The sequence below is a fragment of the Coffea arabica genome, chromosome 2c (genome assembly GCF_036785885.1).
Source record: "Coffea arabica cultivar ET-39 chromosome 2c, Coffea Arabica ET-39 HiFi, whole genome shotgun sequence".
NCBI classification, from domain to species: Eukaryota; Viridiplantae; Streptophyta; class Magnoliopsida; order Gentianales; family Rubiaceae; genus Coffea; species Coffea arabica.
The window spans coordinates 57,956,851-58,028,939 of NC_092312.1; the positions used below are offsets into that span (position 1 = coordinate 57,956,851).

The window sequence follows — 72,089 nt, forward strand, 5'->3', positions numbered from 1 at the left end:
AATCATCAAGAATTATCCAAATAGCTTTTGGTTTCACTCAATTGATGATTGGATCATTAAAACCTCCATGAGTTACTGCACTACTCCTGACGAGCACTAGTCAAATTTCAGTTCTTTGACCATGAAAACATATGAACTAGATTTAGATGTTTCCACAAGAAATGTAGCTCTACATCTTACCTTTAAAATGTTTCAAAAATCATTACAATCTGACACTTGTAACTCAAGCTATAGCTGAAATAGTAACATGTGTCAGGGCTACCAATCCTTCTCACTCTTGAACTTGATTTCATTTCATCTTTTGATCTTTTTGCACTTTACATTCACTTGAAATCATCAAGAATTATCCAAATAGCTTTTGGTTTCACTCAATTGATGATTGGATCATTAAAACCTCCATGAGTTACTGCACTACTCCTGACGAGCACTAGTCAATCCTACTAGCAGGGATACCTAGCCGTTCCAGAGTGATCTCTCTTCTAACATCTAGGGAGAGCTGACCTAACAACTTGAAAACCCAATTGCCGCATGAGTTAATGCCCACTGTATACACCAAAATTTCAATTTTTTTAATTCAATTTTATCTTTATTTTTATTATTATTTATTATTTATTCTTATTTTATTTTATTTTAGTTGACTAAGTTTGCAAAATGATAGTTAGTGTTTATTTTTGCTTATTTTTATAAATTAGATTCATCATTTTTCTTTTTGAAGATATTTTTGCTTTAAATTTCTGAAAAGGAAAATTCTCACAAAAATTCAAAAAAATTTGTTTTTAATCCTTTTAAGATTCAATTTCTTTGAAATAAATGAAAATTTTGCAATGCAATTTCAATTAGGAATTAACATTTTTGTTTACTTAAATTGATTTTGAAAGAAAACCAAAAAATAAATAAATAAAAGAAGATAGGTGGAGGCCATACACAATAGTTAGGTGGAGTGTAGGCAAATGAGATAAGTGTCTCTATTTTTCTTTTGACACCACAACATCTAGAGGATAGGTGGCTAGGACACTCGGAAGCCTAGGAAAATTTGAAGAAAAAACAAACAAAAGAAAAAGGGAAAACAGGGGAAGCTACGGGGGAAAAAGGGAGGAGGAACCAAGCAAAGAAAAAAGAAAGAAGCTACGGGCTGAACAAGAGGAAAAAACAGGGAAGGAAAAAGAAAAGGGGGCTGCGACCAAGAGTTAAAAAGAAAGGGAGAATCTGGGGGAGTGGGGGAAGGAAGAAAGTAAGAAAAACTGAGAAAAGAAGAAAAGGGGAGGGGCCGTGAAAAGAAAAGGATTTTCAGCTGAGAAAGGAAGCAAGAAAAAGGAGCTGCGGGGGCAAAAGGAAGGGAAAGGAAAAGAAAAAGACCGAGAGAGGAGAGGAGATTGAGAGAGGGAGGTGGCTGAGGAACAAAAGAAAGAGAAAAAACAAAAGAAAGGAAAAAAAAAAAGGAGATCAGAGGGAGGAAAAACCAGAAAAGGAGCTTCATGGGAGCCAGGGTTGGAGGAGTGACTGGGTTCAGATACCATTTTTTTCTCCTTGTTGACCTCTTTTAGATCTGTTCTGGAGTTCTGGATACACCATAGATGTAGGTGAAGAGTTCTTGTGTTGGGAAATTTCAGATTAAAAGCCTATAAGTTCGTCAAATCTGGGCTCAAAAATGCAGACCCATCAGTTCTTGAGCAGCTTTTGCAGCAAAACTGGGTTTTTCTGCTTCTGCAATTTCTCACGTTTTGGGACTCACTCCTGGTTTCAATCTTCTTTCTACCTTTTAAGGTGCAAAAAGGTAGTCTCTTTCTTCTTTTTTTTCCACGCATATGGTGTTGAATCTGCATCAGAAAGTTGGAACTCTTGTTGCAATGCTTCTTGTCGGCTTTCTTCCTTCTATATTGGCTGCCATTTGTGGCTCTGTTGGGGAGGGGAACTTGAACTATGGCTTTATGTCGTGATTTTGTTTTCCATTTGTGAGTAAACTCGTGAGTAAAGCCTGTGAGTAAAACCCAGCTAGAGTTGTTTTCCATCAACTGGACATCCTTCTTTACCTTTTGACTAGAGAAGAACAATTGAAGAAACCCCCTGGCCGCAGCTTCCGCAGTAGAAATTGATTATTTCTGTTTTTTTTTTTTGTTTTTAACTTTACTAAATTAATACTCTCTCCTTATCCAAAACAAACAAAAATCAAAGAAAAAAAAAGTTCAAAGCTATCTTTCTCTCAACTCAGTACTCAGTAGTGAAGCGTTTCAAAAATCACACAGTCACGCACTGGCTTTCTGCCTCGAGCACAAGCAAACGGTGACATTTTGTAGCATTTTTTTGAGTGAAAGATGCCAGAAATTCAGTTGGGTGCTCAAACAATTCGAACCCATGGAGCTCAAGTAGCTAGGTTTCACATGCGTGACTGGCTTATTCTTTTGCTGCTGGTGGCGATAGAGATAGGGTCAAATGTGACAGAGCCATCCCATCGTTTTGTTGGTGCTGATATGATGACAGATCTCAAATACCCATTGAAAGATAATACTATCCCTCTCTGGGCTGCCCCGATCATTGCAATCATAATGCCCCTTACTGTGATTATTGTATTTTATTTCATCAGAAAGAATGTCTATGATCTGCACCAAGGTGTTTTGGGTCATGTGGTTGGAAAACTCTTAGATTTTGAGGGTACCATTATTGGTTTCATCAGAAGCCGATTGTGTCATCCTTTCCTTGATCTTCAATGACTTGTCCCCTGCATATTGTGGTGTGTTAATCAAAGTGTTTTGAAGATTAATGGGTTGGGTTAATGAGTTTGCTGGCTTGGTTTGAGATTGCATAAGATACCTCAGTTGAATAGGCTGCAAAATTGAATGAGGAAGAAACTAGCGCAGAAGATAAAAGCTTCCAGTTGCAGAAATTGTTCTTCGAAGCTTGCATGCAAAAAGTTCTGAAAATTTCACTTCAGCCCCTAAAGTTCCCCATAATGCTACTATGGCCCAAAAAATTGGAAAGTCAATCAATTTTATCCTTTTAAAATGTTATTTTTCTTTGGTATGCTCTAATGTGATTTTTGGACAGATTATTCATGAGTTTAAGGATGAAATTTGAGATTTAATAATTTTTTATCGATTTATAGTTTTTGATTTGGATTTTAGTAAATTTTTTGGGTAATTTTGTTGTTTAATTATAGCAAATGGATTTTCATTCATTTTTGTGAAGTTAAGCATTTGGTTTTGGCATGCTCCATCTTAAACCCTTAATTTTATTTTAGACCCTTAATATTTGTAATAATCATAATTTGACCCCTCAAACTTCTTTAATTCTTCCAATTAAGTCCTCACTTGTTTTGAACTTCTTGAGTATAGGTTGTTTACTTGCATTTAAATACTTTAATTATTCAATTTCATATTTATTTCCATCTCTTATGATTATTTGTTAATTAAAGTGGTGTCTTGACCCTTTTCTTTGTTTTGGAGGGTAAATAAGAAAATTTTCATTTCTTTAAGTCACCAATTCAAGGGAGGTACACTCTACTCCTTTATTTTGATTTTACTTGATCCTATGTGCTACTATGTGATTTTATGTGTGTAATTGCATGCTTGTTTGAATGTTTTTTATTATTTCATTTATTTCTTTATTAACTTTGTTTATTTAAATTTTGTATATTTATTTTAATTTAATTTTGGTTATTTGAGAGGCATTTAAATGCCAAGATGTAATAGTTAGGTATTTATTTTATTCCTTCCCCCTTTAGATTGTAGTTAGGGCCCCAATGTGATAGTTAGGTCTTTATTTGCTTTATTTGTTTTGTGTGTTTTGCATGCCTGTATGTTTACGTGTTTACAAATTTTTCTAGGGTCTTGCATTTAGATATCATACTTATATGCTATGTGTTTTATGTGTTTTATGTGTTTATTTGCTTTATATGATTTATTTGATTATAATAAATGCATGATGTCACCACACTAGTCCAACTCTAGTTGTGGCACTTTTTCCGATTCTACACTAGTCCAACGTTAGGTGTGGCCCTCTTTTTCGATTTCTCACTAGTTCAATACTAGTGAGAATCTATAGACATGGGTTAGTCCAACGCTAGACCCTTAGGGACCATCCACTAATTAGATCATGTTTATGTGACAAAACACTACATTTCATTTCCACTTTTAAGGATCCTTATCACTTTTGCATGATATTTCCATATGTATATCCCTTATCCCATATTTTCCCTATATATATATTTCCCTTATCCAATATTTCTCCTATATGTATATCTCTTATCCCATATTTCCCCTATATATATATCCCTTATCCCTATATGTGAAACATAACATATAGACTTGCATTTTATTTAAGAAAATTAAAATTAAGTTAGATAATATGCTTGATTAGATAGGAGAAATACCCCTTGAATATGGGATATGGACGAGTATGACTCTTTGTCTTAGCACGCTCGTATTCCCTCTATTAAAGGAAAAATTAAAGTCAGGAATTTTAGCCCCCCGCACCCATTATGATGCATTCCTTTAGGTCTGTATATTTGTATAATTATTATTTTCTTTTCTTTTCTTCAAGTCTCATATTTTTGCATATTCGTGACCTCTTCAAAAAATCACTTTTAGGCATCGCAAATAATGCGATTTGCACCAATCAAGGTTTGAAGAGACATATGGACTCTTCCGATCTAGGTTTGCATTCATATAGTAACATCCAAATGTGATAAAATTTTTAGGTTAAAATAAGAAATTTTTTGACTAAATCATGCAACTAGCCTTTATTAGGTTGAAAGGGTGCCTTGAATTGTATCCTTGCCTTCCCTTTCTTTAATTGTGACTCCCGACCCCTTTTTGCTTGATTTTTGCAGACTTGGAGTCGTTTAAAGAGGGTTTTCTCTACTTTTTTTTATTTAAAATTCATTTTAGGTGACTTGGTACACCTTAATTCAATATCAAGTGGCGACTCCTATTTTTTAATAAAAATTCCTTTTAAACTATTATTTTTGAGCCAAAATCGTCGCACTTTAAGTCCCATTTTAGGCCTGTTTCTTTTTCATATTCACTAAAAATTGAAAATTCATTTTTAATCAAAATAAATCAAAAATCCATTTTTATAAACCAGTAATTATTATTATTTTTTATTCAAAAAATGGGGCGCGACAGCTTGGCGACTCCACTGGGGACGTTAGAGAGTCCGAGCATCTGATTTAAGCAATCCTTTTCTTTTTCTAACCTCTTTTATATATCACACTTGGAAGTTTTAGGTTGCATTTTTCTTTTTTCTTTTTTCTTTTCCTTTTTCCTCCTTTTTAGGGTTTTCTTGCATTTAACATGCACAATCTTCTCGATATCCGTGTATGTGATGAATAAAGTGTTTTATTTCATTCACTTATGTGTATATATTGCACTTGCATCTTGGGAGGGGGGATAGCCACCCTACAACCTTCGCCCGCATTTTATGGTATTTAATTCCTCCCTTCAAAAGGAGCACTTCATACGTGCATACGCTTTACTTTATAACCCCTCATTTCTTTTTACTTTTAGTGGTTGTTACACCACTCCACCCGATTAGGATTAGAATTGATCCATTTGGACATGTGGCTGTGGCACGACGTGCGCGTAGCAATGTCCGAGGAATCACTTGAACCACCGACTCTTAAACATTGGGATTCATGACCCTTCGCCTTTGGTCTGAAGGTTTGGGGACCTGAAACTTTATCGAGTCTAGATGCATTAGTAAGTCCAACCTCATGCATCCATATTAGAAATCGCCTAGGATGGAGTCAACCTTACCCGAATAGGAACACTAGGCACGAAGGGAGGGATTCCAATCCTCTTTCCTTATTTCTCTTTTTGATTTTTATATCATCTAATTGTCCCAACGTGTTATGTGTTGAACTAACATTTCCTTGTTTTCTCGTCTTTTGCATTTACAAACGTTAGAAAATAAGAGATCTGGCATGTTACTCTTCTAGGACCTACCCTCTTAGATAGATTATTGCACGTTTAAATTTCAATGTATTGCATTTGTAGGTTAATAAGTGCATATCATTTTAGACCCACCCTAGCATACGAAGGGTCCCTTAGGTCATGTTTTCATTTCAAATTGCATATTTAATTGCTTCGATAAATTGGCATCATGCATAAATCTTAGGAGGGAATGCCGCATAGGGAATCCCATGTTAGGAATAAACCACCCTGTGTCTCGGATATATAATCCAATGAAACTTGCACGTTTACATTTTTTGTATCATCCAAAGGGGTAGTACACAAGGTAAGGTAGAATATGATCTTGTCCATGATAATAGATCCACTTTTGCACATTAGAATATGAGCATCTAACAATCATTTTTGGGCCATTTTATCAGAATTGGTAAAAATCCCTTGCGTAAAGGACATTAAATTGAAGAAATTCACAAATAATTCCTCATTGTTGAGATAATAAATATATCGAGGCCAAATCATGATTTTAGAAGGCTTATAGACTAATGCATTGCAATAAAATTTCAAACTACGAATTGGTTGGCAATCCAATCAATTTTGAATAAACTGTCAACTCCATCCAATTCATTTGACCCATTTATTCATTTTTAGTACAACCCAATCATTTTTTTAATAAATCATCAATTTCATTTAATTCATTTGACCAGTTTATCCATTGTTAGGACAATCTAGTCAATTTTGGAATAAACCATTAATTTCATCTAATCCATTTTATCAATTTGTTCATTTTTAGGGTGATCCGATCAATCTTGAATAAATCGTCAATTTCATTTCAATCCATTTGACCAATTTACCCATTTTTAGTGTGATTCAGCCAATTTTGAATAAATTATCAATTTTGTTCAATCAATCTGACCAGTTTGCCCATTTTCAGGGTGATCCAGTCAATTTTTGAATAAATCATCAATTTCATCCGATCCATTTGACCCGTTTATTCTCTTTTAAAGTTTCGATCTAAGGTTCACTGAATAATTAGTCGAGACATTGCAATCTTTTCAAGAGTAGGCTCTTTCACACATCACTTTATGGTTTTGTTCTCATTTTGTTAGAACAAATGTCTCTTGTCGCTCCAATTGGCAAAATTTTTTAAATTGCTCTTCACTCGAGTATCAATAAGTTGATTGGATTCGTCAGGTATTGTATAGTGCCTACCTTAGAGGATTGCATTCTCATTCTAGACCAACCCTTTGCATAAAAGGGCTCTCCAATAGGACATGCATCTGAATTACTTTAATTTTTACTAACTCCTGTCTTTTTCTTTTCTTTCTTTTTGTCAGCAATTAATCAAAAAGGGAATTTAAATAGGATTTTTCCTAAATTTTCAGGTAATTGTAAACATAGCTACACGAAGAAACCCCATCATTACACGATCACGTAGCCGAGCTTTGAGAAATAGTGTAAACATGAGTACACATCCTAAATCATCCGATAGGTTTGCAACGACGCCAACAGCCGACCTTGAAAATCTGGGAGCTCAACTGAGCAAAGTATTAAACAAATTCAATGACTTAAGTATGGAGATGACCGCACAACGGTGCGTGATTGATCAGTTGGTTGCTGGCAGCAGCAGCAGTGTCCAACAAGATCTCTTACCTGCTAGCCAACCTGAACCTGAACCACTACCCCTACCCTATACTCAAACCTCTTTTCCTCCACATTTCATAAATCCACCTAAGGAACCTTTCACCTATCCCATTTATGGCCTCCCACATACCTATACATCCAATATCCAAACCAATCCTCTTCACCCTCAAATTCCTCCAAATTATCTACCTGTTAGTCTAAACATGCCATTTGAAGCTCAAGGACCATATTATTCCTGTAGACACCAAATTTTTGGTGTAATTTCATGTCTTTTTTTTATTTTTAGTTTTTTATTTGTATAGTGTTAGTTTTATTCGTTTTTTTAGTTTTTAGTTTTTAGTTTTATTTTTATTTTTAAGTTTTTATCATGGAATTTCTTGAAAAAGGAAAAAAAGAAAAAGAAAAGCATTCAAAAAAATATGATTTAGTCTTTTAAATTCAATGTTTTCTTGAAACTAAAAAAAAAAAAAGAAAAATGAAAAATGAAAGAAAAGATTGAAAATGGCAATTTTGTTGTTTTAGTTTGTTTATTTTGATGTAAAATTGTTATATTTTATTACTTAGCTTTTATTATCATTTTGTTACATTATTTAAAAAAAAAAAAAAAAAGGCAATACGCGATAGCAAGCTGCGTTTTTTTGCAGCTTGCAAGGAAGGGCTTCGGGCAGCCCTTGACTGCAAATATAGCAGAGATTGCTGAGATTTTAGGGCAGAGCTCCCATATAAATAGAAAAGGGATGGACAGCCGCAGGAGGAGAGTTTTCAAAAGAGGATAGAGAGGATCCGGAAGACAGAAAAACACAAAAAAAGGAAATCTGGAGAGAATGAAAGGAACAGCGGAAAGAAAAACTAAGCAAGGGAGAAAAATCAGGAAAAAAGACTGAAGGTGGAGGAAAACTGTTTTTGGGAGAATTGAGCCGTAAGCAGGAAAGGGGAACTAAAAGAGAAACAGAAGGAGGGAGTGTTTAGGCTTGGAGAGTGGGAGAGAGTCGGAACTTCGAGGGTAAGGGGAGTGAAACAACAACCGAGAGCCTAGTTGGTGGCTGGTGAAGCATCGACGGAGAAATAGCAAGGAAAAGACGAAGGAGCAGCAGCATCAGAAGAAGAAGGTTTTCAGTTCAACGAGGACCCTTACTATCGATCATCTCAGTTCCCGTTTGGATCCTAAAAGTGTAAAGGTAATAGCTTTTACCTGCTTTTAGTCGTTGGATTCATGAAATGCTGAAGTTACTCTTGTATGCGTTCATTGTGAATCTGTTTAAGATGATGGGACTATGAAAAGTCTGGATGTTGTTCAACGCTTTGATGACTGGTGTCGAAATTCCTTATGTGAATTTGGTTCTTGTTTTTGGGTCCATAGGTTAAGAACTTACTGCAACAAGTTTGAATCTTTTTGACTTGATTGCAGCAATTCGGACATGTCGGCCCTTTTTCTTTGTTTTTGTTGAAGCTGTGACTCAATTAACTTTGTTTGTCTTGGTTATCTATATTTGAATGATATACCATGAATAACATCTGTAGTTAGAAATGTGTTTCGGGAAATTTCATAGCAGCGCATGCAGCCCTTTTCCTTTTCCTTAGATTACCGCAGGTTTCACCTTTTCTTTTGATGCATTTTATAGATGGCTGTTTCGATCAGGTTTTATGAGAATTAGATGATAATGACAATGAGTTTGAAGCTCGGCATTTCTGGTTTGAATGTTAGTTAGAGCTTCTCACATATTGGCATGTAAACCTGTCTAAGTTGGGGTAAAAATCAAAAAAAGAAAAGCTGCATTTCATGTTTTTATCTTGTTAGCAGCCTACTAAAACTGGGTTTGGTCACCCTTTGCTAGTTCAATCTGATGTCAAGGGTGAAGAAATGGGATTTTTGGTGTTGAGTTTGTATGTTTAAAGGCTGAAATCTTTGAGCTATGGTTGAACACTTTGCTGAAAATTGTTGCAAGCTTGGAAATAAAATGCAGCAGACTTCGCTCTTCAATGTTTGCTGATTTCTTCATATGTTTTTGCTGGTTTGAATATCAAAGTTGTGTGTGGAGTTGCTTAATCCCGAGTTAAGACTTTGGTTTGAGGGAGTTTGATCAAAACTTGTTTTAGTTTGTGGGATCTATGGTTGAAAACGAAAATGCAGCAGACATTCATTTCAGTATAGAAGCTTTAGTTGCAGAATTTGTTCTTTTACGTAAGTTTGCATGCAAAATATTTTCGAAAATTGCATTTCAACCCCTCAAATTCCCCTTTGTTCTACTAAGGCCCAAGTAATTGGAACATTCAATCAATTTGATCCCTCTAAGTTTCTTTTTGTTCCACAAGAGCCCAAGCATGTTCTAGTATCTTGTAATTAAGTCCTAAGATCATTGCAACTTCAATCATTGTTTGGCTTTTCCTTTATTTTTTGAGATCTTTGAAGTGTTTAAACGATTTATTTGGACTTGAATGTTTGAGTAATGCTTGTTTTGGGTCTTTAGTAGATGCTATATTTGGAAATTGAACGGGTTATTCCGTTTTCTTGGTCTTTAAGCATTTTTTTTGTGCTCATTCAAGTTGCAATTAGGTGGGTTTTGATGTTTTTGCTTATACTTTACTTTTAAATTGATGCCTTGACCCCTTTATTGTTTTGAAGCCATTTTCCTTCATTTGCTTACCATTAGGGGAAGGTATAATTTCTTTTATCTTTGTTTATCTCTCCTATGTGATCCAATGTGCTAAGTGAATTGCATGTCTACTTTGCTTTCCTAGCTTTTCTTTAATTCCTTTTATTTATGTCATTTATTTTTGCTCTTTATTTAAGTTATTCTTTATGGGGTATGTGTACACCTCTTGGCTTGTAATAGTTAGGGATTCAACTATTTTATTCTCTTTCCCCCTTTTAGATCGTAGTAGGATCTCCTTAATATAATAGATAGGGCTTGGAGGAGCATTCAATGAAGACCCATCGAAGACGTGTGCCTAGCCAGCAAATGTAATAGTTAGGGCTTTGATTGTCTTATGTGTCTTGCATGTTTAATTGCTATGTGTTAATTTGCTTTATTAGGGCCTTGCATCTAGTCGAGCATGCTAAATGTTATGTGCTATGTGTTTATAAGTGTTTAGCATGTCTACTCGCTTTCCATAGCATGAATGTGATGGATGAATGTACGTTTCCGCTAGTCCAATGCTAGTCGGAATTCATAGAATGGGCTAGTCCAACGCTAGACCCTTAGGGATTTCCCCTCGTTAGTACATGTTTGCGTGTTCATTACATGTCATGCATTCTTTTTAGTTTTATCATTTTGCATGCCCCTCGAATCCCTTTTCCCTCCATTTTAGGATTTTTGCATTTCATGCTAGGTATAGGTTCATTTGCTTGAGAGTCCCCTTAAATATGGGATATAGACGAGTGCATTGCATTTGGGGGGGTGTGTGTCACCTTTTGAGCCTCGCGTCGTTCTCAACCCCTTTCCCTCAAAATAGGGAGCACTTCATACGTGCACGTTTATTTATTGTTATCTCCATTTTATTTTATTTTCGTGGGCGTTTCCCACACCGCCTTGTAGGATTAGGATCGATCGCTTTGGGTAGGCGGCTGGTGTGCTCTGCGCCCATAGCGCTACCTAAGGGATCACTCGAGCCACCGATCAAAGGCCCTGGGAGTGATGACCCTTCGCCTTTAGGTCTGAAGGCTTGGGAGCCGAGACTTATCGAGTCTAGTTGCATTAGTGAGCCCCAGCCTCATGCATCCATATTAGACTCGCCTAGGGTAGAGTCGGCCTCACCTTTTTTAAGCACATTAGGCACGAGGGAAGGGGTTCCACCCCTTTTACTTGCTTTATTGTACTTCTTTTTCTTTCTTAATTACTCCCAATATGTTACGTGTACTATCAATTGTACTAACTATTCTTGTGTTTTCTTGGCTTGCATTTATGTGCCATAGTAGTAAGAGGCCTCTTTGGCACTCTTTTAGTGACTTACCCGCTAGATAGCTCACATGTTTAATTTCAGTCATTACACTTAATTTTCAATAACTACATTTCATTTTTTAGACCTCTTCCCCCCGATGCATTATTTATGCCCTTTAGGCCATATTTGTTGCATATTTTACTGCTTTAAATAACTGACATCACGCATAAACCATAGAAAGGGAATGCCACGTAGGGAATCCCGTGTTTAGGAATAAGCCGCCACATGTCTCGGATATTTAATCCAACGGGACTTACACGTTTACTATTTCTGTATTACCTAAAGGGTAAAATCCCGAGGTAAGGTACTAAAGTGAATTTCTTCCCCAGATGGCTCCGTGTAGAATGCTCAATCAGATACCTCGTGAGCTAGTAGATTGGAAGAACAATATGGCACATGAAGTGAACAGACTTTTCCCGTGTATAGGACATTTACCTAGTCTCTTGAACATAACTCCGAATGTAGCCATTGTCCAAGCTTTGCTCGAGTTCTGGGATCCAGACAGCTCTGTTTTCCGATTTGGAGAGTGCGAATTAACACTAACCCTGGAGGAGATAGAAGGATTGTTACAAGTGCCTGGGAAAGGTCACCCTATGGTATACCCAATGAATGGCACCAGAGAACAATTTTGTAAGTTCTTAGGGTTGAAACAGTTTAGCATGAGTCAACACCCAGACGTAAGATCATGCCCGCTGGAGTTCTTATACAAGCGATTCGGGGAAAAGGAATCCTATGATCATCACCACGAGGACTTTTTCGTTAGTAGAGAACAGTGGGAAGAGAAACGAGTACTAGCTTTTGGGATAACTCTGATTAATCTACTCCTGTTTCCGAAAAAGCATGGGAAAGTTACGTTTTCAACGGTCAACATGGTTCAGAGTGTGTTTTTGGGAATTAGAGGAAAAACTCCTACCTTAGTACCCGTTATCATTGCTGACATTTTCGCCGCTGTTACTGAGTGCCGAAAGAAGAGAGGGTTTTTCTATGCATCCAACCTGGTACTTCAAATATGGGTGATGGAGCATCTGTCAAAAAGAACACTGAATCCGTTGGGATCATGCCTTCCAACAGCAAATTGGGTTGAGTCGCACCGAGAGAGGGTTAGAAAATACTATCGAATAGAGTCTCCGAGTTTGTTTATTCAGGAATTCAATGCTTTGACTTCGGATAAGATACAATGGGTTCTTGATTGGACGAAAGTAAGGGATCCAGCTTTCAGGACAACACAACTTGATTTTATCCCGTTAGCAAGCACCGGTGGATTGATTGTGTATGTGCCACAACGAGTTATGAGACAGTTTGGGTATCCGCAGCGAGTGCCGACCATACAAAGGATGGGGAGCATCGAACTCAATACAGTCACCGAATGCCAGACTATGGTGCTGGAAGCTTGGGGGAATCTGTGTAGTCTGGACAACCTGCATTTGGACCAAGTGAATAAAGTAGAGCCTAAGGTCGTCTTAGAGTACAACGAATGGATCAAATCAATAATGGAACAAGGAAGAGAAAGGGCATCGTTGGTCTCCCTTAGTCTTGAGGAGCAGAATGAAAAGTTGAGGAAAGAGTTGGAGAATCGTCAGTTGCAGATCATGGTAGCCGATCAAGCATTGGAAGACGCCCGCTCACAATTGAAGAAAGAGGCCAAAAAGACCGAGAACTTGGAAAAGGCATTGAGTGCATTTGGCAAAATCCAAGATGAAATTCGGAAACTTAGTATCGGGAGTTCTAGGGAGTCCCAACACACTAAACTAGCTAGACATGAAGACTTTGTAAGAATGGTCAGTCGAACCATCAATGAAATTGTAAAGAAGGATTAAGCTTATCCATGATTAATGAGAATTCCTGTTTTTATATTCACTTACAGGTTTGAAAAATGGGATTTACCCCGAAGGCTTGCATCATGCTAGGCCTACCCTTGGCACAAAAAAGGGCTCCCCAATAGGACATGCATCCGAATTATTTTACTTTTTACTAACTCCTGTCTTTTTTTCTTTTATTTTTTCTTCTTTTTTTGGCAACAGTCAATCAAGAAGGGCATCTAATAAGGGTTTTCCTACGTCTCCAGGTAATATTTAAATATAGCTACCCGAAGAAGCCCCATTATCACCCGATCGCGTAGCCGAGCTTCGAGGGAAAGTGTAAACATGAGTACCCATCCGGAATCATCTGAAAGGCCCGCAACATCATCAACTGATTTGGCAAATCTGGGAGCTCAGCTGAGCGAGGTTCTCAACCGGTTTAATGAGCTAAGTGTTGAAATGATGGCCCAACGGCATGTAATCGATCAATTGGTAGCTAGTGGCGCTAGCGGTGAGCAGCAACATGCACCCTTACCCCCGGGCCAATCTGAACCAATACTCTTACCATATGCTCAAATCTCGGTTTCTTCACAAGCTATGAATCCACCCGAAGAAACCTTTACTTATCCCACTCATGGCCCACCACCTACATATGCACCTCACATCCAAACTAATCCTCCTCAAGTCCAAATTTCCCAGAATTATCCGCCCATTACTGTGAGCATGCCTTTCGAACCACAAGGACCACATTATTACGCCACCGCTGAACCATTCACCCTAGATACCGCCGTTCAAGGGAAAACTGAAGTTGGGGGGTCGTCCGTGCCCGTGGACAAGAATTTACTAAAGAGATTGGATCGGTTCGAGGAGTTTATAAGGAAAAGCCAAGGTGTGAGCAAACAAGGAGGTTTGGACTACAACGAGCTGTGCCTGTTTCCGGATATGCAGTTGCCGGTGGGTTTCAAAGCACCCAAATTTACCAAGTACGACGGAACGGGGAATCCCAAAACCCACCTTCGGATGTTTGCAAACAAGCTGGGAAGACCAATAGACGATGAGAATCTGCCGGTACGCTTATTTCCCGAGAGTTTAGAAGGCGACGCGTTGGATTGGTATTCCAATTTGAAGCCTGAAGATATGAAATCTTGGATGGATTTATCGACTGCTTTTGTGAGGCAGTATGAATATAATTGTGAGCTCGCTCCGACGAGGACCACATTGGAGGGGACCAAGAGGAAGCCATCGGAGGACCATAAGACATATGCGAAGAGATGGAGGAAATTGGCCGCCAAAGTGGAGCCGCCTATGACTGAAAACGAGATTGTTCGCACGTTTATTAAAGCTCATGACCCACCCTACTTTGAAGAGATTTTCCGTATGACTGGGTGTTCCTTTGCTGAAATTGTTAACAAATTGGAAGAGTATGACGAGTTTATAAGGGCAGGCAAGATTGTTAATGTTTCAGCTTTAAAGTCACAGTTGGAAGCTATGCAGAGTCAGAGTGGCAGTAGTAAAAAGGCTCAATTTAAGAAGAAAGATGAGGAAGCCTCTTTTGTCTGGGACCAGGGTTTTTCTTCTCGGCCTAGATACCAACAAAATCCCACCTACTCACCTTGTTACTTATATCAACCACACCCACGCCCTGTTTACAATACCACTATCAACCACCCCCGTCCTCGACCAAATTATCCAAACACACCATCGACGCCATTTCATGTTTCCCCACCAAACTTGCAAATTAGACCTCGCCCTCCTTTTAACCCAAGACCTATTCCATCTCCTAACCCAAATTACCAGTACCAACAAACCCGTGACACCCAAAATCCAACCCCATACCGAACCTTTACCAATCTAGGTCGACCTGTTGACCAGTTATATGAGCAATTAAAAGCTGCTGGGAAGATTGGTACGGTACCCCCTAAGACCTATCCCAGGGGATTTCCCCCTGGTTATGATCCTCAATCGTTTTGCGCTTATCATTCGGGATCCCCTGGACATCCGACGGCCAATTGCTGGGCACTTAAGCATAAAATTCAAGATATGATTGATGCTGGAGACATAATTCTGAGAAGGAAAGATGAACAAGGGCCAAGTGTTAGCAACAATCCTTTTCCTCAGCACAAGGATACTGTGGGAACTATCACCATAGAGGAAGGGATTGAGGACCCTACACAGTACATTGTAGACGAGGCCGAGATCATGGGGGTCATTGGAGAACCGTTTATATTGGAGGAGGAAGCCTATAAAGTTGAAGAGAATACTGATCCTTTTATTTTGGAAATGATACCCTTTGAATGTGAGCCTTCGGAACTCGTGGTACTTGAATTGCCTGAGCAAACTCCTGTTCTTAATTTACAAGAGGTCCCGTGGAATTATAGCGAACCTACACTGTTAATTGGAGAGAGGAAGGTGCCTAAGAAGGAAGTGGATGCCATCACTAGATCAGGGAGAATCATAGGGGAGCCTGCAGTTGATGAGTCCTCAAAAGCAAAAGAAGGTGCTACACCAACGAAACCCATAGTGACGGATGAAGAGGCTTTTAATTTCCTTAAGATGTTAAAGAAGAGTGAGTATAAGGTAGTCGAGCAATTGGACAAGATGCCCGCTCAAATTTCCATGTTAAATCTGCTCTTAACCTCGGAACTTCACCGAGAGGCTCTGGTCAAGGTCTTAACTGAGGCTCAAGTGCCTAAAAATATTCCAATTGACAAATTCGCCAATGTAGTTGAACATGTTTTGGCTTCCAGTCGGATTTCTTTTTCTGATGAAGATCTAACTGCCGAGGGGATTGGACACAACAAAGCTTTGTATATCTCAGTCCGCTGTAACGGGAAACTCTTGCCAAAGGTTCTGATAGACAATGGCTCCGCTCTCAATATCTGCCCTTGGAATACTTTGGTTAAGTTAGGATTTCAAGAGACTAAATTGCGGCCGTCAACCACTGTGGTGAGAGGATTTGATGGCGCAAAAAGTGAACCAATGGGGGAAGTGGATTTAGTGATCGAAATCGGACCTGCCCAGTTTCAGGTCATGTGCCAAGTCATGAATTTTTCAAGTGTTTATAACATTCTCCTTGGACGGCCTTGGATTCACACCTCGGGCGCTATACCCTCTTCACTTCATCAGTTGCTGAGATTTGTGGTGAATGATCAATTGATCACAGTTTTTGCGGAGGATGATTGCACAATGATTGTTAACTCTGGACCAAATGAGGAGGATAGTAAAACATCTCTGTTTTCTTCTCACCATGTGGCTGACATTGTTTCCGTAGGATGGATATCTAAGGAGAAGCCCGTGGTGGAAATGAATCTGCCAGAAGCTAGTGTTATGATGGCTAAAGAGATGATTCGAGGAAGATATGAGATGGGCAAGGGCCTCGGGCGCAACCTGCAGGGAGTTTTGGAGCCAATAGAACTTCAAGGAAAGAAGGATACTTTCGGATTAGGGTTTCAACCTACTGCCAGGGATAAGAAAGAAATGATGAATCGTAAAAAGGCGGAGAAGGAAGGAAGGCAGCTTATCATGAATGTCCCACCATTGTATTGTACTTTTCCTTACCCATCAGAGGTGATCAAATCTGAAGTAGACCCGATCGAGGAAGTGGAGGTTGGGTTATCTGAGCTATTTGTGGGGGTTATTTCTGAAAGGGAGCCGTTGGAGGACCCAGGATTTCCAGAGGTGCCTATTGAAGCAATGAAGAACTGGACCCGTGATCCTCTTCCCTCCTGCAGGGAATTTCGGTAAATTAGGGGATTGCCTTTGGTCGACATGAGACAAATCGTTTATACTACTTATCTTTTGTCTTTCAAGTTTGTAAATAGTTTTCAATCAAATGTTTTCCAATGCAAGTCTTGCGTTAATTTTCTTGTTAAGTAGCATGTCATGATGTTATCCTTTACTTTGAATTTCAATGAAATGCACAGTGTTTATGGCCCAAATGGATTTAACTTACTTCCTATTGTACTCATTTCATTTTTTTTCAGATGGCCAGAAATAAAACACATTGACCCTTTGGATATCACTATTCTGGAATTTGATGATTGTAATCTCGATATCTCTCACGAATTTGAAATTTTGGAATCAGAAATTCAAGACGAGAGCGATAACGAGGAAGAATCTGAATCTTTATTAAAGGATTTTGAACAATATGAGGAGAAATCCAAACCGAACTTAGAAGAAACAGAAGCTGTTAATATTGGCACTGAGACTGAAGTTAAGGAGATAAAAGTTAGCATTCATTTGAATAAGAAACAGAGAAAAGAGATGATTGAGTTCTTGACCATGTTTCAAGATGTATTTGCCTGGTCCTATGATGATATGCCTGGAATTTCAACAGATATAGTGGTCCACCGATTACCGACTGATCCAAGTTTTCCACCAGTAAAGCAGAAACCTCGCAAGTTTAAGCCGGACATGAGCCTCAAAATTAAGGAGCAAATCGAGAAACAGCTCAATGCTAGAATTATTATGGTGTCTCATTATCCCATTTGGCTTTCAAACCCTGTACCTGTTCCGAAGAAAAGTGGAGAAGTGCGAGTATGTGTCGATTACAGGGATCTTAACAAGGCCAGCCCGAAAGATGATTTTCCATTGCCGAACATTCATATTCTTTTGGATAATACCGCAGGGCATGAGATTGAATCATTTGCTGATTGTTTTGCTGGATATCACCAGATCTTAATGGCTGAGGAGGATAGGGAGAAAACTGCTTTTATCACGCCATGGGGGACATTTTGTTACCGAGTAATGCCGTTTGGACTAAAAAATGCAGGCGCTACTTATCAAAGGACTATGACCACCCTTTTTCATGATATGATTCATAAGGAGATGGAGGTTTATGTGGACGATATCATTATCAAATCCGAGAGAACGGAGGATCATTTGATTGACTTGGGGAGGTTATTTGAAAGATTGAGGAAATATGATTTAAAACTAAACCCTGCAAAGTGTGCATTTGGGGCCCCTGCCGGAAAGTTATTGGGATTCATTGTCAGTAAGAAGGGTATTGAGATAGATCCGGCAAAGATTAAGGCCATTCGTGAGATGCCAGTGCCAAGAACGCAAAAAGACGTGAAGAGTTTTTTAGGAAAGATTAATTTTATTGGGAGATTCATTGCCCAATTGACCCATACGTGTGAGCCTTTGTTCAAATTATTAAAGAAAAATGTGTCCTTGCAATGGAATGAGGAATGCCAGCAAGCGTTTGATAAAATTAAAGATTACCTGTTGCACCCCCCGGTTTTAGTGCCACCCAAACCCGGGCGACCTTTGATCATGTATCTATCGGTGTTGGACGAAGCTATGGGGTGTGTATTGGGACAACATGACGAATCGGGGAAGAGGGAGCAAGCTATCTATTACCTTAGTAAGAAGTTCACTGCGTATGAGGCCAACTATTCTTTTCTTGAGAGGAGTTGCTGTGCTCTAGCTTGGGCCGTCCAAAAATTGAGACATTACTTGCTCAGTCATACTACTTACCTTATTTCCCGCTCCGACCCTTTGAAATATTTGTTGGGAAAGCCTATGCCGACGGGACGTATGGCGAAATGGCAGATGATTCTTTCGGAATTTGACATTATTTTCACTACTCAAAAGGCCATCAAAGGCCAGGCTGTGGCCGACCATTTAGCTGAAAATCCGCTGAAAGATGACTATCAACCACTTCACACTTATTTTCCGGATGAGGAGGCCTTGTTCGTGGGTATAGCAGAAGATATGAATGATCAATGCCCGGAGTGGAGGTTGTTCTTTGACGGTGCATCAAATTCCTTCGGGGCCGGTATTGGAGCTGTTCTAGTATCGCCTGAAGGAAAACATTACCCTGGTTCGGCCAAACTCCGATTTTCCTGTACTAACAACATGGCTGAATATGAAGCTTGCATTTTTGGGTTAAAAATGGCATTAGAAATGGAGATTAAGGATTTACTAGTATTCAGTGATTCAGATTTGCTTGTACATCAGACTCTTAAGGAGTGGATTACTCGGGATTCAAAGATCTTGCCCTATCATTGCAACTTACTGGAGTTAGCCAATAAATTTAGGAGTTTGGAGTTTCGGCATATTCCCCGTGTCAGAAATGTCTTCGCCGATGCATTGGCCACTTTATCTTCAATGATCCAACATCCGGATGAGTTAATAATTGAACCCATCCAGATTCATCTACAAGGGAAACCTGCTCACTGCCTAGTTGTGGAAAAGTCTTCCGATGGCCGTCCCTGGTACAATGATATCAAGGAATTTCTCAAAACAGGATCCTACCCATCTGGGGCTGATATGACTGCCAAAAGTTTCTTGCGTAGATTATCATCTAAATTCTTCTTGAATGGAGAAGTAGTATACAGAAGAACGTCGGATTTGGGCCTTCTGAGGTGTGTTGACGAAGATGAGGCGGAATACCTGATGAAGGAAGTACATAGTGGAGTGTGTGGATCACATATGAATGGCCATTTATTAGCAAAGAAGATCATGAGGACTGGATATTTTTGGCTTACTATGGAGCATGATTGTATAGTTTTTGTTAGGAAATGCATCAAGTGTCAATTGCATGGAGATGTTATGCACACTCCCCCTACAGAATTACACAGTATGACTGCTCCTTGGCCATGTTCGATGTGGGGTATGGATGTGATTGGAGCCATTGACCCTCCCGCTTCAAATGGGCATCGGTTTATTCTGGTGGCAATTGAATACTTTACTAAGTGGGTCGAAGCTGAGTCTTATAAACATGTGACTAAGAAGGTGGTAACAGACTTTCTAAGAAAGAATATCATTTGTCGTTTCGGAGTGCCGGAGACATTAATCACTGATAATGCCAAAAATCTCAACAATGACATGGTGGATGGTTTGTGCGCACAGTTCAAAATCAAGCATCGAAACTCCTCTATTTATAGGCCACAAATGAATGGAGCAGTAGAGGCTGCGAATAAGAACTTGAAGAAAATAATCCGTAAGATGATTGAGAGACACCGTGATTGGCATGAAAAGCTCCCTTATGCGTTAATGGCATATAGAACTGTTATTCGGACTTCTACTGGGACGACTCCCTACAATCTCATGTATGGAATGGAAGCAGTTTTACCAGCCGAAGTCGAAATCCCTTCTTTGCGTATTTTAATGGAGGCCAAACTGGAGGAGGCTGAATGGATTCAACAACGTCATGAGCAGTTGTCTTTAATCGATGAGAAAAGGTTAAATGCCATTTGTCATGGTCAATGCTATCAAAAAAGGGTAGCCCGTGCTTACAATAAGAGGGTCAGACCACGGGTGTTCACAGAAGGAGATAAAGTGTTGAAACACATTTTGCCAGCACAAGAGGAAGCTAAGGGGAAATTTGCACCAAATTGGCAAGGCCCTTTTATTGTCCAGAAAGTTTTGCCCGGAGGAGCGCTCATTCTTGCAGAAATGGATGGGCAAGTGTTCCCTCAACCAATCAATTCAGATATGTGTAAGAAATTCTTTATATGATAAATGAAATCTTCCTTTTAGGGTTAATGTGAGGAACAGATTAAAAGTCAGGCTTCTTCCTTCCCAATCAAACATTCTATCCCTAGTTGTCCCTTTTGAGCCTTCAGAGCAAATTATTTCGTTTGGCATCCCCTGAGAATCGCAAACCCCATACTGGGGCAAGTTTTGAGTCGAAAAAGCTAAGAATGAGAAAGAAAGGAAAAGAAGAGAAAAGAAAAGAGAGGATTCAAAAGGAAAAGCTATAAAGGAAAATGAAAAGAAAAATGAAAAGAGGAAGATCTCGATTGAGAATAAACTGGGGCAATTATTAGTAAGGTTAATTTGAAAAATGCGATCTCAGATCATTTAAACCACACTTGAAATCCGCTTTCAAGCCTTAATCTTTTCTAAGCACCCCACCAGACCCCATTACAAAAACCTAAAAGTCCTGACTTCTGTTCTTTATACTGCCTTTTTAGGACAATTTCTAATCAAGTGGCACATGATGTCAAAAACATCTTCGCCTATTTTGCAAGGGAAGAATTGTTATACTGATGCCATTATTTCTTAAAACACATCTCCAGATTGATATGGGCGATAGACAAGATTGGTTTGCTAGGTGAAAACCCGCAAGGGCACCTAAAAAAAAAAAAAAAAAAAGAAGGAAAAAGAAACACAGGAAAAGAAAATAATGGGCGGGGGCAACCTTAGTGAAAACCCGAAAGGGCGCTGAGGTAGGGTTTCATAAGGAAAAGTAAGTTTGGATTTGAAGAGCTGGTGACTTAGTTCATTGGAATTTCTCCTCACATTGTGGTTCTGTTGTCAAGTATTGGAACTCCGAAGAGATGATGTCCAAAGGGTCAAATGTAGCACTTTGTTCGAAAGCCAAAGTTTTTGACTTATCAGACACGAAATTTGAGTATACAGGCTTACTTATTTGAAATGATTTTTTGTGCAATAAAAGTAGAGGATTGTGTTTATATTGTTAAGATCTTTCATCATTATGTGCAACTAGAATGTTTTTCATGTGTTGCATGGTCGCATTTGTCTCTTTTGTTCTATCAAATGGCAATCCCTATGATTTATCGAAGAGAATAGATACTAGATGATACGTAGGTCTGCATATTATGAGAATTTGACATGGTTTGCAGGGCCGGGTTGAAGTGCTCACTTCGTCGAACGAGAAGCCCAAATGCTCATGTTTACACTTTTCTTGAAGAAGAGGTTGATCGAATGATGGCGGTATTATCTATCATTATTTCTTTTCTTGCAGGTCGGACAATCCGATAAGCATCACACTGGGGCAATTTTAGAGGAAGTTGTTTACCATTTGTTTTCTCAAAAGCCTACGAAAGTTTATATGAATAGATCAACTGACCGCTTTTATGTTTCGTTGGGCATGGGTTTTATCCCTCCGACCTCGGCAGGCTTGGGTTTTATCCCACTGACCGCTTTTATGTTTCGTTGGGCATGGGTTTTATCCCTCCGACCTCGGCAGGCTTGGGTTTTATCCCACTGACCGCTTTTATGTTTCGTTGGGCATGGGTTTTGTCCCTCCGACCTCGGCAGGCTTGGGTTTTATCCCACTGACCGCTTTTATGTTTCGTTGGGCATGGGTTTTATCCCTCCGACCTCGGCAGGCTTGGGTTTTATCCCACTGACCGCTTTTATTTTTTTCGTTGGGCATGGGTTTTATCCCTCCGACCTCGGCAGGCTCGGGTTTTATCCCACTGACCGCTTTTTTTTTTTTTTGACCATCTGCTTGATCATTGGAGTGATAGTTAGTCTGTCAGTCATTTTGTATTTCATGTTTAGAAGTTCTGAGAGTTTGACTTCTTCTACTTTGCAAAGATCAAATATAGTCAATGCACTTGCATCCGAACTACGTTTGACCTGATTCCCGTTATGGGATACGTAGGCAACTCTACATGAGTTCGGTCATATTTTCTGCAATGTTATTACATCATTTTGTACAATAATTTCAGCCGAGTGTTGACTTGTTTGTTTTATTTTCAGAAGTAGATAGAAGAGACAGGTAAGTATTTGGTGTCTACTTCTTTGTCTCAAGTTTTTCAAAACTCAGACAAAGAGGGGCAAACTGTAGACACCAAATTTTTGGTGTAATTTCATGTCTTTTTTTTATTTTTAGTTTTTTATTTGTATAGTGTTAGTTTTATTCGCTTTTTTAGTTTTTAGTTTCTAGTTTTATTTTTATTTTTAAGTTTTATCATGGAATTTCTTGAAAAAGGAAAAAAAGAAAAAGAAAAGCATTCAAAAAAATATGATTTAGTCTTTTAAATTCAATGTTTTCTTGAAACTAAAAAAAAAAAAAGAAAAATGAAAAATGAAAGAAAAGATTGAAAATGGCAATTTTGTTGTTTTAGTTTGTTTATTTTGATGTAAAATTGTTATATTTTATTACTTAGCTTTTATTATCATTTTGTTACATTATTTTAAAAAAAAAAAAAAAAAAAGGCAATACGCGATAGCAAGCTGCGTTTTTTTGCAGCTTGCAAGGAAGGGCTTCGGGCAGCCCTTGACTGCAAATATAGCAGAGATTGCTGAGATTTTAGGGCAGAGCTCCCATATAAATAGAAAAGGGATGGACAGCCGCAGGGGGAGAGTTTTCAAAAGAGGATAGAGAGGATCCGGAAGACAGAAAAACACAAAAAAAGGAAATCTGGAGAGAATGAAAGGAACAGCGGAAAGAAAAACTAAGCAAGGGAGAAAAATCAGGAAAAAAGACTGAAGGTGGAGGAAAACTGTTTTTGGGAGAATTGAGCCGTAAGCAGGAAAGGGGAACTAAAAGAGAAACAGAAGGAGGGAGTGTTTAGGCTTGGAGAGTGGGAGAGAGTCGGAACTTCGAGGGTAAGGGGAGTGAAACAACAACCGAGAGCCTAGTTGGTGGCTGGTGAAGCATCGACGGAGAAATAGCAAGGAAAAGACGAAGGAGCAGCAGCATCAGAAGAAGAAGGTTTTCAGTTCAACGAGGACCCTTACTATCGATCATCTCAGTTCCCGTTTGGATCCTAAAAGTGTAAAGGTAATAGCTTTTACCTGCTTTTAGTCGTTGGATTCATGAAATGCTGAAGTTACTCTTGTATGCGTTCATTGTGAATCTGTTTAAGATGATGGGACTATGAAAAGTCTGGATGTTGTTCAACGCTTTGATGACTGGTGTCGAAATTCCTTTGTTCTTTTACGTAAGTTTGCATGCAAAATATTTTCGAAAATTGCATTTCAACCCCTCAAATTCCCCTTTGTTCTACTAAGGCCCAAGTAATTGGAACATTCAATCAATTTGATCCCTCTAAGTTTCTTTTTGTTCCACAAGAGCCCAAGCATGTTCTAGTATCTTGTAATTAAGTCCTAAGATCATTGCAACTTCAATCATTGTTTGGCTTTTCCTTTATTTTTTGAGATCTTTGAAGTGTTTAAACGATTTATTTGGACTTGAATGTTTGAGTAATGCTTGTTTTGGGTCTTTAGTAGATGCTATATTTGGAAATTGAACGGGTTATTCCGTTTTCTTGGTCTTTAAGCATTTTTTTTGTGCTCATTCAAGTTGCAATTAGGTGGGTTTTGATGTTTTTGCTTATACTTTACTTTTAAATTGATGCCTTGACCCCTTTATTGTTTTGAAGCCATTTTCCTTCATTTGCTTACCATTAGGGGAAGGTATAATTTCTTTTATCTTTGTTTATCTCTCCTATGTGATCCAATGTGCTAAGTGAATTGCATGTCTACTTTGCTTTCCTAGCTTTTCTTTAATTCCTTTTATTTATGTCATTTATTTTTGCTCTTTATTTAAGTTATTCTTTATGGGGTATGTGTACACCTCTTGGCTTGTAATAGTTAGGGATTCAACTATTTTATTCTCTTTCCCCCTTTTAGATCGTAGTAGGATCTCCTTAATATAATAGATAGGGCTTGGAGGAGCATTCAATGAAGACCCATCGAAGACGTGTGCCTAGCCAGCAAATGTAATAGTTAGGGCTTTGATTGTCTTATGTGTCTTGCATGTTTAATTGCTATGTGTTAATTTGCTTTATTAGGGCCTTGCATCTAGTCGAGCATGCTAAATGTTATGTGCTATGTGTTTATAAGTGTTTAGCATGTCTACTCGCTTTCCATAGCATGAATGTGATGGATGAATGTACGTTTCCGCTAGTCCAATGCTAGTCGGAATTCATAGAATGGGCTAGTCCAACGCTAGACCCTTAGGGATTTCCCCTCGTTAGTACATGTTTGCGTGTTCATTACATGTCATGCATTCTTTTTAGTTTTATCATTTTGCATGCCCCTCGAATCCCTTTTCCCTCCATTTTAGGATTTTTGCATTTCATGCTAGGTATAGGTTCATTTGCTTGAGAGTCCCCTTAAATATGGGATATAGACGAGTGTGGCTTTTTCTAAGCCTTAGCACGCTTGTATCCTCTCTACAAAAGGGTAAATTGAGTCACGATTTAGGTCTCCCAGTACCCAATATGCATGCATTCCCTAGGTTCATGCATCCACCCTATCATTACACTTTCATTTTTTCCTCCCATTTGCACACGTACACCTTTTATCCCTTCACTTGCACACTAACACTTTTGTCCCATTTTGCACACGTACACATTTTATCCCTTCACTTACACACGAACACTTTTATCATCACTTGCACACATGTACTTCATATTACCATTGCATACCTTGCCCACTCACGTGCGCATTTTCACTTATGCATCTTTGTTTTTTATTACTTTTTCAAATTTATGCCTTCACATTGCATACATGCATTCCCTTCATTTGCATCCCACTTGCATTATTCGTGACTTCTTCAAAGGATCGTTATTGGGCTTCACAATTAATGTGATTGGCACCACTTAACCTTTGAAGGGAAATTTCCCCCAATACCCCTAGGTCTAGGGTTTGCATTCACGTAGTACATCCAAATGTAATAAATTCTTTGGTTAAAACAAGAAAATCTTTGATTAAATCATGCAACTAGCCTTGGCTAGGTCAAAGGGGTGCCTTGGATTTTTATCCTTGCCTTCCCCTTCGTCAAATGTGACTCCCGAACCTTTTTCATTGGTTTACGTGGACTAGGAGTCGTTTAAAAGGGGTTTCTTATAATTTTTTCCTAAAAAATTCATTTTTAGGTGACTTGGTACACCTTAACTCATTACCAAGTGGCGACTCCCATTTTTTTAAAAAACCCTTTTTAAACTATAATTTTGGGTCAAATCGTCGCATTTTCAAACCCCCATCTAGACCCATTTTTCTTTTAAATCACGATTCATTTTCCAATCACAAAATCCATTTTTCAAACCATTTTATTTATTTATCAAAAATGGGGCGCGACAATTCCACTGTAGAGCCATTCACACTAGACACCGCTGCACAAGGAAAAGTTAAAGTGGGAGAATCCTTCGTGCTAATTAACAAGAATCTGTCAAAGAAGTTAGATCATTTGCTTGATTAGACAAGAGAAATACCCCTCGAATATGGAATATGGATGAGTATGGCTCTTTAGCCTTAGCACGCTCGTTTTCCCTCTATTAAAGGGAAAATTAAAGTCACGAATTTTAGCCCCCCGCATCTGTTATGATGCATCTTTTAGGTCATGTATATTTGTATGATTATTATTTTCTTTTCTTTTCTTCGAGTCTTATATTTCTGCATATTCGTGACCTCTTCAAAGAGTCACTCTTGGGCATCACAATTAATGTGATTTACACCAATTAAACTTTGAAGAGATATTCCGACCCCCCCGATATCCTCATAGAGTTAGGTTTTGCATCCATATAGTGACATCCAAATGTGATAAATTCTTAGATTAAAATAAGAAAAGTTTTACTAAATCACGTAACTAGCCTTAGTTAGGTTGAAAGGGTGCATTGGACTTTAACCTCGCCTTCCTTTTCTTCAAATGTGACACTTGCCCCTTTTTCTCTTGATTTTTGCAGATTTGGAGTCGTTTAAAAATGATTTTCTCTACTTTTTCTTTAAAAATTCATTTTAGGTGACTTGGTATACCTTAACTCAATACCAAGTGGTGACTCCTATTTTTTATTAAAAACCTTTTTTAAACTATTATTTTGGACCAAAATCGTGCATTTTTAAGTCCTATTTTAGGCCATTTTTCTTTATTTATTTTTTTAACAAAGAAAAACTCATTTTTCAATAAAAATTAAATCAAAATTCATTTTATAAACCCGTACTCGTAAATTTTTATTTTTTATTCAAAAAATGGGGTACGACACCCACCCTAGCCAAACTAACAGCAGACCTGTTTGCCTCTTGAAAAGAATGCGTCATTACCCGCACATGATGCCGTAAAGCTAAAAGCTCCCCAAAGTCGCGCATTAACCACCAAGGTATCCCCACCTCGTCGTGGAGCATTCGAACTAGGAGCAAAGAGTCTGACTCCACGTGTACCTCCATAAAATCGCATTGTACACTAAGCCTCACCCCCTCAAGCACTGCCTTCAGATCTGCTTGCAAACTCTTAGCTACATCAAACACTTCATTATCAAAATTCCAAGGGTTGATAGAGCTTGTTTGAATTCTTCCTAATTTATTTTACTAATTGATGACTAAGAAAATCAATTTTGGACCAAATATAATAGTCAACAATATAAAATTTTAAAGTTCTTACCGTGTAAGAGTAAAAAATACTTATTTCACTATCTAACGGTGAATTGTACTTGAAAGAATGATACTCAAAAGGAATGGTAGAATCTGCCAAAGGATGAAGGCCTACTGAATAATGTAGAAGGTAACTATGGTATCTCTTGAATCTTTAAATTTTGGCCTAGCCCTTGCCTAACACTAACCCTACGACAAAATTGATTAGCAGTTTCGAAATCCTAATTTTTTTTAAATTTCTTTTGAAACACTAATTTGATTCTCATCAGAAACTTTCTTTCTTCTAGACTTCAGAAATTAGAAGTTAAATGCATTCAAGTTGCTGGACTTTGTTGCCATGTATGCCTATCTGGACTACCATCTCGAGAGACTTGGAGTCTACTTGCGATATATGTTGTTTGTGGAAGATGAGAAGAATAATTTTTTTTAAGAAAGAAAACATAACTACTTAATTATACGACATTTACACATAAGTTGTCCATGAGCACCCTCCGCACCTGATTAGTTACATGACTACGTTTTTACTATCAACAAAATAGCAGGCTAAACAAAAGGTGGAGAGTAATAGAACCCACTGCTGGTAGAAGTGGCTGGAATTGTCAAACATGCATAGACAATTCGCCACTAGAGGAGAATAAAGTTCACAAGAACAAAAATTTCATGGCACTTGAGTCAAGTCATCGTTGCCCTATGATGTTGGCTATTCAGTGAGATTTAGCTAGGTTTCATGAAGTGATAACTGATAGAAGTGATAGCTACCGAGCAAAATGATTGGGAACTTGGTCCAAACCCATTGGATGGTTCCTTTTATTTTATGAGAACAAAAGTTTCATGACTTTTGAGGCAAGTCGTTTGCCCTGTGATGTTGGTCATTTAGTGAGATTGAGCAACGTTTCATGAAGGAACAACTGAAAAAAGGGAAAGCTATCTAGCAAGATTGGCAATTTAGTCCAAACCCATTGTGGATGGTTCCTTTTATTTTCTAGCTATTACATAAGTGTTGAAGACTCTAAGAAGATTGGTAAATAGTGATTCAATATTTTATTACGTCCACACGTTTGCAATTTCTAATTGATATTTAGCTACATTGACACTCTTTTGCAAAATGTGAATGGACTTGGAATTATTGATTTGCTTGAAAAGGATATGCCTAAATATCCATACATGGGTACAATAATGTTGGTGAAATTTTATTCTATAGTTCTTTTACGCCCTAAATGTTTGCAAATACTTGGGCAGACATGATTTATGAGTTTACTTTAAACTATGCGCCATATGCAATACTCAAATAGATTTTTTTATGCCATCATACCTCATTCATCATCATTTTTTCAGTATTTTCTTAGATTAGTATATCTCAATAAATAATATAGATATAAAATCTAAAATCTAAACAAGTTATCACTTGGCTAGGAGCCAATGCGGTAGTATTTTTGTCTGTTTCGATGCAATTGTTGTGCTTTTATATTATTTGTTGTGCAATAATATTATAGTGTTGTATTCATGAAATAGTTAATGTACATGAATAAAATATTTCGTACATATTCAATATAACACTATAATGTAATTGTAGACTAAAATTCATAATATGTTGTACAACTAGACAAAACCAGGCACAACATAATTGCACCTGCCCCAATTCCTCAATAAATTGTGTCTGGCAAGCATTGCTATTGAATTCACTCAAAATGGGCCAAAGTGAAATTGTTATTTTTTAAAGAAATCACTCAAAATGGGCCAACATGAAATTTTCTTTTTTACCAGTTCTGCTGTCATTTCTTTTTTTCGTTAAGTTTTGTGTTAAAGAATTTTCTTCTTACAACTTTGCTGTCTTGAGTTGTCTTCCATTCTACGTTTTAGAAAAACGATAATTTCCCTTGAGGTTTCTCATAATATCACTTAAGTCTCCTGAATTTTTACAATCTCACTTACCTCCCTTAAATTGACATTTATTGTAACATTTTAGCCCTTTTGGAGGAAATGTAAGAAAGATAAAACTTTTATTTTAGTACTACCCTTATGACCTGGGAGTGATAAAACTCCCGGGTCACTATGTCCATCCTTATTCACTACATTGGCATAAAACTTCTTAACCAAAGTTGGATGTATATGACCAGGGAGTGAGAATATCGGAGCTCATCCCAGAATGTTAAATGCCTCCATGGTATTGACTTCTACGTCTACTTCTGGGGGTATGTGGATCTCATAAATGAAGTCTCTATGCTCATGTGAATCATTTTTGGTTCTCTTTTGATGTGAACCAATTTGTATCATAATCAGGAGGAACTTGCCGACTAGTTGAACCTTTAATAAAGTCTTTATACTCATGTGCCTCAAACCATTCTTGGTTCTCCTTTGATGTGAACTGATTTGTATCATAATCAGGAGGAACTTGCCGACTAGTTGAACCTCTAATTGATCGAGTTCTAGGTGGCGGAGTGGGAGAAGTGTCGCGCCCCATTTTTTGATAAATAAATGGTTTTAAAAAATGTATTTTTGTGATTAAAAAATGAATTTTTGATTTAAAAGAAAAGTGGGTCTAAATGGGGGTTTGAGAATGCGACGATTTGACCCAAAATTATAGTTTAAAAAAGGGTTTTTAAAACTAAATACGGAGTCGCCACTTGGTAATGAGTTAAGGTGTACCAAGTCACCTAAAAAATGTATTTTTAAAGAAAAAATAGGAAAAAGTAGTAAGAAACCCCTTTTAAACGACTCCTAGTCCACGTAAACCAAAGAAAAAGGTTCGAGAGTCACATTTGACAAAGGGGAAGGCAAGGATAAAATCCAAAGCACCCCTTTGACCTAGCCAAGGCTAGTTGCATGATTTAATCAAAAAATTTTCTTGTTTTAACCAAAGAATTTATTACATTTGGATGCACTACATGAATGCAAACCCTAGACCTAGGGGTATTGGGGGAAATTTCTCTTCAAAGGTTGAGTGGTGCCAATCACATTAATTGTGAAGCCCAATAACGATCCTTTGAAGAAGTCACGAATAATGCGAGTGGGATGCAAATGAATGGAATGCATGTATGCAATGTGAGGATATGAGTTTGAAAAAAGGTAATAAAAGACAATAATATGTAAGTGAAAATGTGCACGTGAGTGGGCAAGGTACGGTATGTGAAATGATAATATGAAGTGCATGTGTGCAAGTGATGATAAAAGTGTTCGTGTGCAAGTGAAGAAACATAAAGGTGCACGTGTGCAAAATGGGAGTAAAGATGAAAGTGTGATGAGGGTATAAAATGGTAGAGTGGATTTGAAAATGCATGAGCCTAGGGAATTTATGCATATTGGGTACGGGGAGACCTAAATCGTGACTCAATTTGCCCTTTTATAGAGGGAATACAAGCGTGCTAAGGCTTAGAAAAAGCCACACTCGTCTATATCCCATATTTAAGGGGACTCTCAAGCAAATGAACCCTATAACTAGCATGAGATGCAAAAGCCCTAAAATGAAGGGAAAAGGGTTTCGAGGAGCATGCCAAATGATAAACTAAGAAAAATGCATGACATGTAATGAACACGCAAATATGTACTAACGAGGGGAAATCCCTAAGGGTCTAGCGTTGGACTAGCCCATTCTATGAATTCCTACTAGCGTTGGACTAGCGGAAATGTACATTCATCCATCACATTCATTCATGGCTATGGAAAGCGAGTAGACATGCCAAAACACTTATAAACACATAGCACATAACATTTAGCATGCTCGACTAGATGCAAGGCCCTAACAAAGCAAATTAACACGTAGCAAATAAGCATGCAAGACACATAAGACAATTAAAGCCCTAACTATTACATTTGCTAGCTAGGCACATGACTTCGATAGGTCTTCATTGAATGCTCCTCCAAACCCTATCTATTACATTAGGGAGACCCTACTATAATCTAAAAGGGGGAAAAGGAATAAAATAATTAAATCCCTAACTATTACAAGCCAAGAGGTGTACACATACCCCATAAAGAATAATTTAAATAAATAAAAAGAAAACAAAAGTAAATGACATAAATAAAAGAAATTAAAGGAAGGCTAGGAAAGCAAAGTAGACATGTAGTTCTCACGTAGCACGTTGGTTCACATAGGAGAGACAAAAAAAGATAAAAGAAGTTATACCTCCCTTGAGTTGGAGCTCTAACGAAGTGAAATCACTTATTTACCCTCCAAAATAATAAAAAGGTCAAGGTACCAATTTATTTGGCAAATAATCACAAAGGAAAAAATAAACATAAATTTGAATCAATTAAATCATGTCAACAACCCACATTTAAGAAGTCAAGAGAAAGGACTTGATTGCACAAATTAACAAAGTTTGGAGGTCAAAATTAAAGAAAAATAAAGTTCAGGGACCTATTTGCAATTAATTTAAGGACCCAATTGACAGCATTGAAAGTTTGTAGGGCCCTAGTGAAATTAAAGAAAAGTACAGGGGCTGGTCTGCAGATTCGTTCTCTGGTTTCTTAGTGGACCAAGCCATTGGGCCAACTTTTGTCTATTTTTTTTTTGGGCCAAAGATCCCTTCAGCCTGCCGCAAAGCCCAGAGGCTACATATGGGCTGGCTTCTACTTATCAATCAAACAAAACCCAACCCAAAGAGTGGGCTTTACCTCCCAAACCCAAACAAAACAAATTAAATCCACTTTTACAAATCCAAACAAATATTATTGCCCACACCCTAAATCCAAACCAAACCCAACAAGATTAGCAAATCAACTAAAATTATTAAGCCGCAATTATGACCTAAAATCAAGAATTAATCTATCCAAAAAGGCACATAAAATATGCAAACAAAGGATTAAACTTAAAAGGATAAAATTAGTTCAATTTTCCCAGATTTTGGGCCATGTCAGAATAAGAGGGGAACTTGGGGTTCAATCACAACAAAATAGGGACTTAATTGGAAGAATCATGAAGACTTTGGGGTCGAAATTAAAGAAAAGCAACATCCAGGGGTCAATTTACGTTTAAATCATGACTTAATTGAATAAGATCTGGAAGTTATGTGGGCTTTAATGTGATTTCACCAATGGTCTGGGGTCGATTGCAAAAATTCAGAAATTTATGCTCCAAACTTCGCGGGAGCTTTCTTCTTCCAGGCAAATGAGATGGAAACGTTTTTGCAACTTCGGATACTTCAGAAAATCCGACAAATTTACACGGCAACAACATCACATCATTATGGAATGCAAAAACAGCAAAATTGAACAAAATCAATTTCAAAAGCTCATGGCTTCTCTTTCTCTTCCCGACCAGCAAACTCATGTATTCTGGCCAGTTTTGGACTGGCCAGAGTCCCTCCTGAACAGAAAAAACGTGAAATCTTCCCTTTTGGTTCCAGATTTCTTTTCAGGCATTTGATCGAACACTAAACGAGCATGAAAACTTTCGGTAAATTTCTGCTCTATTGACTCAAGAACCCGCCCCCAAAATTTCATCAGTAACCCAAAAAGTACAGTCCAATTGACCCATAGCGCATTTACAATCAAAAACAAAAGAAAATGGGCGGTCAATCAAGAAAGCCGTAAAAACCAATCCACAGAAACATGCTTGGGGTTGGGGATTTCCAGAATTTGCACTTGAAAGTAAGACTTACAGTGCGTCCTTGGCGAGGATTTTTCGGGCGGTAATGGCAAATTGCAGTGGTGGCGGTGGACAATTTCGGTGGTGGCAGCGGCTGTGACCTTTCCTTGCTATGGCTATCGTTCGAATCCTCCGAAGGAAACCCCTCCAATTTCCAGATTTTTCTCTGCTCTCGCTGAAACTCTCCTCTGTTTTTAGCCGAAAACTTTTCCCCAAATTTTCAGATTCTTGCCCCTGTTCTGTTCTATCCCCTGAAGCTCTCCACGAATTTTCCTGTTCCCTCTTCCCTTTTTCCTTCGCCGATGCCTCCCTTGTTTCCTCCCTTCGGCCTTGCTTAGTCTTTCTCCCTTGTTTTTTCCTTTTCCCTTTTCAGCCCAAAGCCCTCTGTCCGCCACCTCTGTTTTTCATTTTTGCTCGTTGCTTAGCTTTTTCTCTCTTGCCTTGCCTTCTCCGTTGATGGCCAGCCCCTCTGTTTTTCTTTTTCAGATTTCTAGCTCACTGCCCCTCCTTCGTTCCTCTGATTTTCTCAGCCGTTTTCAGCCGCCAACCTTCCTCTCTCTTTCCCCCCTCTTGCCTCTCTTTCTTCCCTCTAGCCGTTCCAGATTTTTCTTCTCAGCCGCCCCCTTGTTTTTCCTAGTTTTTCTCTGTTCTTTTCCTTCCCAAAATTCCGCCGCCCACCTCTCTGTTTTGCTCTCTGTTTTTTTTTTGTTTGCCTCTCCGTTTTTCTTGTCGTTTGCCGCCTCTCTTTCTATTTTCATTCGTCCCCTTTTGCTGTTTTTCTTAGCCCACAGACTCCTCCTCTTGCGGCCGTCCCTTCTTTTTTCTTTTATAGGAGGTCAGCTAACCCTAAAGCCTTGAACATCTCTTCCATATTTGCAGCTAAGGGCTGCCCGAGGTCCTCCCTGCAATTTCTTCTTGCAAACTGCGGCAACACGCAGCTTTTGGCATGCATGACTCTTTTTTTTTTTTTAAATTAATCAAAACAATATCGATAATAACAAAAAATAAATAGCAAAAATAATTTAATTAACCTTGGATAAAACAAATAAACTAGAAACAACAAAGTGTAAAATCCAATTTTTCTCTTCTTTTTTTTCATTTTTTCATGATTTTTCCTTTTTCTTTTTTCATGATTTTTCCTTTTTCTTTTTTTTTTTCAAGAAATTCTATGCTAAAATCTTAAAAAAAAACTAGAAACTAAAAACTAAAAACGAATAAAACTAACACTACAACTAAAATCTAAAAATAAAAAGTAAATGAAATTATATCAAAAATTTGGTATCTACAGTTTGCCCCTCTTTGTCTGAGTTTTGAAAAACTTGAGACAAAGAAATAGACACCAAATACTTACCTGCGTTATTCGGCTGCGAACTACTCAAACGATGGGGACTGACCCGAGACAGAAATTTAAACGGGACTGACCCGAACAGGAATTTAGACGGGACTGACCCGAACAAGAATTAAAACGGGACTGACCCGAACAGAAATTAAACGGGACTGACCCGAACAGGAATTTAAACGGGACTGACCCGAACAGAATTTAAACGGAACTGACCCGAACAGAATTTAAACGGAACTGACCCGAACAGGAATTTAAACGGGACTAACCCGAACAGAGATTTAAACGGGACTGACCCGAACAGGAATTTAAATCAGATGAATTGAAGTGAGATGGAGTGTTGGTGGGATTGACCCATGTTTATTGGTGATGCAAATGAAAGAAGTGAAATGAAGTGTTAATGGGACTGACCCATGTTTGTTAGTGATGCAAATGAAATGCTCACTAGTGGGACTGACCCACGGCTAGTGACGATACCAAAGGAAATGCTCACTAGTGGGACTGACCCACGGCTAGTGGCGAACGAAAAGGAAATGCTCACTAGTGGGACTGACCCACGGCTAGTGGCTAACGAAAAGGAAATGCTCATTAGTGGGACTGATCCACGGCTAGTGGCTAAACAAAAAGGAAATGCTCACTAGTGGGACTGACCCACGGCTAGTGGCTAACGAAAGGAAATGCTCACTAGTGGGACTGACCCACGGCTAGTGGCTGAACAAAATGAAATGCGCACTAGTGGGACTAACCCACGGCTAGTGGCTGAACAAAATGAAATGCGCACTAGTGGGACTGACCCACGGCTAGTGGCTAAGTAAAATGAAATGCTCACTAGTGGGACTGACCCACGGCTAGTGGCTAAATAAAATGAAATACTTACTGGCGGGACAAACCCAACTCCAGTATCAATGTAAATGAAATGCTTTGACAATCGGACAGTGGGGTTAAACCTGAGCCTGTCGTGATGAAACTTGATTTGATTTTTGATTGATGATTTTTGATTTTTTGATTTTTTGATTTTTTTTTGATTGATTTGATTTTTTTTTTGATTGATTTTTTTTTGATTGATTTTTTTTTTGATTGATTTTTTTTTTTGATTTTGAGAGAGACTTGTCGAAATAATTTGCCCCAGTGTGATGAATTGGCCAGTGGGATTAAACCCAAACTTGCCCAATGGGAAGTTGGCGGCACGAAATCCAGGTCCAACGTGATCTTGTAAAGTTGGCGGCACGAAGTCCAGGCCCAACGTGATTTTGTGAAGTTGGCGGTACGAATACCAGGTCCAACTTGATGTTTGGAATGTTTGGGATGTTGGCGGCACGCAATCCAGGCCCAACGTGCTTTTGCGAATGGTTAGTGGGATAAAACCCAGTCCTGCCATCCAATTGGTCAAGAAATTGAATTTGATTTGCCAAGAAACAAGCAATTAAACAAGAACTTGAACTTGATTTTTGACTTTTGAATTTTCTGATTTTTTTTTCTTTTCGGATTTTTCCGAGAGAATTTTTTCAAAATAATTTGCCCCAGTGTCGGGTCCATTTTTCCCTCCTTCTTCTTGCTTCTCTTTGCAGTATCGGCCTTCCGCCTCACTGGATGCTTTTTCGTCATTTTGAACCATGAATACCTGCACAGGGGGTTTAACAAAGCATGACATGCACTTAAATTCCATGAAAAGAGCCGCGGGATTGATTTAAAAAATGTTATTATTTGATTTTTGGACAAAAATCTCAAATGTATTATAAAAAATTTGCCCCAGTATGGGCTTATTTCATGAAATCTCACAAATAAAATTTTTGCCCCAGTGTGGGCTCCCTTGATTGCAAAATTTTGTTCAGATGATTTCCCATTTATTTGAACAAAGAAAAACCGCACGTTCTAAAATTTAGAAAAGAGTGCACATATACAACAATGTAAAAAAACTTTAAACGTCAAGTTTGAACTCATGCAGAAATTTCATGATGAATTCCTTGAAGTAACACCAAATTCAAGAAGTTTTCTTCCTCACTTTTAGCATTGGTGTTAGGGTAACGGGTCACCACTTTTGGCTGGCTCATCTTTTCAGGATCAATCAAGTGACTTTATTTCTGATTTGGCTAAGGAAATGGGAGGTCAGAATTTGTCTCATTTTTGTGCCCCAATTGTATGTAACCCATTCAATGTCACATCTTAGTGAAAGCAAATAGTTTGTCACCCTCATTTCTTAAGAAAATTGAGTCAACATATAAGCTTTAAGTTTGCAACAAATGGGTAAGAACGATAGCTAAACATGCGAAAACTGGTTATACCCTTATGATCACAAATGATTGATGGATTTTCTTATGAGCATAATCCTCACCTTGGATTGTCATAAAAGAATAAGTCAACGATGAACTTTATGAGCTTGTAATGTGGTTTGAAAACGATAGTTAAAAAATAGGACTTTCAAGGACATTGCACCAAAGATCGCATTTTTCCAAAATTGCCCCTATTTTGAACTCAAAATCTCAGACTTTGTTTGCATTTTTCATCATTCACCAGGGACTTCAGCGTCAAGTCTTTTTTGCACTTTTCTTTTTTTTCTTTTCTTTTTCCGGCTTTTTTTTTCTTTCCCTCAATTTGGTGGGTTTTCACATGGTGAGCAGCGTCAACCCCATACCCAAGTAATTCAGAAATACAGCTAAAATTTTTCGGCATCAGAAATTTTCTTGACAGCGCCATTGCAAAGAACAGAAGTCAGGACTTTCGGCTTTTGTAATGGGGTCTGGTGGGGTGTTTAGAAAAGTTAGAAAAGTTAAGGCTTGAAAGCAGATTTCAAGAGTGGTTTAAAGAATCTGAGATCGCATTGTTACGCCAACCCTATTTTAGGGTTAAATTAGAATTTGCCCCAGTTTATGCTCAATTGAGGCTTTTTCTCTTTCATTTTCTTTCTTTTTTTTTGATTTTTCGGTCTTCTGCCATTTTTGAACTTTCACAAAATTTGTCCCAATTTATTTTTGAACTGAGGTTCTCTTTTCTTCTTTTGCTTTTGATTTTGTTGCATTATCACTTTTCACTTCTTGAAACTTTTTCTTTTTCAACCCAAACTTGCCCCAGTGTGGGGTTTGCGATTCTCAGGGGTTGCCAAACGAAGTATTTTATTCTGAAGGCTCAAAAGGGATAACTAGGGATAGAATGCTTGATTGGAAAAGAAGAGGGCCTGACTTTTGCTCCGTCCCTTACAATAACTCTGAAAGGAAACTTTCGTTAATGCGAAAATTTTTTTTGCATGTATCTGAATTAACTGACTGAGAAAGACCCTTGTTCATCCATATTTGTGAAACATAGGCGGTCCGTGCGGACAGATCTCTTCCTTTTCTCTCTTTTTTTTCTTTTCAAAAATTGGAACCCAAGTGGAATCAAATTTCCCCAATTTGCAGTTCCCTCCTTATTCTAGCATTTTTGCTTTTCCCCTTTTTTTCTTTTTCAAAATTCCCCAATCTCCTTCCCCAATGTGGGGTGCGATCATATGTGCACTCGAAAAGAACCACCAATTTTTAGCTCAAATGAGGATGCAAGGGATGATCAGTGTTTAGGTTGTAGAAACGACGGCCAAAGTATCATTCTTACACCTCATGACAACCAAAGTAACGAAATGGTCATTGAAAATCCACTCCCCTTTTTGATATTTGAAAATTTTTCAATATAGGGTAGTGATCATTAGGGCTCTTATTTGAAACGAAATTATTCTTTTAAAGGCTCAAATGGGAGAGCAAATGATAAAATGTGTATAGGTAGAGAAACGAATGCTCAAAGTATCATTCCAAATTCTCAAAACAAACAAGAATAATGCACATTTTTGCTTTCGCTTAGATGTGAGTTAGATATAATTAGACGCAACGGACATTTTTCGAAGCAGAGGTTGCCCCATTTTGCAAATTATCAATCAATGTGACTGATTTTATTTTGGGGTCAATAGAAGTGGGCAAAAATATGAATTGTACAGTGAAAGAGAAAAGGTATTTCATGAGGCCTTTTGAGCGACCTCTTTCAATCTTGAGCACTCTTATTGTGTAGCTCAGATCACCAATCTAGTGTATACAAGAGTTAGAAAGCATACACTTGCGAATTTTCAGGCTGGAGGTTGAAAAAATCTCAATTTGATTTTATTTCTCAAAATTCATCATGAAATCTCCAATGAGTAAGAATAAAGAATAAAATGTACATAAATATACACAAAATAATGATTATCCAAAAATTTTATTGCTGAAAAACTATTTGAAACAAAATTTCTCGTTCAATTATGATACAAATAAGAAGAGAGAAACTCGTAAAGAGCTCAAAATATACATTTTTGTCTCCTTTCCTTTTGGAACAAAATGTGACGACCCCACTTCTCCCAAGGGCGAACCCAAGGGTATCGGCGGGCCGCCTGCCTAGCTCGCGCCAGGACTCAAAACTTAAATTTCGAAAGAGCACTAAATACAATATATACAATCCCAAAAGAGTTATAATTACATTCTCCAAAAGTATCGAGTCAAACCACCAAAACAAAAACAAACATCCTAACTGTTCAACTATTACAAGCCAAACTAACTATACTAGTATACGAGCCAAAAGTCCCCGCGTCGGCCCCTGCTAAGGAAAACAAAAGGAATGGGGTAAGCTATATGCTTAGTAAGTAAACAGGGGCGAAAGCATAAATTTCACGTAACAGTTACACAATAAGAGTAAAGCAAAAGCAGAAAAGTAACATCACATAATAAGGATACAGGTGGCTCCAAAGCCAACTCATGTGCCATGCGTGATCTCCTGCCGACACTCCGTCGACCGCAAATAATAGTCCGTAGAACTTCACTTGTACACCCACCGACACCTTATCACCCTCACTGGCCAGTCACCTCACAAACTTGCCCGGGCGAACGAAATCACAAACTTGAGCTTGAGTCACAAGCTCGGGTCACAAACTTGGTCACCTTCTCGGTGAACCGGATTCACAAAATTGGTTCATAAAATGAACCTACAAACTTGGTGACCTCAGACTAAGTTGGACTGCCTTCGACCAAGCCCTAACCGGCTCGAATAGTCCAACCAGGTCAAGAGTTCGCCCCAAACTCACAAATTTCACAAAATTATTCAAAATCACAAACTTTGCAAACTTCACAAACTTTATTCGAAAGTCGCCCTGAGCCACAAGCTCAAGGGTTTTGGTTCCAAAAGGTTCATATACATATGCCAAGTACAATTATACATTCAAATTAGGGTTTCGGTCGAGTGCGATAAAGTACACCCTCGCCTAAGTGCCTTTTTCACATATCTCAAACACATAGCAAAGAAAACACACCAAACCGGCCTGAATACTTACCCAAAATACCGAAAGTAGTACTAAAGCAAAATCGCTTCGCGCGTTCGCTAGTAGTGGGCCCCACCGGCTCCGCCTAGCTCACCGCTGTCTGAAATGGAAGATTTTATCACATTATATGACAAACGGCTACTAACAGATCCAAAACAAGCAAAACGTCAAAATTGGCATGCGCAAGTGCGGAAACGGCAAAAAGGGGCACACGCGCACGCGCGAAACGGCAAACGGGACGGCCAAATCCGCCATCTCAAACCGTTTTGGTCAAAAATTAGGCTAGGAATATTGGATCAAGGTGAAAGAGACACCATTTCGAAGCTATGAGGAAGGCCTACAATTCTCATGAAGACACCTTAAACTGGATCCGAATCAAAACAAGTTGAAATCATGGAAAACGGTACCAGAGGTTTGCACTTTGAATGACAGACAAGGTCTGTTTACTAGACCATAACTTCTAGCTCACAAGTCCAAATCAGGAAATTCCAAAGGCATTAGAAAGCTGAGACATAAGGCTAAAACTTTGATGTTTTAGCCAAGATCTGAATCCACTCAGAATAGAACGAAAATCGAGTGCCAAAATACCCGTCAGAACTGTCCAAATACAAGGCAGTTCTGACGATCGATATTGTTTTGATCATAACAGGAGCTATGGAACTCGGATTTCGACGCACTTTATACCGTTTCGAAGCTGAGACCAAGATCTAAGTTTTTTATGAAGAAGTCGACACCCAGATCGAATGGGATCAATACGGAAAAACCCACGGTCAGAAACTGAAATACACAACGTACACAAACGAACGTCTAAAACAGGCCTGATGGTTTTGTCCATAACTCAGGATACACTAATCCGTTTGACCTGAAATTTTACAATTAGATTCAGGACCTAAGAGGCTACAATGTTGAAGAAGGCCACTCAGTCCAGTTCCTAGCTTAACTAGGTCAAAAATGCCAAATACTATACCAGAATTACCAAAACAGGTTTGCAAATCGTACAAAACTGTAATTACTATAACGCGGTCTATACAAGTCCAAATGCCGAAATTCCAAAGGCATATGATAGCTAAGACATCCAGCTACATTTCATCAGAAGACACCAACAACTAAATCCAAACCAATTCCAGTCAAAATGGCCAATTACCAGTACAGTTTTCGCATTCTGTCCAAAGCAGAACAGCTACAGTAATTTCGTCATAACTCATTCTACATTAATCCAAATGACCTGAAATTTTACAGGCACCTCAAACACATCAATACCTACAATTTTCATGTTTTGAGGAAAGTAAAATTCGGCCTCTAACCCTATGATCCAAAACCGGACAGAATTAGGGATTTTCAAACCCTAACTTGCTAATTTATCTTCCAAACCAGAAATTTGCTGCAATTAACTACCATTCACACCAACTAGCTTCATTCCCAATCATTTCCAATCATCATACATAGCCACATCATAGTAATCATATGCAACCAGCAAAAATCCCAAATAAATAGAAAACTTCATCAATCTTAACCAAAATCAAGAAATAGTCCACAAAATCACACTTATAACAACCACAAGTCATTTATTAAGCATCTTTAGATAGAAGAGAGGGGTTCCATAGTCACTTACCTTAGAACCAAAGAAGAGAGACCACTTAGCACCTTAAGCTTCCAACCAACTTCACCACACAACTCACTATCACTCACTTAATGGATTTTATGGAGGAACTTGAAGATTAATCGGTTTAGTTGAGAGATTGGGCAAGATTGAAGACAAGATTGTGGAGAGTTTCTTTTCTCTTTTTGCTTGGAGAAGGTCGGCCAAAGAGAGGGAAGAAATGGTGATTTTTTTGTGAAATTTTTAGATATTTAACCAATTTTGGTCAAAAGTAAAAAAATGAAATAGTAATTCATAAGTCTTCTCCAATGAAATGGTGACACTTGTCACCACCTTTAATGCATTCCTATCCTTTCTTTTCTCTCTCACATCAATCAATTCACACTCTCTACTTATCTCTTAACACTCGATAAATTTTACACAGTATCCGGAATTTAACCTAATTGGCCGAATTTTCCCGAACTTTTCGCACTAGCGGGTCCCACTTCCGATATACGTTCTTAATTTCTCAAAAACAAACTAATCCTAGAAAAATCATCTAAAAACTCTATTTACTCAATAAAAATTATCTAGGGAATTTTCTAATAAAGAAAATGTAGAAAAGGACGGGCGATAAATATAACTCCACTTAAGCTTTCTAACATTGTGACACTAGAGATTTACTAATCCAGAGTTTACTAACCATTTTCAAACTTGTTAAACCTCTGTAAACTATAACGAATCCTATTTTTTTTTCTTGTGCCAAAACACACACTAAAATACCGCATAAACTAGGGTTTTATCGTAAGCAAAGTTAGGGTTTTCAATCTTGGCCGAGATTAGGGTTTCTCCTTAGCCCTAAAACCTTAATTTAACCGTACAAAATAATGAATAACCCTAATCTCAACGTATGAACGGACTAGGTCCTCACACAAAATGTATTAACAAATCAAATAAACAGAATTTCCCTTTGGAAAACAATTACAAAATCTCTCAGAGGCTTTAGCGTAGAGCTTCCAGATAGATCATTTATGTTTTCATTGTAGGATCTGCCCAAGAATCAAATAACACTTGTAATCTTCAAACTTTATTGGATTAAAATTATCATCAGATATAGAAGAATATTTTCGTCTTATTGAAACATTTTTATGAATGCAGGGGAGGGGGAAAACAAAAGAAAAATACCCAGAGTTAGTAGGCAAAACTGCAAAATCGGTATGCATGTCCTATGGGGGAACCCTTTTTGTGCCAAGGGTAGGCCTAGCATGAAAATGCAATCCGCTAGAGTAGGCACTATACAATACCTGATGGATCCGATCAACTCATGGAGTGAAAAATAATTTGAAAAATTTGGCCCATTGGAATGAGAAGAGACGTTGGTCAAAATGAGGACCTCGTCCGAAGGGATTGATCACTTTTGATCGATATAAGAATTTGCAAAAAACGTACGGGTATGACCCTGACGAACTTCCTATCGAAGAGATTGGAATTCGTTGACAAACTTTCTCAGTGAAGCACGGATCAAAACTCCAACTGATGATTTTCTCAAAATCGACCAGGTTTCTCTATTTGAAATTCGACATTGAGACCCAAATTGGTCAAATGGGTTGAATGAAGTTGACCATTTATTTAAAATCGACCAGATTACCCTAAAAAACGAAACTAGTCAAATGAATTGAGTGGAATTTAAAATTTACTCAAAATTGACCGAATCATCCTAAAAAGAAATTGGTCAAATGAAATTGAGAATTTTATTCAAAATGGACCGGATTAAAATGAAATTGGTCAAGTGAATTGAATGAAATCGAGAATTTATTCAAAATTGACCAAATCGCCCTAAAAGGGTAAACTGGTCAAATGAATCGGACGAAATTGATGATTTATCGAAAATCGACAAAATTGCCCTAACTAATCAAATGAATTGAATAAAATTGGTGATTTATTCAAAGATCGACCAGATTGCCCTAAAATGGGTGAATTAGCCAAATGAAATGAAGATTTATTCAAAAATCGACTGAATGACCCAAAAAGGGTAAATTGGTCAAATGAATTGATGATTTATTCAAAAATCGACCGAATGACCCAAAAAGGGTAAATTGGTCAAATGAATTGATGATTTATTCAAAAATCGACCGGATGACTCTAAAAAGGGTAAATTGGTCAAATGACCCTAAAAAGGGTAAATTGGTCAAATGACCCTAAAAAGGGTAAATTGGTCAAATTGATGATTTATCGAACGAATCGGCAAAATGGATTGGTTGAATTGTCCGGCCATTGGTTATTTCAAAATTATTGAAGTGCATTAGTCTATGACCTTCTAAAAATCAAATTTTGGCCTCAATTTTTTTATCGTCTCAATAGGAGGAAACATTTGTGAATTTTTTCAAATTAATGTCCTTCACGCAAGGGATTTTTACCAATTTTTGATAAAATGGCCAAAAAGTGATTATTAGATGCTCATATTCCAAAGATCACTCTATGAAAATGATCGGATCCTACCTTACCTTGTGCACTACCCCTTTGGATGGTACAAAATGTAAACGTGCAAGTCTCTTTGGATTAAGTATCCGAGACAGAAGGTGGCTTATCCCTGACACGGGATCCCCTAAATGGCATTCCCTTTCTAGGGTTTAATGCATGATGCCATTTATTAAAGCGATGTAAATATGCAGTTCGAAACGAAACGTGACCTAAGAAACCCTTTATTTGCCAGGGTAGGCCTATTAATGACATGCCGTTATTGATTTACGAATGAAATATACCGAAATTTCTAAACGTGCAATGACCTATCTATAAGGGTAGGTCCTAAAAGAGGATCATGCCAGACCTCTTATTTCCTAACGTTTGTGAATGCGAAGGATAAGAAACAAGAAAACGTTAGTTCAACACATAATCACATAACACGTTGGACAATTAGATGATATAAAAGCAACAAAGAAATAAGGAAAGAGGGTGGGATCCCTCCCCTCGTGAATGGTGTCCCTAATTCAGGATAAGGCCGACTCTACCCTGGGCAATTCTATCATGGATGCATGAGGTTAGGGCTCACTAATGCATCTAGACTCGATAGGTCATAGGTCCCCGAGCCTTCAGACTTAGAAACCAAGGGTCATCAATCCCAAGGTTCTTTGTCGGTGGCTCGAGCAATTCCCCAGACGTTGCTACGCACACGTCGTGTTACGGCTACCCGTCTGGGCGAATCTAAAAAAGAATCCTCAACCTTCGACTAAAAACTAATAGGTCATCAACCTAAAGTTTAAAGCGGAAGATCGAGTGACCGACTCGGATCATGCTACGCACACGTCGTGATACGATCACATGTCCAAGTGGTCGCCTAAAATCCTAATAGGGTGGAGTGGCGTGACAAGCCACTAAAAGAAAAATAAATGAAGGGTGAAAAAATTAAAGCGTATGCTTGTATGCTAGTGCTCGTTTGGAGGGGAGGGATCAAGAACCAACGTGAGGCTCTAAGGTGACACACACCCCCCCAAATGCAATGCGACCGCGAGGTAAACAAGTAAACATACATCCAATTCAACCAATCATACATTCACGAGCGAGGGAGTAGTTGGACACGTGTGAAATGCAAAATCCTAAAAAAAATGCAATCCTAAACTCCCAAATGTGATATATGAAAAGATTAAAAGAAGAAAAAGGTTGATTAAATCAAATTTGCTCGGACTCTCGAATGTCCCCAGTGGAGTCGCCAACTGTCGCGCCCCATTTTTTGATAAATAAATGGTTTTAAAAAATGTATTTTTGTGATTGAAAAATGAATTTTTGATTTAAAAGAAAAGTGGGTCTAAATGGGGGTTTGAGAATGCGACGATTTGACCCAAAATTATAGTTTAAAAAAGGATTTTTAAAACTAAATACGGAGTCGCCACTTGGTAATGAGTTAAGGTGTACCAAGTCACCTAAAAAATGTATTTTTAAAGAAAAAATAGGAAAAAGTAGTAAGAAACCCCTTTTAAACGACTCTTAGTCCACGTAAATCAAAGAAAAAGGTTCGGGAGTCACATTTGACAAAGGGGAAGGCAAGGATAAAATCCAAGGCACCCCTTTGACCTAGCCAAGGCTAGTTGCATGATTTAATCAAAAAATTTTCTTGTTTTAACCAAAGAATTTATTACATTTGGATGCACTACATGAATGCAAACCCTAGACCTAGGGGTATTGGGGGAAATTTCTCTTCAAAGGTTGAGTGGTGCCAATCACATTAATTGTGAAGCCCAATAACGATCCTTTGAAAAAGTCACGAATAATGAGAGTGGGATGCAAATGAATGGAATGCATGTATGCAATGTGAGGATATGAGTTTGAAAAAAGGTAATAAAAGACAATAATATGTAAGTGAAAATGTGCACGTGAGTGGGCAAGGTACGGTATGTGGAATGATAATATGAAGTGCATGTGTGCAAGTGATGATAAAAGTGTTCGTGTGCAAGTGAAGAAACATAAAGGTGCACGTGTGCAAAATGGGAGTAAAGATGAAAATGTGATGAGGGTATAAAATGGTAGAGTGGATTTGAAAATGCATGAGTCTAGGGAATTTATGCATATTGGGTACGGGGAGACCTAAATCGTGACTCAATTTGCCCTTTTATAGAGGGAATACAAGCGTGCTAAGGCTTAGAAAAAGCCACACTCGTCTATATCCCATATTTAAGGGGACTCTCAAGCAAATGAACCCTATAACTAGCATGAGATGCAAAAGCCCTAAAATGAAGGGAAAAGGGTTTCGAGGAGCATGCCAAATGATAAACTAAGAAAAATGCATGACATGTAATGAACACGCAAATATGTACTAACGAGGGGAAATCCCTAAGGGTCTAGCGTTGGACTAGCCCATTCTATGAATTCCTACTAGCGTTGAACTAGCGGAAATGTACATTCATCCATCACATTCATTCATGGCTATGGAAAGTGAGTAGACATGCCAAAACACTTATAAACACATAGCACATAACATTTAGCATGCTCGACTAGATGCAAGGCCCTAACAAAGCAAATTAACACGTAGCAAATAAGCATGCAAGACACATAAGACAATTAAAGCCCTAACTATTACATTTGCTAGCTAGGCACATGACTTCGATAGGTCTTCATTGAATGTTCCTCCAAACCCTATCTATTACATTAGGGAGACCCTACTACAATCTAAAAGGGGGAAAAGGAATAAAATAATTAAATCTCTAACTATTACAAGCCAAGAGGTGTACACATACCCCATAAAGAATAACTTAAATAAATAAAAAAAAACAAAAGTAAATGACATAAATAAAAGAAATTAAAGGAAGGCTAGGAAAGCAAAGTAGACATGTATTTCTCACGTAGCACGTTGGTTCACATAGGAGTGACAAAAAAAGATAAAAGAAGTTATACCTCCCTTGAGTTGGTGCTCTAACGAAGTGAAATCACTTATTTACCCTCCAAAATAATAAAAAGGTCAAGGTACCAATTTATTTGGCAAATAATCACAAAGGAAAAAATAAACATGAATTTGAATCAATTAAATCATGTCAACAACCCACATTTAAGAAGTCAAGAGAAAGGACTTGATTGCACAAATTAACAAAGTTTGGAGGTCAAAATTAAAGAAAAATAAAGTTCAGGGACCTATTTGCAATTAATTTAAGGACCCAATTGACAGCATTGAAAGTTTGTAGGGCCCTAGTGAAATTAAAGAAAAGTACAGGGGCTGGTCTGCAGATTCGTTCTCTGGTTTCTTAGTGGACCAAGCCATTGGGCCAACTTTTGTCTATTTTTTTTTGGGCCAAAGATCCCTTCAGCCTGCCGCAAAGCCCAGAGGCTACATATGGGCTGGCTTCTACTTATCAATCAAACAAAACCCAACCCAAAGAGTGGGCTTTACCTCCCAAACCCAAACAAAACAAATTAAATCCACTTTTACAAATCCAAACAAATATTATTGCCCACACCCTAAATCCAAACCAAACCCAACAAGATTAGCAAATCAACTAAAATTATTAAGCCGCAATTATGACCTAAAATCAAGAATTAATCTATCCAAAAAGGCACATAAAATATGCAAACAAAGGATTAAACTTAAAAGGATAAAATTAGTTCAATTTTCCCAGATTTTGGGCCATGTCAGAATAAGAGGGGAACTTGGGGTTCAATCACAACAAAATAGGGACTTAATTGGAAGAATCATGAAGACTTTGGGGTCGAAATTAAAGAAAAGCAACATCCAGGGGTCAATTTACGTTTAAATCATGACTTAATTGAATAAGATCTGGAAGTTATGTGGGCTTTAATGTGATTTCACCAATGGTCTGGGGTCGATTGCAAAAATTCAGAAATTTATGCTCCAAACTTCGCGGGAGCTTTCTTCTTCCAGGCAAATGAGATGGAAACGTTTTTGCAACTTCGGATACTTCAGAAAATCCGACAAATTTACACGGCAACAACATCACATCATTATGGAATGCAAAAACAGCAAAATTGAACAAAATCAATTTCAAAAGCTCATGGCTTCTCTTTCTCTTCCCGACCAGCAAACTCATGTATTCTGGCCAGTTTTGGACTGGCCAGAGTCCCTCCTGAACAGAAAAAACGTGAAATCTTCCCTTTTGGTTCCAGATTTCTTTTCAGGCATTTGATCGAACACTAAACGAGCATGAAAACTTTCGGCAAATTTCTGCTCTATTGACTCAAGAACCCGCCCCCAAAATTTCATCAGCAACCCAAAAAGTACAGTCCAATTGACCCATAGCGCATTTACAATCAAAAACAAAAGAAAATGGGTGGTCAATCAAGAAAGCCGTAAAAACCAATCCACAGAAACATGCTTGGGGTTGGGGATTTCCAGAATTTGCACTTGAAAGTAAGACTTACAGTGCGTCCTTGGCGAGGATTTTTCGGGCGGTAATGGCAAATTGCAGTGGTGGCGGTGGACAATTTCGGTGGTGGCAGCGGCTGTGACCTTTCCTTGCTATGGCTATCGTTCGAATCCTCCGAAGGAAACCCCTCCAATTTCCAGATTTTTCTCTGCTCTCGCTGAAACTCTCCTCTGTTTTTAGCCGAAAACTTTTCCCCAAATTTTCAGATTCTTGCCCCTGTTCTGTTCTATCCCCTGAAGCTCTCCACGAATTTTCCTGTTCCCTCTTCCCTTTTTCCTTCGCCAATGCCTCCCTTGTTTCCTCCCTTCGGCCTTGCTTAGTCTTTCTCCCTTGTTTTTTCCTTTTCCCTTTTCAGCCCAAAGCCCTCTGTCCGCCACCTCTGTTTTTCATTTTTGCTCGTTGCTTAGCTTTTTCTCTCTTGCCTTGCCTTCTCCGTTGATGGCCAGCCCCTCTGTTTTTCTTTTTCAGCTTTCTAGCTCACTGCCCCTCCTTCGTTCCTCTGATTTTCTCAGCCGTTTTCAGCCGCCAACCTTCCTCTCTCTTTCCCCCCTCTTGCCTCTCTTTCTTCCCTCTAGCCGTTCCAGATTTTTCTTCTCAGCCGCCCCCTTGTTTTTCCTAGTTTTTCTCTGTTCTTTTCCTTCCCAAAATTCCGCCGCCCACCTCTCTGTTTTGCTCTCTGTTTTTTTTTTGTTTGCCTCTCCGTTTTTCTTGTCGTTTGCCGCCTCTCTTTCTATTTTCATTCGTCCCCTTTTGCTGTTTTTCTTAGCCCACAGACTCCCCCTCTTGCGGCTGTCCCTTCTTTTTTCTTTTATAAGAGGTCAGCTAACCCTAAAGCCTTGAACATCTCTTCCATATTTGCAGCTAAGGGCTGCCCGAGGTCCTCCCTGCAATTTCTTCTTGCAAACTGCGGCAACACGCAGCTTTTGGCATGCATGACTCTTTTTTTTTTTTTTTAAATTAATCAAAACAATATCGATAATATCAAAAAATAAATAGCAAAAATAATTTAATTAACCTTGGATAAAACAAATAAACTAGAAACAACAAAGTGTAAAATCCAATTTTTCTCTTCTTTTTTTTCATTTTTTCATGATTTTTCCTTTTTCTTTTTTCATGATTTTTCCTTTTTCTCTTTTTTTTTCAAGAAATTCTATGCTAAAATCTTAAAAAAAAACTAGAAACTAAAAACTAAAAACGAATAAAACTAACACTACAACTAAAAACTAAAAATAAAAAGTAAATGAAATTATATCAAAAATTTGGTGTCTACAAGAAGGAACATATTCCTCATTTGTTTCATCTTCATCGGAAGAAAATGATTCTCAAATGACAGCACGTCTATGTCAAACTATAGTACCTATAATAAGATAACAAAAGAGAATATGATGTACTATTATTTCACACTTACATAATGACTCACCCATATGAATTGCCTAATAAATGCATAAATAACACATGAAACTTTTCTAGGCAATCACCAATTCTTAAAACCATATCACCATATCAATAATTAATCCTTAAAAGAGTAAAATTGCACCAAAAAATGTTGTTTTAAGCATAAGTAACTTAAAGTCACCAAGTTCACCAAAGTTGTCAAAATTTTCAACCATTAATAATTTTTTTTAATCATAACTGACTTTCATTACTTGGAAATGCTAAGGTTAATAACATGGCCAAAAGAAATCGAAAACTAGGAGTACTACTCCCCTACACGTAGCAGATGAAAATAAGGAAGCTGTCGAATATCTAAGGCTGAGATGCCTTTTACTCGTGGTGGCAAACTAGTTGCGTTGTAAGTGGCTGATTGGTGGCTAGTAGCTGCTCCCTTCGCCAGGATGTCCGCTGCTGTGTTGAGCTCCCTGTAGCAATGCTCCAACACGAAATCTGCATTGGATAGTACTTGGCATACTTGCCATTAATAACTTAACATCAAGTGATATGTAGGATGAAGACTTAACACAATTAAACTCACCAAGGATGCGTTTGATAAATCGAAGTCTGAAAACTAAAATATAAAGCATGAATCCATTAAATTATTGAATTGTTAAATACTAAATCTAATACATTTGAGTATATATCATATTAAGTGATAAATAAATAGTTCATCACTTATTTTTTAGAGCAAGTTTTACCTAAAAAATTCAGTACCACTTAATTAATTCGAATATCTACATTTTGGTTATCAAATGCATCGATACATGTTAAGATCTGAATCTATTTAGCAAGAGTTTTTGGTTGGTTTTAATCCATGGAAATGAGCCTAAATAAGGTTTAGAAGGTGTAGACACCAAAATTTTATTTTTTGTTTTGATCCTTAAATTTTGTCAAGATATTTATTTGCTTATTAATTATTCATTTTCATATATGCAGATGTGAGTTTTTATTTTTTCATGTTTTTGAGAAGAAACAAAAAGAAAATCCTAACAAAATCTACACACTTTAATTATTTCCTTTTCAACCAATACTGTTAAATTTATGAGTAAAGGATTATATCCCACATTGGTTCGAGAGATGAAGAAAAAATGGTTAATATGTAAGTAAGGATCCGATACCTAATAGTTTAATCTTTTGGGTCAGAGTTGGATTCTTAACTCATATATTAAACACTTTGGTGGACTCTCTCGAGCTGTTTCTCCCTAACAAGTGGTATCAGAGTTTCTGGTTGTGAGACCGGACTACTCATAAGCAAGTGGATTTTTCTCAGAGTTGTATTGGTGAAAATTCTCTTCTAGGTGGTGGATCGAAGTACCAAGGAGTTTGACTGGTGTTGAATCAGGTGCACTGTGGGTTTGGCAGAGGGTCCAATAGATGTTAGATTAAGGAGCGAGGGTCCGGAATCCAGTTTGGATATTGAAGAAGAGTGGGTCCATGATTGGAAGAAAATGTGACCTTAGGTGTTAAGGTGGGTTTGCGTTAAGTATTAAAAGTGGACTCAGAAAAGAGGTTGTAAACTTGAATTTAATGTGAGGGATTACTCATGAAAAAGCAAATTTGTTAGGTTCATGAGTAAAAGATTGCGTCTCACATTGGCTTGAAAGATGAAGAAAAAGCGGTTAACACGTAAATAAGGGCTCGAGACCTAGTAGGGTAAACTTTTGGATTAGAGTTGGATTCTTGACTTACATATTGGATTTTTTGGAGGACTCTCTCGAGGTGTTTCTCCCTAACAAATACACTATTAATGTGATACCCCGACGTTTAGGATATTATAGTTTCTATATTTTATTTTTTGTTTTAAGACATTGTTTTGTTTTAAAGATTAGAAACCCTACTTGTACTCAAAACTCTAGTTTTACTTGTGACTAACAGGTTTTCTTAAATCTCTCATATTTTAGTCGAAACCCTAATTTTAATATATGGAATTGTAAAATTCATCATATTTTTCTTAAAATTTCCTTTTATTTGAAATCCATTATCTTATAATATCTATACTACTTGTAGACACCAAATTTTGGTGTAATTTCATTTACTATTTATCTTTTAGTCTGTGTTCGTTTTATTCACTTTTTAGTTTTTTAGTTTTTTAGTTTTTATGTTGTCATTTTATTTTTAAGTTTTAACGTAGAATTTCTCAAAGGAAAAAGAAAAGCGTTCAAAAGATATGTTTTAGTTTGTTTTAGATTTAGTTTCATTATTTAAAAATGAAAAAAAGTGAAAAATGATGAAAAATAAAAAATGAAAGAAAAAGAATGAAAATGGCAAAAATAGGTGGAAGTGTGCATGTTGAACAAGTGTGCAAAACAATCATGGGACAAGTGTCCCTTTTGTTTAATTGACAACACAACATTTAGGAGGACACTTGTTTAGCTTAGAAGGGAGGTTTTTTCATCAGAGTGAACGGCAAAAAAAGAAAAAGCTTCGGATGGGGCAGGAAAACAAAAGAAGAAAAAAGGAAGCTGGCGGCGAAGGAATGCAGGAAAAAAAGGGGGAAAATCTGGGGGAAATAGGAGGGGAGCCTTCGGAAGAGAAAAGGCAGAGAGCTTCGTTTCAAGTGCTAGCAGGAAGAAACTGGAAATTTGGGAAGGGGGCTTCGGCGAACAAAAACAAAGAAAACAACAAGAAGGAAAGGAAAACAAGCGACGGAGAGAGGTTTTGGGGCTGAGTTAAACAGAGGAAAGAAAAGGGCAGCGGACGACAAAGGAAAGGAAAGCCTGTGAATTTGGGGGACAAAACGAGAGAAACACAGACGAAGAGGCCTGCGGCTGAGAAAGGAAAAAAAACAGAGCAAGAAGAAGGACTTGATGGAAGAATTACAGTTTGCTGCAGACCCACCGAATCCACCATCATCATCTGCCTCCCCCAGAATTGCAGCTACTGCTGCAGCGGAAGAAGAAAATATGCAAAGCCCATCAAGAAATCAACGCCATCACAGCCGCCGCTGCTGCCAGGAAAGCGCCACCACCTCACCGCCAATCCATCATCGCCGCCTGCGTTCCCAAGTGCGGCGAAGGCAAGGTCTGACTGAACCCCAATGCAGTCAATGAAGTTTCCATGGCCAAATCCAGATTGAAGGAGGCAAGAAGAAAGGGACGCCATTCTGGATACGGTAAGCCGTCATTAGCCTTCAAAATTCAGTTTTTATAAGCTTTCGAAGTCTGTTTTATTTTTCATGTTGTGGCTTGTAGCAATTTTTCAGTCGGGTTATTCATGAATTGAAAATATGTATACTCTGAATGTCGATTGGATTGGAGTCCCTTGTGCTGTTGACAAAATTTTGGGGCTGAGTATAGCTTTAATTAAGTAGAAGATTAGTAAAAACTTTAATGCTCCTAACCTGCTCGATGAAATGCCGGGCTGAAAATTTCTCCTTGAAAGGACATTCGGTTGCATTTTTTTGTGAAAGAGCTAGCTAAGGTAGCAGTTTCATTTCTTGGCGCCTTAAAAAAATTTTTGATGTATTGGTGTCTTGGACCTTTCTGTTTTCTAATTCCCTTATGCTTCTCAATCGTATGAATTAGAATTAATGCTAGGAGATGAAGTTTTGTTTGGGAGGAGATTTTGTTGACTGCTGAGAATGATTGCAATTGAAGTTAAAAAATCTGGTTTTGCCGATTGAGAAAAACGGAAATGGTAATGGATGGTAACTCGGTGAAGAAGATGATGACTTCTCCAAAATTACTAAATCAGACCCTTTGTTGTCTCCTTCTTCGTAATTTAGCCCCCAAGGTTTTAAGCCTTTACAATTTGACCTTAAATCTTTCACAATTCTTTCAATCAAGTCCCTGTTGTTATTGCATTGGAACCCCTCAAGTCACCCCTTTGTTCTGATATGACCTGGAAAATTGGAAAAAGTGAACTCGTTTCTTCCTTTTAATTCTTAATCATCTTTTAATATGCATAACTAGTCTTTTAGCTTGATTATTCCTTGTCTTTTAGATCATAATTGTGGCTTGATAATTTTTTGGGATTTTATTATGTTGGGTTTAATGAAACAAGTGATTTGGGTTAAGAGGTTATGTTGTGTTTGGGTCTAAGAAAGTGGTTTAGTTTATTTTTGTTTGGGTTTTTGGCTTGGGCCAGAAGATCAAGGCCCATCTGTTTGGTTGGCTAATTTTGGGCCAAAATAGTGGACTGGCTCATTCCTTTTGCTTTAAGTTTCGACTGGGCTAGGAGGGTCATAGGCCCAAACCAATAAGAAATGGCCCAAGTTGCCTGATCCATTAAGAAACCAGAAAGCTGTTTTGCAAAGCAGTCCCTGTATTTTCCTTTAACTCTACTGTGGCCCTGGACATTTTCAACTTCTTTCAATTCGGTCCTTAATTTAATTGCAATTAGGTCCCTTAACTTTATTTTCCTTTAATTTCGACCCCAAGACTTTATTAATTTTTGCAATCAAGTCCTTTTTTCTTTTGACTTCTTAAATGTGGGTCGTTGACATGATTTAATTGGTTCAAATTCATGTTTATTTTTTATCCTTTGTGATTATTTGTCAAATAAATTGGTACCTTGACTCCTTTATTATTTTGGAGGGTAAATAAGTTGATTTCACTCCATTAGAGCTTCATTTCAAGGGAGGTATAATTTCTTTTATCCCTTTTGTCTCTCCTATGTGATCTAATGTGCTAAGTGTGAATCGCATGCCTAATTTGCTTTCATTACCATTCTTTAGTTCCATTATTTCATTCCTTCTTGCTTTTATTAAATTACTCTTTTAAATGGGGTATGTGTACACCTTTTGGCTTGTAATAGATAGGGCTGTGGCGAGCAATTTGGTCCATTTTCCCTTTCCCCTTTTGTTTTAGTTAGTGAATGTAGTAAGTTCATTAGCTTGGTTGCATGCCTATGTGTTACTTGTTACTTGCTTTATTAGGGCCTTGCATCTAGTCGAGCCTGCTAAATGTTACGTGCTACGTGTTTATGAGTATTTGGTATATCTACTTGCTTTCCATAGTGTGGATGAATGGAATGGATGAATGTACGTCACCACACTAGTCCAACGCTAGTTGTGGCTTCTTTTATCGTTTCCACTAGTCCAACGCTAGTCGGAATTCATAGGATGGGCTAGTCCAATGCTAGACCCAATAGGTTCTTTTTTCCTTTTTCATTCAGTGCATGATCACCACATATCACGCATTTTTCCTTAGTTTATCATTTGGTATGTTCCTCAAACTCCTTCCCCTTCACTTTAGGACTTGCATCTCATGCTAGTTAGGGTTCATTTGCGTGAAAATCCCCTTAAATATGGGATATAGACGAGTGTGGCTTTTTCTAAGCCTTAGCACGCTTGTATCCTCTCTATCAAAGGGCAAATTGAGTCACGATTTAGGTCTCCCCGTACCCATTATGCATGAAATTCCCTAGGTTCATGCATTCACTCTATCATTACACTTTCACTTTCTCCCCTCATTTGCACACGTACACCTTTATCCTTTCACTTGCACACGAACATTTCTCCCCTCATTTGCACACGTACACCTTTATCCTTTCACTTGCACACGAACACTTCTCCTCTCATTTGCACACGTACACCTTTTTATCCCTTCACTTGCACACGAACACTTTTATCATCCCTTGCACACATGTACTTCATATTATCATTTCACACACCGCACCTTGCCCACTCACGTGCACATTTCCATTTACACATTCTTATCTTTTATTACCTTTTCAAACTCATGTCCTCACATTGCATACATGCATTCCATTCATTTGCATTCCACTTGCATTATTCGTGACTTCTTCGAAGGATCGTTATTGGGCTTCACAATTAATGTGATTGGCACCACTCAACCTTTGAAGGGAAATTTCTCCCCAATACCCCTAGGTCTAGGGTTTTGCATTCATGTAGTACATCCAAATGTAATAAATTCTTTGGTTAAAACAAGAAAATCTTTGATTAAATCAACGCAACTAGCCTTGGCTAGGTCGAAGGGGTGCCTTGGATTTTTATCCTTGCCTTCCCCTTCGTCAAATGTGACTCCCGAACCTTTTTCGTTGGTTTACGTGGACTAGGAGTCGTTCAAAAGGGTTTTCTACTTTTTTCCTTTAAAAAATTCACTTTTTGGGTGACTTGGTACACCCTAACTCTATACCAAGTGGCGACTCCATTTTTCATATAAAAAACCCTTTTTGAACTATTTTTCTTGGATCAAATCGTCGCATTTTCAAACCCCCATTTAGACCCATTTTTCTTTTAAATCACGATTCATTTTCCAATCATCACAAAAATACATTTTTTCAAACCATTTATTTATTCATTTCATCAAAAAATGGGGCGCGACAGTTGGCGACTCCACTGGGGACATTCGAGAGTCCGAGCAAATTTGATTTAATCAACCTTTTTCTTCTTTTAATCTTTTCATATATCACATTTGGATGTTTAGGATTGCATTTTTCCTTTTATTAGGATTTTTGCATCTCACGTATACCAACTCCCCCACTTACTCATTTGGCGTATGATTGTTTTGATTGATGAATGGTTTATGTATGTAATCTCGCGCTTGCATTGCATTTGAGGGGGGGTGTGTCACCCTAGAGCCTCGCGTTGGTTCTTGACCCTTCCCCTCCAAACGAGCACTAGCATACGAGCATACGCTTTACTTCTTTTATCCCTTTTATTTTTCTTTAGTGGCTTGTCACGCCACTCCACCCTATTAGGATTAGGTGACTCACTTGACCATGTGATCACGACACGATGTGTGTGTAGCATGTTCCAATAGGTCACTCAATCTTCCGCTTAAAGCTATTGGTTGATAGCCTTTAGCTTTTGGTCGAAGGTTGAGGATTTTGATAGATTCACTCAAACACGTAGCCGTGACACGATGTGTGCGTAGCGGTGTTTGGGGAATCGCTCGAGCCACCGACAAAGAACCTTGGGATTGATGACCCTTGGTTTCTAAGTCTGAAGGCTCGGGGACCTGAGCTTATCGAGTCTAGATGCATTAGCAAACCCTAACCTCATGCATCCATTTTAGAATTGCCTTAGGGTAGAGTCGACCTTATCCTGAGCTAGGGACACTATTCATGAGGGGAGGGGTTCAACCCCCTTTTTTTTTTCCCTTTTATTGCTTTGTATTGATTGTTTTATCTTGTTGCTACAATGTGTTATGTGTATTTCTCTGCCTGAACTAACCTTTCTTGGTTTTATGTCCCCATTGCATTCACAAACCCTAGCAAATAAGAGGTCTGGCATGACCTTCTTTTAGGAACCTACCCTCGTAGATAGGTTATTGCACGTTTAAAGATTTTGGTATATTGCATTCATAGATTAATAATTGTATAGCATTCTAAGCCTACCTTGGCGTATAAAAGGTCCTTTTAGGTCATGATTTCATTTCAAATTGCATGTTTTATCGCTTTAATAAACTGGCATCATGCATAAACCCTAGAAGGGAATGCCATTTAGGGGATCCCGTGTTAGGGGATAAGCCACCTTGTGTCTCGGATACTTAATCCAGTGAGACTTGCACGTTTACATTTTGTACCATCCAAAGGGGTAGTGCACAAGGTAAGGTAGGATCCGGTCATTTTCATAGGGTGATCTTTGGAATATGAGCATCTATTAATAACTTTTTGGCCATTTTATCAAAAATTGGTAAAAATCCCTTGCGTGAAGGACATTAATTTGAAGAAATTCACAAATGATTCCTCTTGTTGAGACGATGAATAAATTGAGGCCAAATCGTGATTTTAGAAGGCTCATAGACTAATTTTCTGAAACCACCAATGGCCGGCCGATTCAATCGATCCATTTTGTAAATTCATAATCAATTTTGAATAAACCATTATTTGACCAATTTACCCTTTTTAGGGTCACCTGGTCGATTTTGAATAAATCGTCAATTCATTTGACCAATTTACCCTTTTTAGGGTCATTTGACCAATTTACCCTTTTTAGGGTCGTTCGGTCAATTCATAAATTTCATTCAATTCATTTGACCTTTTTCCCTTTTTTGGGTAATTCGGTCGATTTTTAATAAATTGTCAATTTCATTTGACCAATTAGGATTTCAATGTCGAATTTCAAAATGGAAAACCTAGTCGATTTTGAGAAAACCGTCCATTGCATTCAGCCATTTGATCAGTTGGGGTTTTTACCCATGCTTCACTGAGAAAATTTTGTCAACGAATTCCAGTCTCTTCGGTAGGAAGTTCGTCAAGGTCAAACCCGTGCGTTTTTGCAAATATCGATCAAAAGTGATCAATCCATTCGGACGTTGACCTCATTTTGACAAATGTCTCTCCTCACTCCAATTGACCAAAATTTTCAAAATTATTTTTCACTCAATGAGTGGATCGGATTCATCAGGTATGGTATGGTGCCTACTCTAGCGGATTGCATTTTCATGCTAGGCCTACCCTTGGCACAAAAAGGGTCCCCCCATAGGACATGCATACCGATTTTATATTCTTGTTTACTAATTCAGGGTATTTTTCTTTTGTTTTCCCCCTCCCCTGCATTCATAAAAACACTTCAATAAAAGAGAAAATATTTTTCTATATCTGATGGCACTTCCGATCTAATAAAGTGTCAAAACTGAAAGTGTTATTTGATTCTTGGGCAGATCCTACAATGAAAACATAAATGATTTATCTGGAAGCTCTACGCTAAAGCCTCTGAGAGATTTGTAATTATTTTCCAAAGGGAAATTCTGTTTATTTGATTTGTTAGTATATTTTGTTCCAAAAGAAGAGGAGATGAAAAGTGTATATGTGGAGCCGTTTACAAGTTTCTCTTTTCTTATTTGTATCATAATTGAATGAGGAATTTTGTTTCAAACTTTTTCAGCAATAAAATTTTTGGACAATTATTGTTTTGTATATACTTATGTACATTTCATTCTTTATTCTTACTCATTGGAGATTTCATGATGAATTTTGAAAAATAAAACTAAATTGAGATTTTTTCAACCTCCAGCTTGAAAATTCACAAGTGTATGCTTCCTAAAATCCTTACACTCGATTGGTGATCCGAGCCATACAATAAAAGTGCTCAGAAAAAGGTGCATGGTCACTCCAAAGGCCTCATGAGATACATTTTCTCCTTTACTGTACAATTCACTGTACAATTCATATTTTGCCCATTTCATTCAATCCCAAAATAAAATCAGTCACATTGATTGATAAATTGCAAATTGGAGCAACTTTTTGCTTGCAAATGCCCATTAGTTTAACCAGATTCAATTCACATCTAAGTGAAAGCAAAAATGTGCATTATTCTTATTTGTTTTGAAAATTTGGAATGATGCTTTGAGCATTCTTTTCTCTACCTATACACACTTTATCATTTTGCTCTCCCATTTGAGCCTTTGAAAGAATAATTTCGTTTCAAATAAGAGCCCTAATGATCACTACCCTATATTGGAAAACTTTCAAATATCCAAGAAGGGGAATGAATTTTCAATGAGCAATTCGTTACCTTGGTTGTCATGGAGTGTAAGAATGATACTTTGGCCATCGTTTCTACAATCTAAACACAATTTACCCATTGCATCCTCATTTGAGCTAAAAATTGGTGATTCTTTTCGAGAGCACCTATGATCGCACCCCACATTGGGGAGGGAGATCGGAGATTTTTCCAAAAAAAAAAAAAAAGCAAAAAATGCTAAAACTCAAAAGGGGGAACCGCAAATTGGGGAAATTTGATTCTACCTGAGCTTCAATTGTGAGAAAAAGAAGAGTGAAAAGAAAAGAAAGAAAAGTTGTCTGGCGGACCCTCTATGTTTCACAAATATGGATGAACAAGGGTCTTCCTTAGTCAGTAATTCAGATACATGCAAAAAAAAAAATTTCGCATTAACGAAAGTCTCCTTTCAGAGTTATTGTAAGGAACGGATTTAAAGTCAGGCCTTCTTCTTTTCCGATCAAGCATTCTATCCCTAGTTATCCCTTTTGAGCCTTTAGAATAAAAATACTTCGTTTGGCAACCCCTGAGAATCGCAAACCCCACACTGGGGCAAGTTTGCAAAAGAAAGGGAAAATTCAAGAAGTGAAAAAGTGAAAAGTCGCAAAATCAAAAGCAAAAGAAAAGAGAACCTCAGTTCAAAATAAACTGGGGCAAATTTTTGAAAATTTCAAAGGAATGGCAAAAGGCCGAGGGAAAAACAAAATGAAAGAGAGCCTCAATTGAGCATAAACTGGGGCAAATTCTGGTTTAGCCCTAAAATAGGGTTGGCAACAATGCGATCTCAGATTCTTCAAACCATTTTTAAAATCTGCCTTCAAGCCTTAACTTTTTTAAACAACCCACCAGACCCCATTACAAAAGCCGAAAGTCCTGACTTATGTTCTTTGCAATGGCCTTGTCAAGAAAATTTCTGATGCCGGAAAATTTAGCTGTATTTCTGAATTGCCTGGATATGGGATTGACGCTACTCACCATGTGAAAGCCCATCAGTTCGAAAAAGAAAAAGGAAAAAAAGAAGAAAAGAAGCAAGAAAGGAAAATGCAGAAAAATTCGACACTGAGGACCCTGGGGAATGATGAGAAAATCCAAACAAAGTCTGAAATCTTTTGAGTTCAAAATATGGGTAATTTTGGAAAAAAGCAATCTATGGTGCAATATCCTTGAAGGTCTTAAACTATCGTTTTCAAGCCACATTACAAGCTAATAAAGTCCATCGTTGACTTATTCTTTCATGACAATCCAAAGTGAGGATCATACTCATAAGAAATTCATCAAATCATTTGTGATCATAAGGGTATAACCCGTTTCCACATGTTTAGCTATCAATTCTGTCCATACGTTACAAGCCTAGAAAGCTTGTATGTTGACTAAGTTTTCTTGAAAAATAAGGGTGACAAACTCTTTGCTTTCACTAAGATGTGATGTTGAATGCTTTACAATTTTGGGCACAAAAGCCAAACAAATTCTGACCTCCCATTTCCTTAGCCATTTCAAAAAAATAATAAAGTCACTTGATTGGTCCTGAAAGATGAGCCAATCAGAAGTGGTGACCCGTTACCCTAAACACCAATGCTAGAAGTGAGGAAGAAATTTTCTTGAATTTGGTGTTACTTCGAGGAATTCATCATGAAATTTCTGCATTCAACGTTCAAATGATTACTTTCTAAATTTTGGAAGGTGCGATTTCTCTTTGTTCAAATAAATGGGGAATCATCTGAACAAATTTTTTGCAATCAAATGGGCCCACACAGGGGCAAATTTTCATTTGAGAGATTTTTGCAATTAAATGTGCCCACACTGGGGCAAGTTTTCATTGGAGGGATTTTGTAAAATAAGCCTACACTGGGGCAAAATTTTCCGCAATACATTTGAGATTTTCGCCCAAGAGTCAAGCAAGACATTTTTCGGACCAATCACGCTGTTCTTTCCAAATAAGAAATTTGAATGCATGTCATACTTTGAGGAACCCCTTGTACAGGTAATCATGGTTCAAAAGGACGAAAAACATCCAGTGAGGCGGAAGGCCGATACTGCAAAGAGAAGCAAGAAGAAGGAGGAAATGGACTTGACACTGAAAAGAAAAAATCAAAAATAAAAAATGCAAAAATCAAAATCAAAATCAATCAATCAGAAAAATCAGGAAAAATCAAATTCAATTTCTTGTTTCTTGAAAAATCAAATTTGATTTCTTGTGGGCAAAGCTTCAATGCACGCTGCGCATCATTCTGTTCTCCCATTCTCTCAACATTTCCAAAATCAAGTTGGGCCTGGACCTGGTGCCGCCAACATTCTAAAAATCTCGTTGGGCCTGGATCTTGTGCCGCCAACATTTCCAAAATCAAGTTGGGCCTGGACCTGGTGCCGCCAACATTCTAAAAATCTCGTTGGGCCTGGATCTTGTGCCGCCAACATCTCCAAAATCAAGTTGGGCCTGGACCTGGTGCCGCCAACATTCTAAGGATCACGTTGGGTCTGGATTTCGTGCCGCCAATTTTTCACTCGACAAGCTCGGGTTTTATCCCACTGACCGCTTTTATTTTCGTTGGGCATGGATTTTATCCCTCCGACCTCGGCAGGACCGGGTATAATCCCGCTGACCGCTTTTATCAATTGGGACCGGGTTTCATCCCGCCAATCTTGTCAGGACCGGATTTTATCCCGCTGACCGTGCTTTATACCACTGACCGATTCCCACTGACCAATTCATCATACTGGGGCAAATTATCTTTGGAAAGTTTTACAAAAAAAAAAAAAATCAAAAATCAAAAATCAAAAAATCAAAAAATCAAAAAATCAAAAACTCAATCAAAAATCAAAAAACAAAAAAAAAAAAAATCATCATCAGAAAAATCAGAAAAAAATCAAAAATCAAAAATCAAATCAAGTTTCATCACGGCAGGATTGGGTTTAATCCCACTGTCCGATTGTCAGAGCATTTTCGGGTCAGTCCCACGATCGAGCGCATTTTCGGGTCAGTCCCATGATCAAAAATATTTTCGGGTCAGTCCCACGATCAAAAGCATATTCGGGTCAGTCCCATGACTAAAAGCATTTTCGGGTCAGTCCCACGATCAAAAGCTTATTCGGGTCAGTCCCATGATCAAAAACATTTTCGGGTCAGTCCCACGATCAAAAGCATATTCGGGTCAGTCCCATGACTAAAAGCATTTTCGGGTCAGTCCCACGATCAAAAGCTTATTCGGGTCAGTCCCACGATCAAAAGCATTTTCGGGTCAGTCCCTCGATCAAAAGTATTTTCGGGTCAGTCCCACGATTGAAAGTTCATTCGGGTCAGTCCCACGATCATTCGGGTCAGTCCCACGATTCAAAGCTCATTCGGGTCAGTCCCACGATTGAAAGTTCATTCGGGTCAGTCCCATGATTCAAAGATCATTCGGGTCAGTCCCGTTTAAGTCCTGTTCGGGTCAGTCCCGTTTTAAAATTCTGTTCGGGTCAGTCCCGTTTAAATTTCTGTTCGGGTCAGTCCCGTTTAAGTTCTGTTCGGGTCAGTCCCGTTTAAGTCCTGTTCGGGTCAGTCCCGTTTAAGTTCTGTTCGGGTCAGTCCCGTTTAAGTCCTGTTCGGGTCAGTCCCGTTTTAAATTCTGTTCGGGTCAGTCCCGTTTAAATTCTGTTCGGGTCAGTCCCGTTTAAATTCCTGTTCGGGTCAGTCCCGTTTAAATTCTGTTCGGGTCAGTCCCGTTTAAATTCCTGTTCGGGTCAGTCCCGTTTAAATTCTGTTCGGGTCAGTCCCGTTTAAATTCTGTTCGGGTCAGTCCCGTTTAAATTCCTGTTCGGGTCAGTCCCGTTTAAATTCCTGTTCGGGTCAGTCCCGTTTAAATTCTGTTCGGGTCAGTCCCGTTTTAATTTCTGTTCGGGTCAGTCCCGTTTTAAATTCCAGTTCGGGTCAGTCCCGTTTTAAAATTCTCTTCGGGTCAGTCCCGTTTAAATTCTGTTCGGGTCAGTCCCGTTTAAATTTCTGTTCGGGTCAGTCCCGTTTAAATTCTGTTCGGGTCAGTCCCGTTTTAAATTCTTGTTCGGGTCAGTCCCGTTTAAATCCTGTTCGGGTCAGTCCCGTTTTTAATTTTTGTTCGGGTCGGTCCCGCTTTTAATTTCCTGATCTAAATCAATTACACTTTAAGTTTTGTCAAGAGGGGTCAGTCCCAATTTCTAAAAACGTCCACCGTTCATGACGTTCGCCACCAGATAAAGCAGGTAGGTATTTGGTGTCTACTTCTTTGTCTCAAGTTTTTTCAAAACTCAGACAAAGAGGGGCAAACTGTAGACACCAAATTTTGGTGTAATTTCATTTACTATTTATCTTTTAGTCTGTGTTCGTTTTATTCACTTTTTAGTTTTTTAGTTTTTTAGTTTTTATGTTGTCATTTTATTTTTAAGTTTTAACGTAGAATTTCTCAAAGGAAAAAGAAAAGCGTTCAAAAGATATGTTTTAGTTTGTTTTAGATTTAGTTTCATTATTTAAAAATGAAAAAAAGTGAAAAATGATGAAAAATAAAAAATGAAAGAAAAAGAATGAAAATGGCAAAAATAGGTGGAAGTGTGCATGTTGAACAAGTGTGCAAAACAATCATGGGACAAGTGTCCCTTTTGTTTAATTGACAACACAACATTTAGGAGGACACTTGTTTAGCTTAGAAGGGAGGTTTTTTCATCAGAGTGAACGGCAAAAAAAGAAAAAGCTTCGGATGGGGCAGGAAAACAAAAGAAGAAAAAAGGAAGCTGGCGGCGAAGGAATGCAGGAAAAAAAGGGGGAAAATCTGGGGGAAATAGGAGGGGAGCCTTCGGAAGAGAAAAGGCAGAGAGCTTCGTTTCAAGTGCTAGCAGGAAGAAACTGGAAATTTGGGAAGGGGGCTTCGGCGAACAAAAACAAAGAAAACAACAAGAAGGAAAGGAAAACAAGCGACGGAGAGAGGTTTTGGGGCTGAGTTAAACAGAGGAAAGAAAAGGGCAGCGGACGACAAAGGAAAGGAAAGCCTGTGAATTTGGGGGACAAAACGAGAGAAACACAGACGAAGAGGCCTGCGGCTGAGAAAGGAAAAAAAACAGAGCAAGAAGAAGGACTTGATGGAAGAATTACAGTTTGCTGCAGACCCACCGAATCCACCATCATCATCTGCCTCCCCCAGAATTGCAGCTACTGCTGCAGCGGAAGAAGAAAATATGCAAAGCCCATCAAGAAATCAACGCCATCACAGCCGCCGCTGCTGCCAGGAAAGCGCCACCACCTCACCGCCAATCCATCATCGCCGCCTGCGTTCCCAAGTGCGGCGAAGGCAAGGTCTGACTGAACCCCAATGCAGTCAATGAAGTTTCCATGGCCAAATCCAGATTGAAGGAGGCAAGAAGAAAGGGACGCCATTCTGGATACGGTAAGCCGTCATTAGCCTTCAAAATTCAGTTTTTATAAGCTTTCGAAGTCTGTTTTATTTTTCATGTTGTGGCTTGTAGCAATTTTTCAGTCGGGTTATTCATGAATTGAAAATATGTATACTCTGAATGTCGATTGGATTGGAGTCCCTTGTGCTGTTGACAAAATTTTGGGGCTGAGTATAGCTTTAATTAAGTAGAAGATTAGTAAAAACTTTAATGCTCCTAACCTGCTCGATGAAATGCCGGGCTGAAAATTTCTCCTTGAAAGGACATTCGGTTGCATTTTTTTGTGAAAGAGCTAGCTAAGGTAGCAGTTTCATTTCTTGGCGCCTTAAAAAAATTTTTGATGTATTGGTGTCTTGGACCTTTCTGTTTTCTAATTCCCTTATGCTTCTCAATCGTATGAATTAGAATTAATGCTAGGAGATGAAGTTTTGTTTGGGAGGAGATTTTGTTGACTGCTGAGAATGATTGCAATTGAAGTTAAAAAATCTGGTTTTGCCGATTGAGAAAAACGGAAATGGTAATGGATGGTAACTCGGTGAAGAAGATGATGACTTCTCCAAAATTACTAAATCAGACCCTTTGTTGTCTCCTTCTTCGTAATTTAGCCCCCAAGGTTTTAAGCCTTTACAATTTGACCTTAAATCTTTCACAATTCTTTCAATCAAGTCCCTGTTGTTATTGCATTGGAACCCCTCAAGTCACCCCTTTGTTCTGATATGACCTGGAAAATTGGAAAAAGTGAACTCGTTTCTTCCTTTTAATTCTTAATCATCTTTTAATATGCATAACTAGTCTTTTAGCTTGATTATTCCTTGTCTTTTAGATCATAATTGTGGCTTGATAATTTTTTGGGATTTTATTATGTTGGGTTTAATGAAACAAGTGATTTGGGTTAAGAGGTTATGTTGTGTTTGGGTCTAAGAAAGTGGTTTAGTTTATTTTTGTTTGGGTTTTTGGCTTGGGCCAGAAGATCAAGGCCCATCTGTTTGGTTGGCTAATTTTGGGCCAAAATAGTGGACTGGCTCATTCCTTTTGCTTTAAGTTTCGACTGGGCTAGGAGGGTCATAGGCCCAAACCAATAAGAAATGGCCCAAGTTGCCTGATCCATTAAGAAACCAGAAAGCTATTTTGCAAAGCAGTCCCTGTATTTTCCTTTAACTCTACTGTGGCCCTGGACATTTTCAACTTCTTTCAATTCGGTCCTTAATTTAATTGCAATTAGGTCCCTTAACTTTATTTTCCTTTAATTTCGACCCCAAGACTTTATTAATTTTTGCAATCAAGTCCTTTTTTCTTTTGACTTCTTAAATGTGGGTCGTTGACATGATTTAATTGGTTCAAATTCATGTTTATTTTTTATCCTTTGTGATTATTTGCCAAATAAATTGGTACCTTGACTCCTTTATTATTTTGGAGGGTAAATAAGTTGATTTCACTCCATTAGAGCTTCATTTCAAGGGAGGTATAATTTCTTTTATCCCTTTTGTCTCTCCTATGTGATCCAATGTGCTAAGTGTGAATCGCATGCCTAATTTGCTTTCATTACCATTCTTTAGTTCCATTATTTCATTCCTTCTTGCTTTTATTAAATTACTCTTTTAAATGGGGTATGTGTACACCTTTTGGCTTGTAATAGATAGGGCTGTGGCGAGCAATTTGGTCCATTTTCCCTTTCCCCTTTTGTTTTAGTTAGTGAATGTAGTAAGTTCATTAGCTTGGTTGCATGCCTATGTGTTACTTGTTACTTGCTTTATTAGGGCCTTGCATCTAGTCGAGCCTGCTAAATGTTACGTGCTACGTGTTTATGAGTATTTGGTATATCTACTTGCTTTCCATAGTGTGGATGAATGGAATGGATGAATGTACGTCACCACACTAGTCCAACGCTAGTTGTGGCTTCTTTTATCGTTTCCACTAGTCCAACGCTAGTCGGAATTCATAGGATGGGCTAGTCCAATGCTAGACCCAATAGGTTCTTTTTTCCTTTTTCATTCAGTGCATGATCACCACATATCACGCATTTTTCCTTAGTTTATCATTTGGTATGTTCCTCAAACTCCTTCCCCTTCACTTTAGGACTTGCATCTCATGCTAGTTAGGGTTCATTTGCGTGAAAATCCCCTTAAATATGGGATATAGACGAGTGTGGCTTTTTCTAAGCCTTAGCACGCTTGTATCCTCTCTATCAAAGGGCAAATTGAGTCACGATTTAGGTCTCCCCGTACCCATTATGCATGAAATTCCCTAGGTTCATGCATTCACTCTATCATTACACTTTCACTTTCTCCCCTCATTTGCACACGTACACCTTTATCCTTTCACTTGCACACGAACATTTCTCCCCTCATTTGCACACGTACACCTTTATCCTTTCACTTGCACACGAACACTTCTCCTCTCATTTGCACACGTACACCTTTTTATCCCTTCACTTGCACACGAACACTTTTATCATCCCTTGCACACATGTACTTCATATTATCATTTCACACACCGCACCTTGCCCACTCACGTGCACATTTCCATTTACACATTCTTATCTTTTATTACCTTTTCAAACTCATGTCCTCACATTGCATACATGCATTCCATTCATTTGCATTCCACTTGCATTATTCGTGACTTCTTCGAAGGATCGTTATTGGGCTTCACAATTAATGTGATTGGCACCACTCAACCTTTGAAGGGAAATTTCTCCCCAATACCCCTAGGTCTAGGGTTTTGCATTCATGTAGTACATCCAAATGTAATAAATTCTTTGGTTAAAACAAGAAAATCTTTGATTAAATCAACGCAACTAGCCTTGGCTAGGTCGAAGGGGTGCCTTGGATTTTTATCCTTGCCTTCCCCTTCGTCAAATGTGACTCCCGAACCTTTTTCGTTGGTTTACGTGGACTAGGAGTCGTTCAAAAGGGTTTTCTACTTTTTTCCTTTAAAAAATTCACTTTTTGGGTGACTTGGTACACCCTAACTCTATACCAAGTGGCGACTCCATTTTTCATATAAAAAACCCTTTTTGAACTATTTTTCTTGGATCAAATCGTCGCATTTTCAAACCCCCATTTAGACCCATTTTTCTTTTAAATCACGATTCATTTTCCAATCATCACAAAAATACATTTTTTCAAACCATTTATTTATTCATTTCATCAAAAAATGGGGCGCGACAGTTGGCGACTCCACTGGGGACATTCGAGAGTCCGAGCAAATTTGATTTAATCAACCTTTTTCTTCTTTTAATCTTTTCATATATCACATTTGGATGTTTAGGATTGCATTTTTCCTTTTATTAGGATTTTTGCATCTCACGTATACCAACTCCCCCACTTACTCATTTGGCGTATGATTGTTTTGATTGATGAATGGTTTATGTATGTAATCTCGCGCTTGCATTGCATTTGAGGGGGGGTGTGTCACCCTAGAGCCTCGCGTTGGTTCTTGACCCTTCCCCTCCAAACGAGCACTAGCATACGAGCATACGCTTTACTTCTTTTATCCCATTTATTTTTCTTTAGTGGCTTGTCACGCCACTCCACCCTATTAGGATTAGGTGACTCACTTGACCATGTGATCACGACACGATGTGTGTGTAGCATGTTCCAATAGGTCACTCAATCTTCCGCTTAAAGCTATTGGTTGATAGCCTTTAGCTTTTGGTCGAAGGTTGAGGATTTTGATAGATTCACTCAAACACGTAGCCGTGACACGATGTGTGCGTAGCGGTGTTTGGGGAATCGCTCGAGCCACCGACAAAGAACCTTGGGATTGATGACCCTTGGTTTCTAAGTCTGAAGGCTCGGGGACCTGAGCTTATCGAGTCTAGATGCATTAGCAAACCCTAACCTCATGCATCCATTTTAGAATTGCCTTAGGGTAGAGTCGACCTTATCCTGAGCTAGGGACACTATTCATGAGGGGAGGGGTTCAACCCCCTTTTTTTTTTCCCTTTTATTGCTTTGTATTGATTGTTTTATCTTGTTGCTACAATGTGTTATGTGTATTTCTCTGCCTGAACTAACCTTTCTTGGTTTTATGTCCCCATTGCATTCACAAACCCTAGCAAATAAGAGGTCTGGCATGACCTTCTTTTAGGAACCTACCCTCGTAGATAGGTTATTGCACGTTTAAAGATTTTGGTATATTGCATTCATAGATTAATAATTGTATAGCATTCTAAGCCTACCTTGGCGTATAAAAGGTCCTTTTAGGTCATGATTTCATTTCAAATTGCATGTTTTATCGCTTTAATAAACTGGCATCATGCATAAACCCTAGAAGGGAATGCCATTTAGGGGATCCCGTGTTAGGGGATAAGCCACCTTGTGTCTCGGATACTTAATCCAGTGAGACTTGCACGTTTACATTTTGTACCATCCAAAGGGATAGTGCACAAGGTAAGGTAGGATCCGGTCATTTTCATAGGGTGATCTTTGGAATATGAGCATCTATTAATAACTTTTTGGCCATTTTATCAAAAATTGGTAAAAATCCCTTGCGTGAAGGACATTAATTTGAAGAAATTCACAAATGATTCCTCTTGTTGAGACGATGAATAAATTGAGGCCAAATCGTGATTTTAGAAGGCTCATAGACTAATTTTCTGAAACCACCAATGGCCGGCCGATTCAATCGATCCATTTTGTAAATTCATAATCAATTTTGAATAAACCATTATTTGACCAATTTACCCTTTTTAGGGTCACCTGGTCGATTTTGAATAAATCGTCAATTCATTTGACCAATTTACCCTTTTTAGGGTCATTTGACCAATTTACCCTTTTTAGGGTCGTTCGGTCAATTCATAAATTTCATTCAATTCATTTGACCTTTTTCCCTTTTTTGGGTAATTCGGTCGATTTTTAATAAATTGTCAATTTCATTTGACCAATTAGGATTTCAATGTCGAATTTCAAAATGGAAAACCTAGTCGATTTTGAGAAAACCGTCCATTGCATTCAGCCATTTGATCAGTTGGGGTTTTTACCCATGCTTCACTGAGAAAATTTTGTCAACGAATTCCAGTCTCTTCGGTAGGAAGTTCGTCAAGGTCAAACCCGTGCGTTTTTGCAAATATCGATCAAAAGTGATCAATCCATTCGGACGTTGACCTCATTTTGACAAATGTCTCTCCTCACTCCAATTGACCAAAATTTTCAAAATTATTTTTCACTCAATGAGTGGATCGGATTCATCAGGTATGGTATGGTGCCTACTCTAGCGGATTGCATTTTCATGCTAGGCCTACCCTTGGCACAAAAAGGGTCCCCCCATAGGACATGCATACCGATTTTATATTCTTGTTTACTAATTCAGGGTATTTTTCTTTTGTTTTCCCCCTCCCCTGCATTCATAAAAACACTTCAATAAAAGAGAAAATATTTTTCTATATCTGATGGCACTTCCGATCTAATAAAGTGTCAAAACTGAAAGTGTTATTTGATTCTTGGGCAGATCCTACAATGAAAACATAAATGATTTATCTGGAAGCTCTACGCTAAAGCCTCTGAGAGATTTGTAATTATTTTCCAAAGGGAAATTCTGTTTATTTGATTTGTTAGTATATTTTGTTCCAAAAGAAGAGGAGATGAAAAGTGTATATGTGGAGCCGTTTACAAGTTTCTCTTTTCTTATTTGTATCATAATTGAATGAGGAATTTTGTTTCAAACTTTTTCAGCAATAAAATTTTTGGACAATTATTGTTTTGTATATACTTATGTACATTTCATTCTTTATTCTTACTCATTGGAGATTTCATGATGAATTTTGAAAAATAAAACTAAATTGAGATTTTTTCAACCTCCAGCTTGAAAATTCACAAGTGTATGCTTCCTAAAATCCTTACACTCGATTGGTGATCCGAGCCATACAATAAAAGTGCTCAGAAAAAGGTGCATGGTCACTCCAAAGGCCTCATGAGATACATTTTCTCCTTTACTGTACAATTCACTGTACAATTCATATTTTGCCCATTTCATTCAATCCCAAAATAAAATCAGTCACATTGATTGATAAATTGCAAATTGGAGCAACTTTTTGCTTGCAAATGCCCATTAGTTTAACCAGATTCAATTCACATCTAAGTGAAAGCAAAAATGTGCATTATTCTTATTTGTTTTGAAAATTTGGAATGATGCTTTGAGCATTCTTTTCTCTACCTATACACACTTTATCATTTTGCTCTCCCATTTGAGCCTTTGAAAGAATAATTTCGTTTCAAATAAGAGCCCTAATGATCACTACCCTATATTGGAAAACTTTCAAATATCCAAGAAGGGGAATGAATTTTCAATGAGCAATTCGTTACCTTGGTTGTCATGGAGTGTAAGAATGATACTTTGGCCATCGTTTCTACAATCTAAACACAATTTACCCATTGCATCCTCATTTGAGCTAAAAATTGGTGATTCTTTTCGAGAGCACCTATGATCGCACCCCACATTGGGGAGGGAGATCGGAGATTTTTCCAAAAAAAAAAAAAAAGCAAAAAATGCTAAAACTCAAAAGGGGGAACCGCAAATTGGGGAAATTTGATTCTACCTGAGCTTCAATTGTGAGAAAAAGAAGAGTGAAAAGAAAAGAAAGAAAAGTTGTCTGGCGGACCCTCTATGTTTCACAAATATGGATGAACAAGGGTCTTCCTTAGTCAGTAATTCAGATACATGCAAAAAAAAAAATTTCGCATTAACGAAAGTCTCCTTTCAGAGTTATTGTAAGGAACGGATTTAAAGTCAGGCCTTCTTCTTTTCCGATCAAGCATTCTATCCCTAGTTATCCCTTTTGAGCCTTTAGAATAAAAATACTTCGTTTGGCAACCCCTGAGAATCGCAAACCCCACACTGGGGCAAGTTTGCAAAAGAAAGGGAAAATTCAAGAAGTGAAAAAGTGAAAAGTCGCAAAATCAAAAGCAAAAGAAAAGAGAACCTCAGTTCAAAATAAACTGGGGCAAATTTTTGAAAATTTCAAAGGAATGGCAAAAGGCCGAGGGAAAAACAAAATGAAAGAGAGCCTCAATTGAGCATAAACTGGGGCAAATTCTGGTTTAGCCCTAAAATAGGGTTGGCAACAATGCGATCTCAGATTCTTCAAACCATTTTTAAAATCTGCCTTCAAGCCTTAACTTTTTTAAACAACCCACCAGACCCCATTACAAAAGCCGAAAGTCCTGACTTCTGTTCTTTGCAATGGCCTTGTCAAGAAAATTTCTGATGCCGGAAAATTTAGCTGTATTTCTGAATTGCCTGGATATGGGATTGACGCTACTCACCATGTGAAAGCCCATCAGTTCGAAAAAGAAAAAGGAAAAAAAGAAGAAAAGAAGCAAGAAAGGAAAATGCAGAAAAATTCGACACTGAGGACCCTGGGGAATGATGAGAAAATCCAAACAAAGTCTGAAATCTTTTGAGTTCAAAATATGGATAATTTTGGAAAAAAGCAATCTATGGTGCAATATCCTTGAAGGTCTTAAACTATCGTTTTCAAGCCACATTACAAGCTAATAAAGTCCATCGTTGACTTATTCTTTCATGACAATCCAAAGTGAGGATCATACTCATAAGAAATTCATCAAATCATTTGTGATCATAAGGGTATAACCCGTTTCCACATGTTTAGCTATCAATTCTGTCCATACGTTACAAGCCTAGAAAGCTTGTATGTTGACTAAGTTTTCTTGAAAAATAAGGGTGACAAACTCTTTGCTTTCACTAAGATGTGATGTTGAATGCATTACAATTTTGGGCACAAAAGCCAAACAAATTCTGACCTCCCATTTCCTTAGCCATTTCAAAAAAATAATAAAGTCACTTGATTGGTCC

General features: G+C 38.1%; 3 protein-coding genes across 3 annotated transcripts; all 3 read left to right on the forward strand.

Annotated features, from left to right (window-relative positions):
• The first annotated feature begins 1,037 nt into the window (after positions 1-1,037).
• LOC113723433 (uncharacterized) lies at positions 1,038-13,340 on the forward strand. The gene is made up of 3 exons (XM_027246518.2): positions 1,038-1,774; positions 7,286-8,722; positions 11,813-13,340. The coding sequence occupies exon 3, from the start codon at positions 11,813-11,815 to the stop codon at positions 13,298-13,300; it is 1,488 nt and encodes a 495-aa protein (XP_027102319.2). The 5' UTR covers positions 1,038-1,774; positions 7,286-8,722; the 3' UTR covers positions 13,301-13,340.
• On the forward strand, positions 2,313-2,708 carry LOC140035709 (lipid phosphate phosphatase 2-like). Its single transcript, XM_072077044.1, has one exon. The coding sequence runs from the start codon at positions 2,313-2,315 to the stop codon at positions 2,706-2,708; it is 396 nt and encodes a 131-aa protein (XP_071933145.1).
• A 287-nt stretch (positions 13,341-13,627) lies between the features above and the next one.
• On the forward strand, positions 13,628-20,746 carry LOC113724441 (uncharacterized). Its single transcript, XM_072077045.1, has 2 exons — positions 13,628-16,991; positions 17,367-20,746. The coding sequence occupies exons 1-2, from the start codon at positions 13,628-13,630 to the stop codon at positions 20,744-20,746; spliced, it is 6,744 nt and encodes a 2,247-aa protein (XP_071933146.1).
• Positions 20,747-72,089: the final 51,343 nt, after the last annotated feature.

Coding starts and splice junctions, on each gene's coding strand:
- LOC140035709 (XM_072077044.1), top strand. CDS start 2,313: ATGCCAGAAATTCAGTTGGGTGCTCAAACAATTCGAACCCATGGAGCT.
- LOC113724441 (XM_072077045.1), top strand. CDS start 13,628: ATGAGTACCCATCCGGAATCATCTGAAAGGCCCGCAACATCATCAACT. Junction 16,992..17,366: donor AGCAATGAAGAACTGGACCC/GTGATCCTCTTC, acceptor TTTTGGAATCAG/AAATTCAAGACGAGAGCGAT.
- LOC113723433 (XM_027246518.2), top strand. CDS start 11,813: ATGGCTCCGTGTAGAATGCTCAATCAGATACCTCGTGAGCTAGTAGAT.